The sequence below is a fragment of the Somniosus microcephalus genome, chromosome 12, assembly GCF_052327205.1.
Source record: "Somniosus microcephalus isolate GS21.2 chromosome 12, FLI_Smic_1.0, whole genome shotgun sequence".
In the NCBI taxonomy this organism is placed as follows: domain Eukaryota; kingdom Metazoa; phylum Chordata; class Chondrichthyes; order Squaliformes; family Somniosidae; genus Somniosus; species Somniosus microcephalus.
The window spans coordinates 193,768,239-193,840,327 of NC_140998.1; the positions used below are offsets into that span (position 1 = coordinate 193,768,239).

The 72,089-nt window shown below is 54.1% G+C and overlaps 1 pseudogene; it reads left to right on the forward strand.

Annotated features, from left to right (window-relative positions):
• Positions 1-8,911: 8,911 nt before the first annotated feature.
• On the forward strand, positions 8,912-41,232 carry LOC147109829 (uncharacterized; annotated as a pseudogene).
• Positions 41,233-72,089: the final 30,857 nt, after the last annotated feature.

Genomic DNA, 72,089 nt, shown 5'->3' on the forward strand with positions numbered 1-72,089 from the left:
CACTCTAACACTGATATACCCCACACCCCTCACTGTAACACTGATATACCCCACACCCCTCACTTTAACACTCTGATATACCCCAAACCCCTCACTGTAGCACTATGATATCCCCACACCCCTCACTGTAAATCTGATATACCCCACACCCCTCAATGTAACACTCCGATATACCCCACAACCCTCACTGGAACACTGATATATTTCACACCCCTCACTGTAACACTGATATACCCCACACCCCTCACTGTAACACTGATATAACCCACACCCCTCAAAGTAACACTGATATACTCCACACCCCTCACTGTAACACTCCGATATACCCCACACCCCTCAGTGTAACACTGATATACCCCACACCCCTCACTGTCACACTCCGATATACCCCACACCCCTCACTGTAACACTGATATACCCCACACCCCTCACTGTAACACTGATATACCCCACACCCCTCACTGTAACACTGATATACTCCACACCCCTCACTGTAACACTGACATACCCCACATCCCTCACTGTAACACTGATATACCCCACACCCCTCACTGTAACACTCCGATATTCCCCACACCCCTCACTGTAACACTGATATATTTCACACCCCTCACTGTAACACTGATATACCCGACACCGCTCACTGTAACACTGATACATCCCACACCCCTCACTGTAACACTGATATACCCCAAACCCCTAAATGTAACACTGATATACCCCACACCCCTCACTGTAAGACTGATATACCCCACACCCCTCACTGTAACACTGATATACCCCACACCCCTCACTGTAACACTGATATACCCCTCACTGTAACACTCCGATATACCCCACACCCCTCACTGTAAAACTGATATATCCCACACCCCTCACTGTAACACTGATATACCCCACACCCCTGACTGTAACACTGATATACCCCAAACCCCTCACTGTAACACTGATATACCCCACACCACTCACTGTAGCACACTCATATACCCCACACCCCTCACTGTAACACTGATATACCCACACCCCTCACTGTAACACTGATATACCCCACACCCCTCACTGTAACACTGATATACCCCACACCCCTCACTGTAACACTGATATAGCTGACACCCCTCACTGTAACACTGTGATATACCCCACACCCCTCATTCTAACACTGATATTCCCCACGCCCCTCACTGTAACACCGATATACCCCACACCCCTCATTGTAACACTGATATACCCCACACCCCTCACTGTCACACTCCGATATACCCCACACCCTCACTGTAACACTCCGATATACCCCACACCCCTCACTGTAACACTGATATACCCCACACCCCTCACTGTCACACTCCGCTATACCCCACACCCCTCACTGTAACACTGATATACCCCACACCCCTCACTGTAACACTGATATACCCCACACCCCTCACTGTAACACTGATATACCCCACACCCCTCACTGTAACACTGATATACCCCACACCCCTCACTATAACACTCCGATATACCCCAAACCCCTCACTGTAACACTCTGATATATCCAGACCCCTCACTGTAACACACTGATATACCCCACAGCCCTCACAGTAACACTATGATCCAGTGGGGAAGTGAGCTGCTGGTTTAATGGGGCAGTGAGTTGCTGGTTTAGTGGGGCAGTGAGCTGCTGGTTTAGTGGGGCAGTGAGCTGCTGGTTATCATTCATTGTGCTTGCCCATTAATCTCTATTAGTTTGTTCTTTACACTCCCACACAGGAGTGTTGATTACCTGCTTCTGTAACCTTCAAACCCTCACAGCTTCCAATGTCCTTTACAAAAGGGACTGATTCTCTGGCCACTCTCCCCAGCAGTCCTCCAGACACCCTGCTGGCATTAAATTCAATCTTCACACTCATCCATGCTCAGCAGAAGATGTGTGTCTATCTGGAGTGTGTTTTAACCTAACTTAATCCCTAATTATTCTATCTTAATATCGATATAATTCTATGTCAACCAGTGTATTCTATTTCATAATCTATACATACCAATACTTACAAGAACTTTTATAAGGTTTGCTTTCAGAGTGAATTCGCTGGTATTTCAACAGACTGAATGACCTTGTGAATCCCTTCGCACATGGAGCAGGTGAACGGATTTGCTCCAGTGTGAACATGCTGGTGTTCAATGAGGTGGGATGACTGAATCTCTTCCCACAGTGAAAGCAACTGAACGGTCGCTCGTCAGTGTGAACTCACTGGTGTTTCAGCAGGATGGATGACCGACTGAATCCCATCCCACATACGGAGCAGGTGAACAGTCTCTCCCCAGTGTGTCTGCGTTGATGAATTTGCATCTCAGATGGATAATTGAATCCCTTCTATCAGTCCCCACATTCCCACAGTTTCTCCATGGTCCATCTGTCTCTCCTGGTTGGACGATCGGTTGAAGCCTCATCCACACACAGAACACATGTACGGTTTCTTCCCACTGTGAATGGTGTGAAGGTTTTTCAGGCTGTGTAGCTGGTTAAAGCTCTTTAAACAGTCTGTGCAGTGGAACATTCTCACTCAAGTGTGAATGGGTCTCGGTGCTTTCCCAGTCACAATAATGTTTAAAATCCTTTCCCGCACACAAGAACAGGGAAAGATTTCTCCTTCCGCATTCAAAGGCCGATGATATTCAGGTCCTGATGAATCGAGTGACTGTCAGAACTTGGCATGATGTTTGGTTTGAGTTTCTTGTCTGCAAATCCTCCCCTTCTAATGCCCTGAAAAAGGAGATTACAAAAGTCATCACTGTAAGTACAGGACAGAAATTCAGAACAGAAAATTCTAGTTCGTATGGAACAATCTTTCCTCTCGTGTTTCCCCCAAAAGCTGTACATTCCTGTCCCACACACACACTCCCTCTCCTGAAATCCTTACACATTGCACCATATCATTGCCCCTCTCCCACTCTCTAACTCCCTCTGCTTTCCAGTTCTAGAGCCCCTGTGTGCGAGGAGTGTGATGGAATACTCTCCACTTGCCTTGATGAGTACAGCTCCAACAACACTCAAGAAGCTCGACACCATCCAGGACAAAGTAGCCCGCTTCATTCACAACCCATCCACCACCTTAAACATTCACTCCCTCCACCACCGGTGTACCGTGACTGCAGTGTGTACCATCTACAAGATGCACTGCAGCAACTCACCAAGGCTCCTTCGGCAGCACCTCCCAAACCGGCGACCTCTCCCACCTAGCAGGACAAGGGTAGCAGGAGCATGGGAACACCCCCACCTCCAAAGGCAAAGGCAGGTATATGGAGTTAGGTCACAGATCAGCCATTATCTCATTAAATGCCAGAACAGGCTCGAGGGGCTAACTGGCCTACTCCTGTTCCATTTCTATGGTGTTGCTCAAAGTAAATCAGAGTTTTTTAACAACAGGGATAGTATGCCATGTAGTATATCAGAGACACCAACTTAGTGAATAAATAAGTCAAAGAGTGATTTCATTACATGGTCTTCTGGGATTTTTACCAGTACTTTGGGGATTGAATTTGCAGTTTTCCATGAAAAACTATAAAACAGTGTTCTTTATTATATGTACCTTTACCTATGCTCTCAATTTTTACTATTTTTTAAAGTCCAGGATACACGGCAAGATAGTAGTCGGTACCTAATTGATTAGCAGCACTGGTAAGGGGGAGGTCCTGGGTTTTAGTAATATAGGGACAAGCAACCTGGATTTTGTAGTGTGGAGTGGATGAGCCTGGGATTTGATGGCACTAGGTTGGGGTCAGTGTTGCCAGATTTGGCAAGACAATTAGGTTAGGTTTTTTCTTGCTGTGTGGGGAAAAATGGCTTTGGGCAGGTGCCTAATTTTTGGGCTAGTTTGTTAACCAAAAGTGTCATTTCTTTGCAGGTCTCACTTAAATGTGCTGCTGCTAAACTCACAATAGGAACGTTGAATCCCATCTGCACGTCGCACAAGTGCACCCCGTTGCTATGGGGACTGGTTGGCCCATACACAAGCGCATAAACTTGGCAACGGTGCAAGGCGGGGTGGGGAGAAGTCTCAGATCACGATAGTTTAAGTGGGGAGAAGTCTCAGATCACGATAGTTTAAGCAATTGATGCCTGTGTTGATTTTGGCTTGAGTGGCGTGCTTAAGCTTTGCATTTAGCGGCGCGGGGACAAGTCCCGCCTTCCTTCACCAAGATGGCGGCCGGTTGCCAGGGTAACCCGGGCCTGTCGCCGGGGAGAAATGCTTCAGCAAGGTGGCGGACAGTCGCCCCGCTCACCCGGGGGGCCGGGCCGGGCCTGGCGCTGCGACGCAAACACGAGGCCCCGCGGGGTCTTATTCCCGCCCTTTGTCTTTGGTTCAAAGGGCGCGCGCTCGGCCTCCTTGGGCGCGTGAGGCGGGCTGTCTCCTCACGCCGGCGCTCGCGCCCTGCTCAACCCTCAGCCGCAGCGCTCTTATTGGCCGCAGCGCCGCCCACGTGTCGCCCTTCTGTTGGCCCCGCCCCCGGGGGAGGCGGGGCTATAAATAGAGGCGGCGTCGCCGGGCAACGGGGAGAAAGCGGGAGGCTGCAGGAGGGGGAGGAGATGTGTGGCTGGGCGGGCCTTTCACAGGTCGGGCGGGGAAAGCACATTCTCACTCATTGCACACTGTACAGCAAATGCTGAGGGATTACAGCTAAAAAAAATCCGGTCACAAATAATTTCTGACGACAAAAGGAACTAAAATATCCTGAGGAAAAAGCAGGAGCTGGCAGGTTACTGTTAGTCAGAAAGAGACTCAGGTCGTGTTAGTCTGAGGGAAAGTCAGAAGAAAAGACTGCTTCAGATATTAGTGCCACATAAACTAAACACTGCTGCTGACAGGAAAGTCTTTCACTCAGATTCGACTTCATTTTAGCCCCATGAGGTGACAGAAAAAAGGAAGGAATTATCGACCCGGGGGCAAAACCATTAAACAGACTGAGGGATCGACAAGGGCACAAAAATCCGAGGGAAAAGTTGAGTAAATAAGGTGGCCAACCTCAGGAAGGGATGGGCAAAACTCAGAGTGACAGGGAAGATACTGAAGAGGGCAAGGCCATGTCTGAGAAGAGCAAATCGGAGGTGAGATGAGGGGAGATTTCAAATGGAAACCAGAAAGAAAATGCTGGAGAAATGTATTGTTTGCAACTTGAGATGGGGAAGATTCAGCTGCTCAGTCCCAAAAGATACCAATCACATTAATACTGTCAGTAGGGAGTGGCTGAGTTCCCCAGTGTTTAGATTGGATCACTAACATTAATATTGATCAGGGCGACCATTTGGCCCATCGAAGTTATCCTTCCAGTAGAAACTTAAGATTCCCTTATCACAATATCTAACTGCTTAAATTAATTCATTTTAGTGTTTTTGCCTCTACTACCCTCCCCAGGTGACCATTTCAGGTACTGATAATTCTTTCTGTGACCTGAGTTCTGAACTCTTTCACCAGGTTTATCCTAGTCTTGTTACAATTTACCTGAAAATACTGCTGTGGATTTGCCTTTTCTATTCCATTTAGTACCTTAGGTCTGATCAGAGACTGAGCAAATCTCCCAAAACATGAGGAGTGATCTGATCAAGGTGTTTAAAAACAAGGTCCACCACCAGCTTCTCAATGCAACTGGGGACGGGCATTAAAGATGGTATTGTTAGCACTGACCACATCCTGAGTAAAAATAAAAAAGGGAATTGACAAGATAGCTGATTTCCAAGCGTTATTTTTCCAATCAGCAAATCTGTAATAAAGGGACATCTATTTAAAATTAAAACTAAGCTTTTGAAAAGTTAATCCAGGAGAAAATTATTAATAGAAAATACTGTGGGAATGTGGAGTGCACTACAACAGGAGGCCATTGATGCAGAATTTATTCAGGTATTTAAAAGGGGATAGATACTTGGGTTGTATGGATATTAATTGAATGGAGAATTATGGGGAAAATTAGGTTAAAAGAGTAGATCTACCATAGTTAACAACATGGTGAAGCTTGCTGAATGGTCTTTTGCTGTGTACCTTGAAGTAACCAGACTGATCTCAACTATGACGTTCGGGTGAGTGTGGATAATGTCACACTGAGGGGGAGGAATCGGAGGCTTTCACTATGGGTGTCCTTGAACAACTGGCTCAAAAACAGCAGTACCAAAAAACCTGCTGTAAGGTTTTTGTGTACAATTGGCTATGGAATGTTGCATGTGAGCGTAAAGGTGAGGAAGAATAATTTAGAAAAGGGGATGGTGTGTGGGAGCATTTTTAGCCATTTTGTTTTGCCTTTCCATACATCCTCTGGAGCATGGTAGCCTCAACACTGATTGTAGAAGGTCTTGAGACAACTTTCCTTCAAGGCATTTCAACATCATGCTGCCACGATATTGATGGCTTCCAATAAAGGCTGGCTGTGCCGGCCCATTCAAGTGGTGTGGAGGATATTCTTTTAAAGATTGGCAGATCTGACAGGGTAGCTAATCTTACAATAGTAGTTTGTGAAAATTACAGATAAAATGCCTAGATGTATCAGAAATTACATTCATTTTATGTCTCCAGATTCTAGAGAAGCTGAAAGACATTGCCATTTATCTTTCCAAAGATGATTGGGCAGAGCTAAGTGAATGGGTCGACATCCGTTATAAGAAAGCGCAGCAGAAGTATGAAACCATGCTTGCAGTATGTTTGTACAAGATAAATTATTTTCTTGCTTTCAACATTTCTCTCTTCCTCTCCTGAACACTCTGATTCGTACTGCCATACAATTCTTCCAATATTACTCCCAAGTGGATATTCTCCTCATATGTGGTTAGACATTTTGGGTGGGATTTTCCATCTCACAACTGCTGGCACACATTAGGAACACATATCGGGAAATGAGCACCCCCAACCTGTGATTCGCTGAATATTAATTTACTTGCTTTGAAAAAATCCTGTCTGTATGTAGGCTTGTGATATGGGGGACTGCGCAGCTGATCCTGATCTCACCTTACTATCAGAACACCTCCTGTTGTACCTGTGCGGCTTTCCCCCCACTTTTTGTACAAAACTACTAAATGATTGTCATTAAAACTAAATGAAGAATAAAAACAGTAAATATTGGAATAAGGGAGGAAAGCTCTACATCTCAGATGCCATCAAGGACCTTCCTTTCCCTCGGTACTGAGAGTGACCATCAGCTGTCACAAATGTAAATCTCCTTCCTTTGGACTCTCCAGTGGGTCCAATAGGGGTCAGTGGCATAAAAATCTGGGAGAACAAGGCTCTTAGAGGGCATGGGTCTGAGTGCTGTGCTCCCAGCTCCCCAACATAACATAAAAGCTCCTTTTCGTCTGATCAGTCTGGGCTGGATTTACATCCAGATGCCATTGATGAAAGGAAAGCCTCTGTGCTGCTCTTACCTGATATTATTCTAAAATGGTTCGATTCAACAGATGCCTTACGTTAGTAAATTAAGTCAAATTAAATACAGGCAATTATCAACTGTAGATGATAGGAATATTTTAATTTTCACAGGATTGAATGTACCAGATCCAGCGTTCATATCAAGACCTAGCAGTGGGCACCAACCCCGTGTGTATGTTTCTAGTGACTCAGATGAGGAGTGGACGCCTAAACTTCTTGTGAAAAACCCACCAAGTAAATTGAATGTGTTTTCTTTGGTAAAGTATTAAATGTGCTTTTTTAACACCCTGAATATAACCAGTTTGTCCAGCAACTAGTACATATTTTTTGTCAGCAGGCAGTTAGTTTGAAGTTTTGGAGAGCTGGAAATATAAGTAAATTGTCTGATCACATTTTCCCTTATACATGTGTAATTTTTCTTTACTTTTTATCTGCATAATATGTTGATTCTTTTTTGGGCCTGAATAAACAAGATATTTTTAGAATCTTCATGCTGTTAACATAAATAAACTGAAATCTGAGATTATCTCAATCACACTGATGTCTTTCTTTTTTTAAGAGTTCAGATTCTTTAAGCCTCTCTTTAACAATGAAGATACCAAGAAGACTAAGAACGAGAATAACAGAAAGGTAATTCAAAGTGAACAGAAATTCTTATCAGACTAACATGTCAAAATTCAAACAATCTGCTAGATAATCACGGCAGGCCTGTCAGCATCTGAAGGATATACCGATACAAGTTCCCACCCAAACATTAACCAGTCTTTCTCCTTCAGACACAAATTGAGCTGCTACACACTTCCAGCCTTTTCTGTCTTTATCTCAGATTTATATTAAACAATTTTTCTTTTTCATTCTGCTGCATGAGAGCCCAATTTACAGTCCATGGTGCCTGGCAACTTGGTTCTATTTTTATTTATATTTCATACTTGGTTATTTGTCCTTGAAATTCATGGCCTGGAGAGTTGGAAAGGTCTCTTAGTGCTGTTGGTGGATAAATCCTCCACCAGCATCCCAAAATCTGTGAAAATCAGCAACTTGAAATAACTGCAAATTAATCGGAACATGGACACCAATTTGATATGTTGCCCATGAGGCTCCATAATATGGATCTAGCTCGTTCATGAAGACAAAACTCCTTGGTCACTGCTGCTGTACTAACATTTCAAGGTTCCTCTTCCTGTCGTTGTAATCAAGAATTGCAATTCTCATGTTAGGAACTAGATTTGAGGGGCAAAATGTCCAGTGACGCAGGCAGCCCTTAATTTTGGTGACAAGCATGGCAGATAGTTTAAAGAAAATTGTATCTGCTTCTAGATCCTCCATTGATTTCCTCTCGTGGGCTCTTGTCTCTGACTAACCTTCTGTAGCTATGATGCTTCATGAACGAGCAATTAGCTTTTACTTCAAGAAGAATGTTCTGTGTGCAAAGTGGTTTGAATCTAAAATACTTTTCTCCATGTGTGGTACGACACGCCCAGACAAATTCAATTTTGATTCTTGCTCTGTGCTGAGATTTGGCAATGGGGCAACTCCACTGGGCCTCAGAGTTCCCAGAAATAAAATTAGCCAGGGTCCCTGCTCTTGATTGCTGTGTTTTGAGCTCTGCTGAAAAAGTACATGTGTGTAGAGTTAGAGGAGACCATCATCAAGCTGTGCTTTGGTGCCTCCTGAATCTTGAGTTGCCTGCCAATACTTGCTATCCAGACACATGGACAAGGCACAGGAGAACAATTAGCACCTTTAGAACTGTAATACAATTGCTTCAGGAGAGCGAGGAGAAAACGGTGAAGGCAAGTATCGTAGCTGATAGGTACTTATTCATACAGTTAATACCTTATCTCTCATTTTTTTGTATTCTAAATTTCTGTGTGCAGCCTTCAGAAACACAGCTGGTGGAATGATGTGCTAAAGTTAGGAAAAATAATTCCATGTTCCACAGAATGAAGATCATTGTTTCCAGCTGCTTGTTTACATTAGCTGAAATTCAATGTTAGTTTTTAGGCACTGTCAAATATTACCTCTCTTTTAGGGATTGTGTGTGGTGTGGGAAGACCAGAGGTGAAGGAGTGAAAATATGTGTCGAATCTCCTCCTCTCCCATTTTCCTGAAGGCACTGATTCATGAGTAGATATGTTTCCTTAGTCTGTCCAGACTTAATGGGCAGCCCTGTTAGTATTTGCTAAATAGCTGTTCTTCATGCGTTAGGCTCTCATTGTTGGAGAAGGTCAATCCTGTTTTCATATACACGCACACAGACCTTTCCAGAAGTGATGATTAGTTAGCAATCATTGGGAATCCTGGCTAATTTTATTCCCTCCCTTGCAAAAGGGTGCTGAGGTTAATTTAATAGGTTTACTACATTTGCTGAGATCAGTATCAGTACAGTACAGTATCAAACAAGGGAACTATCTGATATGTGTGGCTCAGCACTACACTGGGGAGCAACTGCATTTCCCAAGTTGGGTAATTGGGAAGCTCTGTTTATTAAATATCCTACAATAACTAATGGAGAGGAACAAGAGACAACTGCTTTGACTTGTAATGCAGGGAGTCCTGAGGCAGCTATTGTCTACTTCAGGTGCTGTGAGGTACATTTTCACTCTCACATTCTGCATTTCAGAACCAAAAAACCCCGTCACAGATTGTGTCCCATTTTGAAGTGGCTGAAGATGAAGTTTTCCGAGGCATCACTGAGGAAACTGCTTCAGCTAAGGAAGAGACTGTTTCAGTTCAAAAGATCAGAATAGAAACGAGCACCTTGGTTTGTGAAAGTGAAGCTCGTAGTGAATCCAATAAAGGTATTTGTCCTGGAATAAAGGATTTCAGTAAAGTATTTCTATTTTGAATAATTGAGGGTATTTTAATGAGCAAGAGATGCTCTATGTTGATAATGCCACCACACCAGTAGTCATTCAAATCAGATTAACGCAATATCTTGCTGATTTATGTAAATAAAGAAAGAAAGACTTGCATTTATATAGCGCCTTTCACGACCACTGGACGTCTCAAAGTGCTTTGCAGCCAATGAAGTCTTTTTTGAAGTGTAGTCACTGTTGTAATGTAGGAAACGCGGCAGCCAATTTGCGTACAGCATACTCCCACAAATAGCAATGTGATAATGACCTGATAATCTGTTTTTTTATGTTGATTGAGGGATAAATATTGGTCAGGGACACCGGGGATAGCACCCCTGCTCTTCTTCGAAATAGTGCCATGGGACCTTTTATGTCCACCTGAGAGAGCAGACGAGGCCTCGGATTAACGTCTCATCTGAAAGACGGCACCTCCGACAGTGCGGCACTGCCTCAGCACTGCACTGGAGTGTCCGCCTTGATTTTTGTGCTTAAGTCCCTGATGTGGTACTTGAACCCACAACCTTGTGACTCAGAGGTGAGGGTGCTACCCACAGAGCCATATATCTTCAGCATCTCCTGTTCAACTAAAAACAAGCTTGACATACAAGAATATTAAAACTAATTGGTTCAATTTTTGATCCTGATTTACTGGATTTATTCCACAGTTGTCTGTACTGGAAAGATCTTGGGGTCAGCAAATGAGGAAACCACCAAAGAGACTGAAAGCAGAAGATACTGTTTGAGAAACAGAGAGAGAAAAGTTTACACTGAAGAAAGGGAACTTTGTGACGATGATTACCTGTGTATGTGCAAAGCAACCTATCCATTTCCTCAGGGCAGGAATAATTTACTGGGCATTTTGGTGTGATGACACAGGGGCCTTGGTAGGCCAGGGGATTGGTGGAGCAATGCAGCATGTCAGAGTGGTGGGACAGGAGTGCAGGCCTCTGTTTGCCCACAAACAGGCACCGATTTTCCTTTTTCATGAAGGAATAACAATCACAAATATGATCCCCAAACTATTGATAATAATTCTGGAATTCGCTCATGAATTATTATATGAATTTCATATGAATTTCAATAACCATAAACTAATGGCCCCTGATTACAGGGAATAGCAGCCCTTTGTCTAGGATATTGAAGCATCCTACACCAGCCTGCAGCAGGACCTGGACAACATCCAGGCTTGGGCTGATAAGCGGCAGCTAACATTCAAACTTATGAATGGCAAGCAATGACCATCTCCAAAGAATTGGTGATGCAGCCAGAATTAAGTTGGGTGTCAACATGGTTTGAGAAGGGGTGTGGGGCTAAGATGATGGCATAACTGAAAGGGCAAATTTGAGAAGTGGCACTGTCCCCAAGCATGATTTGCCTGATGGTTTAGAGGGACTTTTGTTACTGGATATGCAGGTTGAAACACATTCAAAGAACGAGGAAGCTATAAACTATAGGAGGTAATTCAGCCTCCTTGTGCAAAATTCCCTTCCTGCCCACTCCTAATCGTATCTGGTGTGGCACAGCCTGGAGATACTGTTGACAGTTTTTGCAATGCTGTTGTGAATTGAGGTCAGTACTGCCTTCTTGGAGTCAAGAACTGAACATGTCGCCCAGAATAAGCCCTTGTATACAACAGAGTGGGGGAAGATCTGACTGGCACTGGGTGTAATTTTCATAGAGGGAAGATGCCCCAAGTGTTTTCCCCAGCTGATAGTTCACAGAAATATCATACTTGTGTGTGCAGACTGAATTGCAATCAAACAGTGAGGAAGATCAAATCTATGATAGGTAACCTATCCTTTCTCAGTACTAACCCCCTTCACCTTCATGAACACTGAATAATGAATTGAAATCCTGATCCATCTTTAATTTGTATTTTATGTGTTAGTTTGTGAAGACTGCGAGACATTTTTTATTGAAGAATGCCCTGTGCATGGTCCTCCAGTGTTCATAAAGGGCACAGTGGTCAAATTCGGTTAGCCAGACAGAGCACGTTTAACCCTTCCGGAGGGTCTCAGCATAGCGACTTCAAAAATTCGAAAAGCTGGTCTTGGTGTATGGAATGAAGGGCAGGTTATTCCCAAAGGCGTTCACTTTGGACCCTATGAAGGAGTAGTGTCAAATGAAGAAACAGCTGCTCTCAGTGGGTATTCATGGGTGGTAAGTGACTACTGTTGTTATCAAGTTCCTTATTTTATAAAATTTAAAGTGTTCAGGACATTTTTGAAATTATTTTCTACAAATTATTCAATGTTCCCATTCCTAGTTGCTACTCCGTGAGTCCGACTGGTAAGTAGACAGCGAGTGAAGACAGAATTAGTCTTTGCTGTGAGGCCTCTTGTGTTCAACTAACCTGCCAAATGAAGAATGGATTACTGGGTGTGTTTATTGTCGGGCTGGCAGCAGCCACGTAACTACCCGAACATGACTCACCACCATCAGGAAGCGAGAAAGCAAACATGCCTCAATCTGACTGAAACCCACCAAACACCACCACAGAGGAAACAGTTGCAATTCACCCCACTGAGACCAAAGGTGTATCAAAGTTCACAGCACCTTCCCCACAGCTGATAGTGTCAGTGCTGAGAGAAAAATCACACTCTCCACACAGACAAAAATCCTCTCACGCCACTGAGGCAAAGTCAGACTCCCAACTATTTATAAAAACTCTGCCACCTGCCCTGCCTCCAGCTGAGGCAGCATTCTCACACTCGGAAACGAAATCCCTCACTAGAATTCCTCCCCCCCGCACCGCCCGCCAGCTGAGCAATTATTGAATTCCATGGCCGCGAATTTTGAAGTTTTAGCGCTCGCCGTTCAGGCCGGTTTTGCTTAAAAATGGTGGTCGCCTCACTTTTGGCGGGTCCTACGATGGCCGCCATTTTGGGAGGTTGGCAGTGCTGCCGATGCCTGCGCGCGCTCCAGATATTTAGATGAGGCAGATCGTGACATCAATAAGTGTGGAATGCTGGTTTGACAGAATATCTGCCATTTTCGACATTGCCGCTCCATTTTACGCCCTCTCCCAATCGCGACCAACTGACTATATGTTCAGCAGCAGGAAGGACCTCCCAGCACCGCTATTTAAAGGGATCATCAACAACATACAGCTGACTTGCTTTTTGATCTGTCCTGGCTCTGTCACAGTTTGTGCGACTATTTGGAGCTTTCTACAGTTATTTAATGTTGCTGAGGTGACAGAAAGCCTTGCTACTCATTTAACGGCTTCTGCTCCCACCACTTGCTCCCAGTCATGGGGTCTCTACTTGCAGTCCCCCTCATGCTCGAGTATGACGGAGATGGAGTGGAGGCAGTGAAGAAGAAGACAAGATGCTTGCAGAGGGAGGACGAGGAGGGGCAGGAGGTCTTGCCCACCCAGGGTCTTCCAAGAGCACTTCTACCTGTGCTTAAGCCAGGGGCAGTGTATTAGGAGGCTCCGATTCACCAAGGAGGCAGACACAGAACTCTGCCACCTCCTGCAGCCAAACATGCAGCCTCAGAGCAGAGTGGCTCTCCCAGTGGCCCTGAATTTTTTCACCAGTCTGGACCGGGAAATATAATTAACATCTCCCAGTTTGCTGGGTCATTGACCTGAAACGTTAACTCTGTTTCTTTACAGATGCTGCTTGACCTGCTGAGTTACGAGACTCCCAAAACAAGTGCTCTACTCGGAGCTCTGACATGGCAAGAGAGCCCCAGGTGGGCAGAGGAAACTCTTCAAGGACACCCTCAAAGCCTCCTTGAAAAAGTGCAACATCACCACCAACACATGGGAATTCCTGGCCCAAGACCGCACAAAATGGAGGAGAAGCATCCGGGAAGGCGCCGAATACCTGGAGCAAGCGGAAGCCAAGCGCAAGGAGCGCATGTCAACCCAAGCACCCCACCCACCCGCCCCTTCAACCACCGTCTGCCCCACCTGTGACAGAGACTGTAGGTCCCGCATTGGACTCATTGGTCACCTGAGAATTCATGTTTAATGTGGAAGCAAATCATCCTCGAATCCTAGGGACTGCCTAAGAAGAAGAAGAATTTCCAGGATTTTCTGTTTTTATCCCTGTTTGCTGCCCATCGCTGCAACCAGGAGGTCACAGAGGCTGTCTATTCGAGGAGAAGGGACTTCATTGTCTTCTCTCTGAACAGAGAGAAGTAGGAGGAGCACGCATGTGGCTTTGCCAGGCTGGAGGGCTTCCTCATGGTGCAGTGTGCCATCGACTGCACACATGTGGCTTTGCGGGCACCGCATACCAATCCTGAGATGTTCCGTAACTGCACAGGCTACCACACACTTAATGTGCACTTCTTGTGCAACCACGGCCGGTGCATCATGATGGTGAATGCCCGGTATCCTGGCAGCAGTCATGATGCCTTCAACCTGCACCAGTCCGGTGTGCCAGCAGTCTTTGAACCACCACGTCAAACCCAAGGGTGGCTGCTTGGAAACAAGAGCTATCCACTCTGCCCCTGACTGATGAGTTCCCTCCACAACCTCACCACTTGTGGCCAGCACTGATATAACGACTGCCATGAGGAGTCCCATCGAGCAGACCATTGAGGTTCTCAAGCAACAGTTCCGCTGCCTTGACCACTCAGGAGGAGCCCTCCAGTACAGGCTGGAGCGGGTTTCCCATTTCGTGGTGGTCTGCAGCATGTCCCACAAATTGGCCACATGAGGGCACAGCCCATGGCACCACGGGTCCCTCAAGCCTGTCCCAAAACAATTGTGATACCTTGTGTATCACAATATATACACTCCATCGCACCCAAAACCATAAAATACCAAGGCCAATTTGGGAAAGAAATATCTGGGAAATTCCTTTCTGACCTAACTAGGCGATCGAAACTAGTCCAGGAGATCACTCTTGTCCTGAATTCCCTGCCGTATCTACCTTCTGTAAGAGGTGATCTCTGCCCCAGCCAAAAACAGGTCCAGCTCTCGCTTGAAAGAATTCTGTGAGTCCGTGTCCACAACACAAGACGGCAGCCTGTTCCTGAGGTCCACTATTCTATGGGAAAAGAACCTCGTCCTGACATCTAACCTAGATCTAGACTTGTACAACTTAAATTTGTGACCCCTAGTCCTTCTTAACCTATTTAATTGAAACAAACTATCAGCTGGAACACAATCATTCCCTTCAGCCCTTCATCATCTTCTGAACCTCAATCAAATCCCCCTTAAATCTATGCTTCCCTAAAGTGTAGAGTCCCAAAGCTTTTAGCCTATCTTGATAACAAAGATGCTATCCTGATAAATAAGAGAGGAGGAGGAGGAGGAAGTGAGCAGGCAGGCAGCACATCCCCGATCCAGATGGGCTGTCCATGAACACCTCAACAGACTCTGGTTGCAGTGAGTGAAACCCCAGATCCCCGTTGCCCACCACTTCCCCATCTTACCATCCCTCTGTCACAGAACATCATAGCGTCCTCCTGGGCACAACGCTGAGATGAGAGCCACCACAAAACACATTTCAAACATAATTTATAAATTTATCAAATTCAAATCAAAAGAACAAAGTCAGCTAATCACCCTTGTGCATTCCCATAGTGTCTGTCTTAAGTGTGCCTTTTCCTACTCTAATGCTCCTACGACGTGCTCCCCCACTGCAGCAGCTGGTGGAAAGCTGCTGACTTTCAGTGGGGAGACTACAGATGGGCCTGCAGGATGACCTTGAGCAGCTCTGGCCCTAGAAAGCCCGGCTGTAGACTGCACCACCTGGTTTTGGGCGGCAGAAGTCTGGGCTGGCTGGTGCAAGGGCTGGCAGAGTGGCAGTGGTGGGAGCACGACTGCTGTCTTCTTGAGAGAAGACAGCAGGTTCTTGCTCCACGCGGCCACTGCCACTCCCTCGGGATGGGGCCTCAGCATTATTAGCCATCTGTTGGAGCACAGATTGCTGGACTGCTGTGACAATCTGCAAGCACTTTTCCACACTCATAAACCCAGCCACAATGGCATCAGTCTGAGCTTGTGTGGCAACAAGTTGAGACTAGGAGAGCAGCCTGCGCTTCCACTGCAGCAGTGAGACGTTGGGTCGCTTCCATTGTGCTGCAATGGAAATGCGAGTTCGCCCATCACACCCAGCATCATGGTTGGGTCCACAAGTTCTCTAATGGAGTTGCCCATTATTTCCACCCTGGAAATCATGGGCTCCAAGCCCAGCGCAAAACCCCATAATATTGGAGCCGGACTCCTCCATGCTGCTTGACACTGACCAGAGACTCTCTGGCAGGCTTGCCATTACACCAAGCATTTCTGTGTGCAGGCCCATCACCCTCCTTCTGAAGGCTGCCCCATCGAGAACAACATCTGAGTCCTGTGCAGCAGAACTCGTGCGTAATCTCGCCCTGCGGGGAGCTGGCACCCGAGCTACACTTTCCCCCTGGCTTGGCTGCAGCCCACTCATGCCTGGTGATTCACCATGTGCAGATCCTGCCTCTATACTACCCTCTAAAGTACGGGCAATGCCATTTGCTGAGCTGGTGTCTGCGAGTGTCAGTTCCAGTGCCGCTGTGTCTTCTTCTCCTCCATCACTCTCCTCCTCCAGAACTTCAGGGACAGGCTGGGCTGCTGGCAGTGCTTGGTATCTGAAAGGAGAAATGCACAAGGGTCGGGTTGTGTTGAGGTAGGAGGGAAAGCCAGATATCCATGCATACACCATCAACAGCGTGCAAGTGAAAAGAGATTGTGGTATGAGGGATAGTGGGCTGTGAGATGAAGGATTAGGTATAAGCATACCGCCATCATCTGCAATGTTTTTCGCTTCCCCGCTCACCACAGACTCTGTCACTGCCCCAACAATTATCGCGAGCACTACTTCCTTCAAGTCCATGTGGTTCTCAAATCTGACTTACCCTTCTTCTTACTTCTTTGGCAGTCCCTGGGAACCAAGGATGACTTGCTTCTACATTAAACATGAGTTCTCAGGTGACTGATGAGTCCACTGCAGGACCTATAGTCCCTGTCACAGGTGGGGCAGACAGTGCTTGCAGGGGAGGGTGGGTGGGGTGCTTGGGTTGACGTGCACACCTTGCATTGCTTGCGCTTGGCTGCCGCTTGCTCCCAGCGAAGAGACTTGTAGGTGTTCAGCGCCTTCCTGGATGCTTCTCCTCCATTTTGTGCGGTCTTGGGCCAGGGATTCCCAGGTGTCGGTGAGACGTTGCACTTTTTCAAGGAGGCTTTGAGGGTGTCCTTGAAGCGTTTCCTCTGCCCACCTGGGGCTTTCTTGCCGTGTCAGAGCTCCGAGTAGAGTGCTTGTTTTGGGAGTCTCGTATCGGGCATGTGGACGATGAGACCTGTCCATCAGAGCTGATCGAGCGTGGTCAAAGCTTCGATGCTGGGAATGTTGGCCTGAGCGAGAACACTGATGTTTGTGCGCCTATCCTGCCAATGGATTTGCAGGATCTTGCGGAGGCAGCATTGGTGGTACCTCTCCAGTGCTTTGAGGTGTCTGCTGTAAATGGTCCATGTCTCTGAGGCATACCGGAGGGCGGGTATCACTACTGCTCTGTAGACCATGAGCTTGGTGCCGGGTTTGAGGTCCTTGTCTTCAAACACTCTCTTCCTGAGGTGACCGAAGGCTGCACTGGTACACTGAAGACGCTGCTGGACTTTGTCATCGCTGTTTGCCCTTGTTGACAGTACTGCCACCTGATGACCCTTCACCCATCTGCTGGTGCTCCCAGACGTTGTGCGCCAACTTGGCCTGCAAGAGATCAGGAAGTGTCAGTGAGTGTGGTACAATATGTTTGGGTGATGTGCCTGCCATGGTTGAATAGCTGGCAATTTGTGCAAGGTGTGAGATGTGGGTGTAAGTCTTGCAGCAGTGGTAAGTGTGTGAGGTATGAGTAGTGCTGGCTAGAGATTGTTGGTGGGGATGTGGTGCATTGAACAGTGTGTGCGATTCATGGCACAGATAGTGGGATATGGTATTTGAAGATGCATTTACTCACCTTGACCAGTCGTGTGAGGTCACTAAACATTTTGCAGCACTGGATCCAGGTTCTGTGGACAACACTCATCATACTGACAGCTTCAGCAGTCTCCACCCACAGCCTTCTTGTGTCCGCGAGCCTCCTGCCCCCTGTTGGTAGAGGACCTGAGGATGTCATAGAACCTCCAGGACCAAGGCCTCCAGTGTCACATCAGAAAATCTCCTTGCCCTTTTTCTTGGCTATTGGGCCATGGTTTTCTCCACAATGACAATGAGCTGTTTGTGCAAAAAAGCACTTCCCCTGTATTAGAGCCTTGAACAAACTTTATTGGCCACTGGACTCCACCCAATATTGGCCCTCCAAATCAGCACTAAGACAGTTAGCAGCACATTTCAGCGCTACAATCATTATAATGAGCATGCAGCATGAATTTTATGTGCTGCCTGCACTACTTTGAATGGGCGTGGGCACATCATGCTGTCCGCGCCTGTTTTTGGGCCTTATCCAATTTCTAGGCCTCTGTCTATTGCATTCTTAGCTTGATTCCCCACTCCTGTTTTTGAGGAATAGAGCCTGTTGGTATTGGATGGCCTTGTAGCTGTTATCATTTTAATCCAATGGCTTTGTACTGGAGCCAAAGTCAACAAAGAATGAGCCTACATTCCAGTCCCTTTTACTTTGTTCATCTTATGATTAATTTAGTTCTGTTGCTCTAATTCAGGTATTATCCTATTAAAGCAGCTCCAGGAGATTCCCAGAGCCTGCTGTCATTGTATTTATGAACAAAGGTGAGTCAGGCATCACCTCAACCAACTCTCATCATTCCTAGTTTCAGAATGTATTGAACAGTAGTTGCCAAATCCTGGGCGCTCTGACATTACAGTAATTCAGGGACCTTTTCATACTTTACAAAGCTTCCTGGAACTGTTCAGCACCATCATACTATTTTTCGAGCTCCTATGCTACATCATTTCAGTCCCAGCCATTGTGTTGAACTGGGCACTCGGATGAAAAGGTATAATCAAAGAACACAGGTAAAGGAAGGTCAATTTTTACTCAAAGATGTGGGAGGCGATGTAATGGAATCTTGCAATACGTGTTAAGCCTTATGACAGTCTAACATAAAGATAAAGTTGCTTATAAAATTTTTATTAATCCAGTCTTTTTATCAAAATACTTTTCTGCAGATCAGCAAATCCAACAAGGATTTTGAATGCATTGATGCGAAGGATGAATCTACATCAAATTGGATGAGGTGAGGGAAGACTGATACCGTATTGTGAGGATCACAAGATTGTAATGGATGAAGAAGATAATTCGTCCCATTTCATATGATCTATCCTGTAAAATATCCTGCCCAACAACCAGTCAGCCTCTCATTCTGGGTGGCTGTGGCTGGGAAAATGAGATTTTTTTTTCAAATCAGTTCTAGGCGTTAAATTCAGCAGGAACTCCGGGAAACCCGTATTTCTGGATCGCTGCATCTCCCCCACCCCCCGTCAGATACTCACTCCTTAGTAATATTGGGGCCATTATCTTTCGTATCTACACTGAAGTGATTGGTCCCCACTGAGTGTCCTCTCCTGACAGTATGTTTGAAATTGAAATTTGTCCATGACTGGGGGACATGTTCTCTCATTCTAACTCGCTATACTAATATGCTTTACATTCTGTATTCATTTTACAATTTTAACTTATTTTTGGCCACTTAAATATTTGTGTAAGAAGTGAAATTATAAATAAGGGACATGAACCAAGACAAAATGGCTCCGCCGATCTGAGTGCGGCAAGTAATGTCAGCAATCAAACTGTGTACGTGCAGAACAACATGAAGTCCACCAAGGAAGTAACAAAACAAACTCAGCTTAAGACAAAACAAACTCAGCTTAAGGCACAAACTATAATGAAAGTATAATTGGACAAGGGAATTGTTGCTAAGGGAATGTGATTGGGTGAAGACATTTGTGTGTAATATTTTGCTTATCCGGCTCATAAAATGTATAAAAGGAGTTTCGCTACCACTGTGACGGCGAGAAGAGGGTTACTAGACTGCGGAGCCTTTAAATTCTTCTCCCAAAGCGCTTCGTATAATAAACTGTCAGGGTTGACTGTCACGGGGCCGTGTAGACACGGGGCGGTGCTGTCCGGGCGAGGCTGGTTCTGGACCCAAGTGCAGACAGGTGAGGCGAGAAGCAGATATGCAGTCTTAAATAACAGTACTTTACTAGAATCACACAGGTAAACAGTTACAAAACATAGGAGCTCAAGACAAGCTACCACATAGGCAAATGGCTAGTCAAGATAGGAACTCAAGACAAGCTACCGTGAGACAACCGGCTTGTCAAGACTGAGCTCAAGACAAACTACCCCAGGGCAACCGGCTTGTCAAGATAGGAACTCAAGACAAGCTACCATGAGGCAACCGGCTTGTCCAAACTGAGCTCAAGACAAGCTACCACAGGGCAACCAGCTTGTCCAAAACTGAGCACCTAGTCAAGACAGAGCACCTTGTCAAGACTGACTCCCTTGTCAGGACTGAGCACCTTATCAAGACTGAGCAACTTGTCAGCACCTTGTCAAGACCGAGAACAAAGGGAAGAACCGCAGAACTTAAATACAAGCAAAACATAACACAGATAAACAGTTATAGACATAGGAGCTCAAGACAAGCAACCACTAAGGCAACCGGCTTGTCAAGGCAAGCTACCACATAGGCAACAGGCTTGTCGAGACTGAGCACCTAGTCGAGACTGAGCACCTAGTCGAGACTGAGCACCTAGTCGAGACTGAGCACCTAGTCGAGACTAACTCCCTTGTCAGGACTGAGCCCAGAGGGAAGAAACCACAGAACTTAAATACCAGCAAAAACAGGTGAAACCAATAAACACGATAAAAGGCAATTAAGCAATAAACAGGAGAAACAAGTAACAATTAACAAAGGGAAACCAACCAGTGAAGGTGCCATCTAGGAGTTACTGAAGGAACTGACAGGCACCCTCACAATAAACTGTGTGTTTTTACCTTATACAGAAGAGAGTGAATTCATTTACACTTACAATTGGCGTAGTCGGCAGGATGCTCTGGGGCCGAGGTCCGCTCCGCATCGGCGAACACGGCTGTACGTCAAATTTTTGACCACCCGTAAATTGAGTCACCCGGAAGAGGGGTGGAACCAATGGTATCGGAGCATCAAGAATCAAAGGGTCTGTGATAGGTAAGGAGACACAGTTTGGTGTAAAGTGTGAAGTATGAGTTGATAAGACCTAATGTGGTAGCGATAAATGTCGAGGAGGAATAGATAAGTTTCTGACCGATCGACAGAGGACAAGGTAGAGCCAACATCTCGTTCATCTAGCCTGAGCCGGAATTAAGAGGGCGATTGGGCCCCATGTAATGGCCAGGATCAAGTATATGTAGAGATTGAGCTTGGTCTCTAAAGGATCGTGATGTCAGAAGGATTGTGACTAACAAACCCTTGAAATCCCTAATAGGCATCAAGAACCCGCGTAGAGGAACTCAGCATTGGTAAGACTGTAAGTTGGACTACATAATGGCGTCGGAGAAAGAAATAGAATGGGGACCAGCAGGGTCCCTTACTAGGTTCTATGCAGACGACCGGAAGGGTTTAGTTGATAAGATGAGAAAGGAGGGGTGGGACCCGCTCCAGAATCCGAAAGCCCAAAGAGAATGGTGGGAAGGACAAAAACAGAAAAAGGGAAAGAAGGTGGGGGTGATACTAGTTCACCAGTTAGTTGCATTAACGTATAAGGTACAGAGACTTCACACTAGACTTGCAAGTAAAAACGAGAGGATCCAGGAATTAGAGAGTCAATTAATGGGGAGGGGACGATTCGGTCACCATGAGGATGAGAAGTCCGAGTATTGGAATGAAAAACAGGCACACCTTTGCGCCCCTGTAGGAATACAGGGTTCCGAATCTAAAGACGAAAAACCAATCCTTACGCCCTGGTGGCATCAGCACCGCCGGTAGAAGATAGTGATAGTGAGGATGAAACTACAAAACAGGGGACAAAGATAGCACCCCTCAAGAGAGGAGGGATGCTAGCAGCCCCCACGGCAAAATACCAGGTGTTTAGTCCTCTGGAGAAGCAAACGATACTAAAAGATTTGGGGACATTAAAGCCCCGTTGTACTAATATGGAATTTTGGAGGGAACTTGAGGAAATGTGGGACATCCACGACCTGCCTCCCCGGGGTATACTTCAATTGGTCAGAGCCAAATATCCTGCGGACAAATGGAGAGATGTAGGAGGGCCTGGAGACCAGGGAGGATTCCGAAGTGGACAGTGGGCATTACTTAACCTAAATGCAGATAGGGCGAATCAAAGGGTTGCTTACGACCCCTTCAAAACGGCAGTCCAGGCGGCCCTGGGAGGATCCTCACCAAACAAGGGACGTATAATGATGATAAAACAGCGAAAGGGGGAAAGCAGTAGCGACTATGGGGCGGGACATGGCCAAACACTGCCAACGCTGTATTACATGCGCCCAGCATAATCCAGGTCACCCGGTCAAAATACGACTCGCGCACCAGCCACGTCCCAGGGGACCCTGAGAAAATATCCAGATCGATTTCACGGGTCCGCTCCCCGCGTCAAGGGGGAAACAGTATTGCCTGGTCATTATCGACCAGTTCACTCGATGGGTCGAGGCTTTCCCAACCTGCAATTGCACCGCTACCACTAGGCATGTATTTTGGCAGAGGAAATTATCACTAGATGGGGAATGCCCCTCCAAATTGACTCCGATCAGGGAACCCATTTCACTGGAACGATCATGAAGGCAATGTGTGGACTCATGGGAATAAAACAGAAGTTTCATATTCCCTACCACCCCCAAAGTTCTGGGATGGTAGAATGCAGGAATCGCACCCTAAAGACGGCACTCGCAAAGGCAATCCGTGACATGGGAAAAACATGGGTAGATGTACTGCCCATCATCCTAATGAAACTGTGGGCTACCCCAAATCGTACCACCGGCTTAACATCATACGAGCTAATGACTGGGAGGGCAATGTTACTCCCAGAAGGTATAATTACCAGAGGAACTGATGTAGGGCCTTTAAAGGATAGGCTGCGCTGCTATGTCCTCGAACTAAGCAACCAATTAAAAGAAATGCGACAACAAAGTAGAGATAAGCAGGCTGCGGCAGATGACAAAACAAGTCTGCTCGAGTTTCCGGCTGTCCCTCCCGCGGGAAGTCAAGTCATGGTAAAAGTTTTACCTGGTAAACCCGGTTTTGCCCCAAAATGGTCAGGACCTTATCAAGTCATCATCAGCGAGGATACCTGTGCCTGTGTTGACATCAAGGGGGTGGGTAGATGGAAACATTGGACACAGTTGAAAGTGTACAACCCCGATTAAACGTATGGGCCACGTTGTCCTTGTTGCGAAAAATACTGGCTCATATCATGACCAACAGGGGGGAGAGATATACAAGGACAAAAACATAGTGTAAGCATAGCATGACGATTTGATCACCGTCCAGATAATTATGTCTGTCCAGCCTTTCAGAATAAACCTTCACCAGGGAGACGGCTGAAGAAGAAATTGAGACGGCTGGATAGAATTGACACAAGGACGCCTTTTTGAACATTGTTAATTTCTATAAGTGTGGATATAAATTGATGTAAAAATGGTAAAATTAATTTTGGTGTTATGTACGTGTTTATTGGGGGTCTGTCTGTTAATACTGAGGCAGGCTCCAGAGCCGGAGAGCAATAAGAGAAACCCCAGAGAACTAAATGTAAATACCTTTTTGTATATGTCATACCAATCTGCAGCGCAAGCAGGAAAAACAAAGGGATGTTGGGTATGTGCACATGTGCCCATCCACTCGAGGGGAGGCATCCCCTTGAGACCCATCCTCTTTAATGCATCAGAGATGGCTGAATGGGTCATGCGCCAAAACGGCAGTAGTGATTTTAATGATTCAGATAACACCTCGGGAGCTGGAAGGCCACAGGGGACGATATGTTTAAGTAGAAATGAAACAGGAGGACAAGCAGTGGGACACAGTAATTGTACCCTGTCTTTTAGTGTTACGAAGATTAATAGGACACAGAACTGGGGGCAGGGTTTATTTGAACTAACAAATGTTCTAAACAAAACAAGTGGAAAGGATATGGAAGGGATCAGATGGAGATGGAGAGTCCGTGAGTCTGTAGTTCAAAATCTCACCTCCTATAATGGTACTTACTTTATCTGTGGTCACAAAGCATACCCATGGTTGCCACCGACCTGGATTGGGTCTTGCTACCTAGGCTACGTAATCCCCTATACTAGGTTTGTGGACCACCTCTCACAAGTACAGGGAAATCATGTACAGAAAAGAGACCTGACTACGTCTCAATGATTCTTTGGTGTCCTGCTAGCTCCGTTGGGGGTAGGACTGACCATGGACGAGATGAGAAGGCTGGAGAAGGTATTAGAAACCACAGCCAATGATACGGCCGAGGCTATCAGTGACATTAGAGCAGAAATGGTGGCACTCCGTACAGTGGCCTTACAGAACAGAATGGCCTTAGATTATTTATTAGCCAAAGAAGGGGGCACGTGTGTGCTAATAGGGACTGAATGTTGCACATATATCCCACACAAATCGGAGAAAATTAAGAACTTGGCCGAGCACATAAGAAAGGAAGTGGAGAAACTCAAACAACCACTTACCTCGACCCTGTGGAATTGGGCGACTGGTTGGTTGGGATCGCTTGGGACCTCACTGGTACAGGGACTGATATTGTTCTTTGTAATAGTAATCGTGATATATTGTATGTTTTTATTGTTGAAATGTTGCTGTACCCAGATGGCCAAACATGTTGCTCCTGCAGCCCCGGTTGTAAAAGTTTATCAAGGACGAACTGACTTGTTCATCTAAAAGATTCCGAATACAACCAGAAAAGAATGATCGATACAAGCAATGGGATACAAGAACTAATCATATCAGAATGGTTCCCCGGGCCAATTGGGTTTGGCCAGGGACCAACAGGAGGGACTGTAAGAAGTGAAATTATAAATAAGGGACATGAACCAAGACAAAATGGCTCCGCCGATCTGAGTGCGGCAAGTAATGTCAGCAATCAAACTGTGTACGTGCAGAACAACATGAAGTCCACCAAGGAAGTAACAAAACAAACTCAGCCTAAGACAAAACAAACTCAGCTTAAGGCACAAACTATAATTATGTTGGTATTGAAAGTGTATAATTGAACAAGGGAATTGTTGCTAAGGGAACGTGATTGAGTGAAGACATTTGTGTGTAATATTTTGCTTATCCGGCTCATAAAATGTATAAAAGGAGTTTCGCTACCACTGTGACAGCGAGAAGAGGGTTACTAGACTGCAGAGTCTTTAAACTCTTCTCCCAAAGCACTTCATATAATAAACTGTGTGTTTTTACCTTATACAGAAGAGAGTGAATTCATTTACACTTACAATTTGTATGTTATGTTCCAGGTTTGTTAACTGTGCCAGACAGGAGGAGGAGCAGAACCTTGTAGCCTTTCAGCACTGCGGCAAAATTTATTACAGGACCTGCAAGCCTGTTCCTCCTCGGTGCGAGCTGCTGGTCTGGTATGGTGATGAATATGCCAAGGAACTCGGTATCAAATGGACCACAATGTCGGTGGCAAAACAAGAACCAAAATGTAAGGATTCTGACCAAAATTGGGAACTATAGCCAAAGTATCATTTGTTTTCTGTTACAGTCTCAAAGGTGTTTGATAAAGTGCGACGTAATAAACTTGTTAACAAAATCGAAGCCCATGGGATCAAAGGGGGAATGTTAGCGTTGATTCAAAATTGGCCATGAGACAGAAAGCAAAGAGTAGTGCTGAATGGTTGTTTATGAGACTGGAGGGAAGTATACAGTGGTATCCCCCAGGGGTCAGGATTAGGACCCCTGCTCTTTCTGATACATATTTATGATCTGGACTTTGACTATTGGGGGCATAATTTCAATGTTTGCAGATGACACAAAGCTTGGAAACGTAGTAAACAGTGAAAAGGATAGTAGAAGTTTTCAGGAAGATGTAGATAGACTAATGACATGGGCAGTCACATGGGAGATGAAATTTAATGCAGAGCAGTGTGAAGTGATGCATTTTGGAAGGAAAACTGAGGAGAGGCAACATAAATTAAATGATAACATTTTAAAGTGGGTGCAGGAACAGACACCTTGGGATTCACATACTCAAATCTTTGAAGGTGGCAGGGCATATTGTTAAGGCTATTAATAAGTCATTTGTGACCCTAGGCTTTATCAATAGAGGCATGAAGTACTAACGCAAGGAAATTATGGTAAACCTTTATAAATCACTGTTTAGGCCTCAGCTAGAGTATTGTTCCCCAATCTGTGCACTGCACTTTAGAAGGAATGTCAAAGCCTTTCAGTACTTGGGCCTCAGTTATTCACAATTTATATGAATGACTGAAATGAAGGGACCGAGTGTAATGTATCCAGGTTTGCTGACGTTACAAAACTAGGTGGGAAAGTAAGCTGTGAGGAGGGCACAAAGAGCCTGCAAAGGGGTATAGACAGGTTAAGTGAGTGGGCAATAAGGTGGCAGATGGAGTATAATGTGAGGAAATCTGAGGTAGGAAGAATAGAAAAACAGAATATATCTTAAATGGTGAGAAACTATTAAATGTTGGTGTTCAGAGAGATTTAGGTGTCCTTATACAGGAAGCACAGAGTTAGCAAGCAGGTACAGCAAGCAATTAGGATGGCAAATGGCAAGACGGTCTTTATTGCAAGGGGGCTGTAGTACAAGATGAAGGAAGTCTCTCTACAATTGTGCAGGGCTTTGGTGAGACCACACCTGGAGTACTGTGCACAGTTTTGGTCACCTTATCTGAGGAAGGATATACTTGCCTTAGAGGCGGTGCAACAAAGGTTCACTGGATTGATTCCTGGGATGAGCAGGTTATCCTATGAGGAGAGATTGAGTAGATTGAGCCTATACACTGGAGTTTAGAAGAATGAGGGGTGATCTCATTGAAACATATAAGATTCTGAGGGCGATTGTCGGGTAGACTGAGAGGCTGCTTCCCCTGGCTGGAAAGTCGAGAACTAGGGGGCATAGTCTCAGGATAAGGGGTCGGCCATTTAAGACTGAGATGAGGAGCAATTTCTTCACTCGGGGAGTTGTGAATCTTTAGAATTCTCTGCCCCAAAGGGCTATGGATGCTGAGTCATTGAGTATATTCAATGCTGAGATAGATAGATTTTTGGAATCTAGGGGAATCAAGGGATATGGAGATCGGGCGGGAAAGTGGAGTTGAGGTCGAAGATCAGTCATGATCTTATTGAATGGTGGAGCAGGCTCAAGTGGCCATATGGCCGACTCCTCCTCCTAATTCTTATGTTCTTATATAATATAACATAAAAACAGAAAATGCTGGCAATACTCAGCAGGTCAGACAGCATCTGTGGAGAGAGAAACAGAGTTAATGTTTCAGGTCGATGACCCTTCGTCAGAACTCTTATGTTCTTATGTTATGTATAGAGACTAAAGAAGCTGGGGTTGTTCTCCTTAGAGCAGAGCAGGTTAAGAGCATTTTTAATAGAGATGTTCAAAATTATGTGGGGTTTTGATAAGAGTAGATAGAGAGAAACTGTTTCCACTGGCAGGAGGGTCAGTAACCAGAGGCCAAAGATAAAAAATCAGGGCAGATGAGGTAAAATCTTTTTACGCAGCGAGTTGTTATGATCTGCAACGGACTGCCAGGTAGGGAAACTGGGAACCGTTAAAGCAGATACAAAACTTAGTTGCACCTCAAGCCTTCATCTGCTCTCTATCCTGTATTAGAACATAAAAGTCACGTCAGTCAATTATCATAGAATCTGCATAGCAGAGGACAAAGATAATTGGCAAAAAAGTCAGGAGAGATGAGGAAATGTCTTTTGACGCAGCGAGTTGTTATGATCTGCAACGGACTGCCTGAAAGGGTGCCGGCAGCAGCTTCAATAATAACTTTCAGAAGAGAATTGGATATATACTTGAAAAGGAAAACATTGCAGGCTATGGGGAAAGAGCAGGGAAGTGGTACTAATCGGATAACTCTGCAAAGAGCCGGCACAGACATGATGGCCCAAATGGCCTCCTGCTGTGCAGTATGGTTCTATGATAATTGACTGACTTGTGACTTTTATGTTCTAATAGAGGATAGAGAGCAGATGAAGGCTTGAGGTGCAACTAAGTTTTTTATCTGCTTTAACAGTTCCCAGTTTCCCTACCTGGACAGTAGGTGAGGTGGGATAGTTGCCCTCAGTACTCTTGGACTGGGAAGGGATGAATTCAGCAAGTGTCTCCCCTCCTGATCCCTATACAGTGACTCTTTGGTGTGTCAATGATCCTCAGTTGGTCTCACTGTCGTCTCTCAGACAATGGTTGTTATCCACAGTAGAATAGGCCCTGAGGTCAGGAACTGCCCCCTTAAAACTCATCCTCCTACTTTCCAGCTGAAGAACGAATTGCTCTCACATCGAGCGTTGGATGTACTCGGGATGGCCCAAAGTCTACTGAGACATTGTTCCCCACACCTCCATTGAGACAGTGTTACACCCCCACCCCACTGAGACATTGTTCCCCACACCTCCATTGAGGCAATGTGACACCCCCACCCCAACTGAGACATTGTTCCCCACACCTCCACTGATACAGTGTTACTCCCCCACCCCACTGAGACATTGTTCCTCCACACCTCCATTGAGACTGTGTTACACCCCCACCCTACTGAGACATTGTCCCCCACACCTCCATTGAGACAGTGTTACACCCCCACCCCTACTGAGACATTGTTCCCCACACCTCCATTGAGACAGTGTTACACCCCCACCCCACTGAGACATTGTTCCCCACACCTCCATTGAGACAGTGTTACACCCCCACCCTACTGAGACATTGTTCCCCACACCTCCACTGAGACAGTGTTACACCCCCACCCCACTGAGACATTGTTCCCCACACCTCCACTGAGACAGTGTTACACCCCCACCCCACTGAGACATTGTTCCCCACACCTCCATTGAGACAGTGTTACACCCCCACCCTACTGAGACATTGACCCCCACACCTCCACTGAGACAGTGTTACACCCCCACCCCTACTGAGACATTGTTCCCCACACCTCCATTGAAGCAGTGTTACACCCTCACCTCTACTGAGACATTGTTCCCCACACCTCCATTGAGACAGTGTTACACCCCCACCCCACTGAGACATTGTTCCCCACACCTCCATTGAGACAATGTGACACCCCCACCGCTACTGAGACATTGTTCCCCACACCTCCATTGAGACAATGTGACACCCCCACCCCTACTGAGACATTGTCCCCCACACCTTCATTGAGACAGTGTTACACCCCCACCCCACTGAGACATTGTTCCCCACACCTCCATTGAGACAGTGTTACACCCCTACCCTACTGAGACATTGACCCCCACACCTCCACTGAGACAGTTTTACACCCCCACCCCACTGAGACATTGTTCCCCACACCTCCATTGAGACAGTGTTACACCCCCACCCCACTGAGACATTGTTCCCCACACCTCCATTGAGACAGTGTTACAACCCCACCCTACTGAGACATTGACCCCCACACCTCCACTGAGACAGTGTTACACCCCCACCCCACTGAGACATTGTTCCCCACACCTCCATTGAGACATTGTTACATCCCCACCCCACTGAGACGTTGTTCCCCACACCTCCATTGAGACAGTGTTACACCCCCACCCTACTGAGACATTGACCCCCACACCTCCACTGAGAAAGTGTTACACCCCCACCCCACTGAAACATTGTTCCCCACACCTCCATTGAGACAGTGTTACACCCCCACCCCACTGCGACATTCTTCCCCACACCTCCATTGAGACAGTGTTACACCCCTACCCCCACTGAGACATTGTTCCCCACACCTCCTTTGAGACAGTGTTGCCCCCCCACCCCACTGAGACATTGTTCCCCACACCTCCATTGAGACAGTGTTACACCCCCACCCCACTGAGACATTGTTCCCCACACCTCCATTGAGGCAATGTGACACCCCCACCCCTACTGAGACATTGTCCCCCACACCTCCATTGAGACAGTGTTACACCCCCACCCCACTGAGACATTGTTCCCCACACCTCCATTGAGACAATGTGACACCCCACCCCACTGAGACATTGTTCCCCACACCTCCATTGAGACCGTGTTACACCCCCACCCCCACTGAGACATTGTTCCCCACGCCTCCATTGAGACAGTGTTAGACCCCCACCCCTACTGAGACATTGTTCCCCACACCTCCATTGAGACAGTGTTACACCCCCACCCCACTGAGACATTGTTCCCCACACCTCCATTGAGACAATGTGACACACCCACCCCTACCTAGACATTGTCCCCCACACCTCCATTGATGCAGTGTTACACCCCCACCCCCACTGAGACATTGTTCCCCATGCCTGCATTGAGACAGTGTTACACCCCCACCCCTACTGAGACATTGCTCCCCCACCTCCATTGAGACAGTGTTACACCCCCACCCCTACTGAGACATTGTCCCCACACCTCCATTGAGGCAGTGTGACACCCCCACCCCTACTGAGACATTGTTTCCCACACCTCCATTGAGACAGTGTTACACCCCCACCCCACTGAGACATTGTCCCCCGCACCTCCATTGAGACAGTGTTACACCCCCACCCCTACTGAGACATTGTCCCCACACCTCCATTGAGACACTGTTACACCCCCACCCCTACTGAGACATTGTCCCCACACCTCCATTGAGACACTGTTACACCCCCACCCCTACTGAGACATTGTCCCCACACCTCCATTGAGACACTGTTACACCCCCACCCCTACTGAGACATTGTTTCCCACACCTCCATTGAGACAGTGTTACACCCCCACCCCACTGAGACATTGTTCCCCACACCTCCATTGAGACAGTGTTACACCCTCACCCCACTGAGACATTGTCCCCCACACCTCCATTGAGACACTGTTACACGCCCACCCCACTGAGACATTGTTCCCCACACCTCCATTGAGACAGTGTTACACCCCCACCCCTACTGAGACATTGTTCCCCACACCTCCATTGAGGCAGTGTTACACCCCCACCACACTGAGACATTGTTCCCCACATCTCCATTGAGACAGTGTTACACCCCCACCCCACTGAGACATTGTTCCCCCACACCTTCATTGAGACAGTGTTACACCCCCACCCCACTGAGACATTGTTCCCCCACACCTCCATTGAGACAGTGTTACACCCCCACCCCACTGAGACATTGTTCCCCACACCTCCATTGAGACAGTATTACACCTCCACCCCTACTGAGACATTGTTCCCCACACCTCCATTGAGACAGTGTTACACACCCTTGCCCCCCACAGCTGAAGCAATATTCCCCAATCCCTCACTGAGGTCGTGTTTCTCCCCACAGCACTGATTGAGGCTGTTCCCCATAAACTCCAAGGCGGCTAAGCCATTGTTCCCACCCCCACCCTCTATGGAGGCAGTGCTACACTCTCCCATTTCCCCCTCTCTCATTCTCTCTTCCACACCTTGGTCCAGTCATTCCCCCATTCTCTAACCTTGCTTGACTTGAGACTGCCCAATTTCAGGGAAAATTGAATACTTATATAGTTAGTATCCATTTTTATAAATATAAATATTTTTTGACTGCCCAATGTCAGGGAAAATAGAATATTTATCACATAGCTAGAATCCATATTTATGAGTTTTATAAATATAAATATTTTTTGAATAATGGCCCAGAAATTTGGGTCGAGGGCTTCCCGCGGGTGTAAGCCCCCGACCTGCACTTACCTTGCGCGCCGGCCGTTGAGCTGTGGGCCCCCGTGGAATTCCGATCCTGGGCCTCCTCCAACTGCCGGCGCGCAGTGCTTGCGTATCCCAGGGGTGCAGTTAGTTCAATGCGTCCCCTGGGATCACGTGGGCCATGGGGAGCCAATCGGAGCAGGGAATGCTTCATTCATAAGTTTGACAGGAAGGGCTGTCAAACTTATAAACACTACAAGCCCCAAAACATCACTAAATCTTCAAATAATTTTTTTTTTAATCACATTTTTAAATAAACTATAATTACATGAAATAACTATTTTAAACAATAATTAAAATTTTTGAAAAAAATGATTTTATTTTTTCTAACGGAGCTAAAAATAAACTTACCTTTCATTAAAGTATTTAAAAATAATAAACCTGTGGAAAAAATGTTTTAATTTTAATTAATTCACCACTTACCTTGTAAAAAGCAGGCCTTGCGACTGCTTTTTACATGTCTAACTTTTGGAGACTTACCCTCCCGGGAAAACCTGCAAAAAAAACGTAAGTTCGATGTGCATGCGCAGCCTCTCCGGCGCATGCGTTCGAACTCTGAACCCCTTCTTTCAGGGGAACGGAAGTGCCGGTTTCCCGCACATGCGCAGTGCATGCAGGAAACCGGCACTTCCATTGGGCTTACGGGTAAGTACCACATGCGTACTCACCCGTGGAGATCCGAATTTCTGGGCCATTATGTTATTAGAAAACTTACTTGGAGTCGCTCAAGTTGAATAATTGAGCATTCCCTGCTACCAGGAAATATGTATCCCCCAAAAATTACTACATTTAAACAGGTCTCTATAACCTGAGCTTTTCCCGTGTCCATTCATGTGTGCACTTTGGCTACCGCTCCGGACCCGAGCCATTCAGTACATTTCCACTTTCTCACCCACTTTTCCTTTGCTCTCTGTCCCTCCCTGACCGCTCTCTCCTGTCGTCATGCCCCCTTTGATCTCTCCTCTCTCGGATACACTGCCCTCCCAAATCCCTACCCCAATCCTTCATTACTCTTCGACCTTCCTACTCTCTGCCGCCATCCCAGGTTTGTTTCCTTCTTAGATAAGCTTACAGATTCCCTCTGTGCCTCTCTTGGCATCCTATGAAGGGCCCATCGAGGCACTCGTTGCTGCCTCCTTACGAGTAGCAACCCCAACTGTCCCATCCGACTCTCGCTGACCTTCCCACCCAACATGCCCACTGGGGCAAATGTTGCCAAACTCCTCCCCATCCAACTCATCACCACAGTGCTGACACTGGACACTGGCAAAGGGGCAGCCATCGCCGACCCTCTCCACATCTCCCTCCAGAATGTCCGTTCACTTGTGAACAAGGCCCTTGCCATCCGTGAGCATGTCGTGGATGATTGCATCAACATCATGGCCCTGACGGAAAGTTGGTTGAGGGGTGATGACACCTTATCGTTAAATGAAGCCTCTCCACCTGGCTATACCTTCCACCACTTGTTCCGCGCAGACTGCCATGGTGGTGGTGTGGCTCTCATCACCAAATCACACCTTGGTCTGTCCCCCTACTCCTCTGGCACTTTCTCCTCCTTTGAGCATCTCACCCTAGTCCATGCATCTCACCTCTCATTTTAAATTCTCTTTCTCTAACGCCCACCCAAGTATCATAAAAATGTTATTCCCACGATATCTTCACTGCTTTCCTCCCCCAGCCTCTGCACTGAACGACTTCTCATTCTCTGATTTCAACCTCCATCTCAATCCATCATGCTCTCGCCTCTGAATTCACTAGCCTCCTATCCTAACCATTCTTATCATTCTAATCGTAGACAGAGAATCACCTGCAACGGCTTCTCTTCCCACTCCCGCATCCTTACCTCTGCTGTTACGGTCACGGAAGGAGCGTTAACGCGGCCAGAAATCCTTCCACCACTTCATACAGTTCCCCAAAGGGAACAGTGTGAAGACACGTACGACGACGACCTCTGCTGTCCCCCAAGGATCGATCTTTGGTCCCCTCTTATTAATCATCTGCATGTTGCCCCTTGGTGACATCATCCGAATGTTTCCACATGTACGCTGATGACACCCAGCTCTACCTCACTACCACTTCTCTTGACCCCTCCACGGTCTCTAAATTGTCAGACTGCTTATCCGACATCCAGTTCTGGATGAGCAGAAATTTTCTCCAATGAAATATTGGGAAGACCAAAGCCAATGTTTTCGGTCCCCACCACAAATTCCGTTCCCTCGCCACTGACTGCATCCCTCTCCCTAACATCTGTCTGATGCTGAACCACATTGTTCGCAACCTTGGTGTCATATTTGACCCTCAACTGAGCACATATCCGCAGCATAACTAGGACCGCATATTCCCACCTCCGGAACATCGCCCATCTCTGCCCTTGCCTCAGCTCATCCGCTGCTGAATCCCTCATCCATGCCTTTGTTGCCTCTGGACTTGACTATTCCAACGCACTCCTGGCTGGCCTACCACATTCTACCCTCCGTAAACTGGAAGCGATCCAAACGCGGCTGCCCGTGTCCTAACTCGCACCATGTCCCGATCACCCATCACCCCTGTGCTCGCTGACCTACATTGGTTCCTGGTTAAGCAATGCCTCGATTTGAAAATTCACATCCTTGTTTTCAAATCCCTCCATGGCCTCGCCTCTCCCAATCCCTGGAATCTCCTTCAGCCCCACAACCCTCCGCGATATCTGCGCTCCTCTAATTCACCCCTCTTGAGCATCCCTGATTATAATTGCTCAACCATTGGTGGCTGTGCCTTCTGTTGCCCAGGCCCTAAGCTCTGGAATTCCCTGCCTAAACCTCTCCGCCTCGCTACCTCTCTTTCCTCCTTTAAGGCGTTCCTTAAAACCGATGTCTTTGGCCAAGCTTTTGGTCACCTGCCCTAATTTCTTCTTCTGTGGCTCAGTGCCAAATTTTTTGCCTTATAAATATTCCTGTGAAGAGCCTTGGGACGTTTTACTACATTAAAGGCGCTATATCAATATACGTTGTTGTTATTTATAAAGATACAGTGAGCTTCATTGCACTGTTGGGGCCCCTGGCAACTCCCAGCCAGTTCCCTTTTATTCAACACTTGCTGTTTAATTTTCTGTCCAGTTTTAAGAAAACTGATTTTCACACTGGTTTATAAAAGTTATTGAAAGTGTATTGATATCTACCTTGTTCCTTGGAGGATTTCAAAGACCAGGGCCTAGAAATTGGGTATAGCCCCGCTTGGGGCGTTAGAATTGGTGGAGCGCAAATTTTATAGCCAGGCGCAACTTATCGACACCTCGTGCGATATTGGGTTGCAGCGCCCCAAAGGTGATTGAGGCGTGAGTTCAGGCGTTACACGGGGCACCCAAGGCGATAACATGCCGGCGCAACCCAATATCGGGGCATCCAGCCGCAGCGCAGGTACTCTCAATTACCGATGACCACGAGACTTCCAGGCGCCGGCCAGATCTTAAAGGGGTGGGTCAGGCAGCTCCAGCATCCACACTCTGCGCCTTGTAGGCCCGCAAATCAGTGCAGGCCCTTCTCTGGCGCAACAAACTTGGATCCTATGGAGAGGGTGAGGCAGAGAGCAGAGCGCTTCAGCACTCAGTCTCTGGAGGAATTGGTGTCCGCAGTGGAGCGCCGGCGAGATGTCCTATACCCAGACAATGGCAAGAGGCCTAATCATAAGGACTACCGACGAGCTTGGAGGGATGTTTCTCAGAGGGTCAACTCCAGCAGCATGGCTACCAGGAGCCCTGTCCAGTGCCAGAAGAAATTCAACGACCTCACTTGGGTCGTCAGGGTGAGTGGAGTTAATGTAAACTTATGCATCCCTCCATGAGCACCTGACTTTATGGCTACAGGGTGCGCGATACCCCAATGGCCATCTGTCAGCAAGCACCCATGGCCCTTTCTGGTCACACACATCCACATTTGACTCAGGGCATCATGTAAGGGCTGTTCCACCATGGGGGGCATGAGAACATCACTCAGGGCATCATGTAAGGGCTCTTCCACCATGGGGGGCATGAGATGATAACTCAGGGCATCATGTAACATCACTTCCCGTCCTTTGCCCTGCAGGCCAAGCTGGCGTGGAATCAAAAGGAGCAGATTCGCACCGGAGGAGGCCGTCCTCAAGTGGAGCCTCTGACGGATCTCGAGGAGAGAGTCCACCAGATTGTGGGAGGACGTCTGAGTGGTCCTGTCACCACTGCAGCTGCCGACCCCATTGTCCACAGTGATGGTAAGGTTCTCAACTATTACAGCTGTCACCTTTCAGTTGTTTCCCCCGCCAGCATGCTTTCTCAATGTGGGCCCATGTCATAACATTGCCGCACTGTTGCGTCCCTTGCTGCCAAACTGTCCTTTTGCTAAAGCCACTCTTCAACCTCCCTGCTTTCAGATGCTGCATCACCAGCTCGGGAGCCGGCCCCTCAAGCTGCCAGTGCAAGTACCTCCGGAGGCGACGACCAGGAGGAAGCCGGAACCTCCATACCAGCCTCACGGGAGCCCCCGCATGTGGAGACTGGGGATAGTAGTTCCCTTGAGGGGAGGGAGGGGGGCTCTGATGAGGAGCCAGTTGCAGGGACCAGCGGCCTGCAGCAACGCGCGGGGGGTAGGGACGCTCGGGGACCGTCTCCCCGGAGGGCGAGGCAGGCCACAATGACTGCTGCACAGAGTGCAGAGGAGGTGCGTAGCCTTGCGGAAATGAGCGCCCAGGCCCGGCTCAGGCACGCTGAGCTTATGGATGCAGTGGGGAGGATGCCTCAGTCCATCGACACACTGGCAAAGAGTGTGGTGGACTTTGGCGCAGCAATGGAAAGGACTGTCCAGGGCTTCGGGGCAGCAATGGAAAGGTCTGTCCAGGGCTTGTCCGAAGCAGGGGAAAGGACTGTTCTGGCCTTGTCCGAAGCAGTGGAAAGGACTGTTCCAGCCTTGTCCGAAGCAGTGGAAAGGACTGTTCCGGCCTTGTCCGAAGCAGTGGAAAGGACTGTCCATGGCTTCTCTGAAGCACTGGATCCTGCCACGCAGGTCCTCACTGCTGCCACTCAGTCACTTGCTGGCCTCGTCCACACGCAGATTGAGGCCACGCGAACACTCACTGCTGCCACCGTAGCTACATCAGGCAGGATCACCCCAGGCCCTTGCAGCGCCACAGCAGGCCATGAATCTGTGGAGCAGTCGATAGCGGCGGATGATCCGGTGCGGCACCGTCAGAGTGCCAGTGTGTCGGCCGACCACAGTGCAGGTGTCCTCTCTCTGCATATGACCAGTCCTGATGCCAACGCTGGCACATCAGCAGAGCAGCTGCCACCACCTGCGCGGCACACTGCTAGCAGACATGCCCAGTTGGAGCAGCCTGCTTGCGGGACCTCCAAGCCCAGAGGTCGCCCAGGCCGTCCCTCAGGAGCTTCAGCGCCTCCAGACACTCAGCAGGCGTCCCCCAGCCTTGTCCCAGCCACTGGGGTACCATTATGGAGGAGCTGCAGGGAGGGAAGGGGCCGACCTCATAAGAGGACTCGGTCTCTATCAAGGGGTCACCAGTAGAGGGAGGTGCTAAGACGTCTCTTTTTCCGGTTTTAAGGCAGTCCACACCTGTTGTGTTTGTTTGTTATGGTTTGGTTAGTTTCGGCAGGTTGCCACACAGTTATCTGTTAGTTTGTTAGTTATGATTTCTGTTGCCATTACGTTGTCATGCTGGAAGGAAACACTTGTTTGAAAATAAAAAAAACCTTTTATTTACATTCCAGCTGTACACTATTTACAATTATCGATGCCTTCATAGGCTAACAGCGAACCGGAGGGCGCTGTTCGAATCACAGCCACCATTGCGTCCGAGGGGCCTGGAACCGAGTTCTTATGAGTCTCTGACGAACGGCCCTTCCAGTTTCTGGAGCCCTCCCATCTTCCTGCTCCTCCTCCTCCTCCTGATCCTCCTCGTCTGCATGCTCCTCCTCCTCCTCCACCTCCTCATCCGCCTGCTCTGCTGGACCTTGAGGGTCGGCTGGCATTGGCCGGGTGCATCGAATGGCCAGGTTGTGGAGCATGCAGCAGACAACAACGATGCGCGCCACATGCTCCGGCGAGTACTGTAGGGCGCCCCCCGAATGGTCTAGACAGCGGAAACGCTGCTTCAGCACACCAATTGTGTGCTCCACAATGTTCCTGGTGGCCTGATGGCTGCTGTTGTAAAGCTCTTCTGCCAGGGTGGTGGGCAAACGGAGCAGGGTCATGAGCCATGGGCAGAGAGGATAGCCCTTGTCGCCCAGAAGCCAGCCTCGTGAGTGAGCCAGGGCCTCAAAAAGGTCAGCCACTGAGGTCTGGCGCAGGATGAAGGCGTCATGGCTGCTGCCAGGGAATTGTGCGTTCACCGCCATGATCATCTGCCGGTGATCACAGACCAGCTGCACATTAAGGGAGTGGAACCCCTGCATCTGGGGCTGATACTGGGGGCGGGTCAGGGACTGGGGGCTGTGAGCGGGGCTGGGACTGCCCTTTAAATCTACACACAATATTGATGATTCCCCCCTCACCACTTCTTTCACTGGAGGAGCCTCTAAATTCGCAATGGCCCAGTAATTCAGGTCCCAACGCGTGAGTACGGACGGGCGACTCACGCGTGGGCCCGTTGGAAGTGCCGGATTTCAGCATGCACAGCGCATGCGCGGAAAACCGACATTTCCTCTCCTCTGAACCAAGGGGTTAAGAGGCGGTTCCCTTGCGACGTTTGAGGCAGCGCGTACGCGTTGAACTTCGTTTTTTCTGACAGGTTTGTCCGTGCGTGAAGGCCTCCACTTTTACGAATGTGAAAAGCAGACGTAAGGACTTAGTTTTGAAAGGTAAGTGGTCTAATAATTAAAGTTAGAAATTTTTTTCCACAGGTTTATTATTTTTAAAGAATTTACAGTAAGTTAAGTGTATTTTTGGACCCGATTTCTTGAAAAAAAATCTTGGCAGAAATTTGATTAATTGTTTAAAATAGTTTTTTAAAGTTATAAATAGTTAATTTAATTATTGGAATGTTTTTTTAACTTTTATTTAAAGTTTAAGTCGTGTTTTGGGCGCCCGGACTTTTCATGAGTTTGACAGGTTGCCCAGTGCTCACGTGATCCCAGCCAGCTCATCGCACTAAGTACGCCGCTGGATCACGCACGCACAGCGCGCTGGGAGCTAAACCGGGCCACAGACCGGAAATGCACGCAGGCCCAGTCTTCAAATGTCAGCGCAATATGTAAGTGTAGGTCGGGGGCTTGCACCCGCGGGAAGCCCCCGACCCGAATTTCTGGGCCAATATTAACATCGAAATAGCCCTGCGTTTACACTGAAATAACCACAAATTGTACTGCCAATAGAAACTTCTAAATGATTCATTACACTGACAATTTCTCTTTCTTCCTTCTCCAGCAGGGCAACAAGTGCACCGAGATGAGTGTCATCCTTGCCCTCATTGCAATGTTGCTTTTGCCACTGCAGATTTTCTTCAGAAACACATCAGAAGACATCCAGAATCTAGTGGACAAATTTCAGCAGGACAATCTCCTCCTTCCAGCATAAAGTATCTTGCACAACGCACAAATGGGCAGGGATCGTTCACACAATCTGTCCACAGGAGAGAATGCATAAAATCAGGAGATTTTTACCTAGACCAGTGGATCCACACAGGAGAGAGGCCGCATAAATGTAGTGAATGTGGAAAGAGTTTCACACGGGCAGGGAGCCTCCATAATCACCAGCGGATCCACACAGGAGAGAGGCCATATAAATGTACTGAATGTGGAAAGAGTTTCACACAGGCAGGACACCTCCATGGACACCAGCGGATCCACACAGGAGAGAGGCCGTATAAATGTACTGAATGTGGAAAGAGTTTCACAGATTCAGGGGCCCTCAAGAGACACCAGCGGATCCACACAGGAGAGAGGCCGTATAAATGTGCTGAATGTGGAAAGAGTTTCACAGTGTCAGGGGCCCTCAAGAGACACCAGCGGATCCACACAGGAGAGCGGCCGTATAAATGTGTTGAATGTGCAGAGAGTTTCACAGATTCAGGGACCCTCCATAGACACCAACGGATCCACACAGGAGAGAGGCCGTATAAATGTACTGAATGTGGAAAGAGTTTCACACAGGCAGGGCACCTCCATGGACACCAGCGGATCCACACAGGAGAGAGGCCGTATAAATATACTGAATGTGGAAAGAGTTTCACACAGGCAGGGAGCCTCCACAAACACCAGCGGATCCACAGGAGAGAGGCCGTATAAATGTGCTGAATGTGGAGAGTGTTTTGTTTACATCTATCAGTTGAAAGCTCACACGTGCTTTGAAACCTGCCATCATTGTAGGGATTTCTTCAAGGATTCAGCAGCTTTCAAAGTTCACCTGAGAAAATGTTCTTAAACATAATGAAGATAACGGTAACCAATTTATAATTTGACTAAGTTTAAATATTTCTTTCTATTTGAATGGCCTTCAATAACCACTAGTTATCTCAAAGATTACTCATATTTATACTTCTTACCTATCACTCTTTATGATAATATTTGTGTGTGGATTAAGATGGAATATAAGGGTAAATTCCACAATTCCTCACTCCCAGTGAGGATTGGAGATTTGGGGCTCTGTTGCTGTAGCCTAATGTCTGACCATCTCGCACTGAAATTGTATCTTCCAACTGGGATTTCAAAATGTTCCCTCTGATATAAACTGCAGCATCTGCTGAATGTGTTTAATCTCCGTGAGTCTTTGTCCCACCGAGCTGTCACAGCCCCTTTATTCTGATGGTGAGAGATCGCTGGGATCGATGCTGTCTTTATGCAGTCTGGTTAAATCTGTGTTGGTAAAGGTGCCTATCACAAAATATACTGTGTTAATAAATATAGTGACTGAAAAATTGTTGCCCATGTGATTTCGTGAACAGATGTTCAGTAAAATACTGTTATTGTAGTTTTCAAAGTTTAAGAAAGTGTCGACAAAAGTTTAAGCAGAAGCTGAATTTGAAAATTGTAAAGTTGGTTGAAATGTGTAATTTATTTGAAACAGGCTCGACAGGCCGAAATGTATTTTAATTTGTATTGTGTATTGTATTTAAAATATTTCCATGCAAACTGGTTGATCTCTGTCTACATTGTCCAAGTAAAATCAATGTTGGTGTACAGTGTTATTCAAACATTATTAAACAAGCAAATTATGATCTGATTTATTGTCATTGAGCAGTTTATTTAATGCTAATATATTTTAGCCTCTAGCCGGTTATAGATAGCGGTCGAGGGCACAAAATTGTGAAAGATCAATTGTTTTACAAATGGCTCCTGGGCTGGCAGCTCCCGAGGGAGCTCCTTGGCCACCCGTTGCCATCCTTTGCTCTTTCTCCCCCAGTCTCCTCTCTTCTGCTGTTTAAGTTCCCCTGGCTCTAATAGTGGGTGCAACAAAAACACATGATCTGGTCATTATCACATTGCTGTTTGTGGGAGCTTGCTGTGCACAAATTGGCTGCTGCGTTTCCCACATCACAACAGTGACTCCACTTCCAAAAGTACTTCATTGGCTGAAAAGCGCTTTGAGACGTTCGGTGGACGTGAAAGGCGCTATATAAATGCAAGTCTTTTTATTCTGAAAATTGACTGAATTGCCTCTGATCTGAGGGGAGTCAGGCGGAACGTTTGTTGGCGGGGTGAGGTGCGCCGGCTGGCAGGTTTAGCGCAGGGACGCGGGGCTGGAAGGAAGATGGCGGCGCCCATGTGAGGGGGAAAAGCGGCTTCTTGTTGTTTAAAAGAGGAAGGAAACCGGGTTTAAAAAACCTGCCAGAGCCGCGGAGAAAGAGCCGCCCTAGGAGTTGGCACCCGCTAGCCACCGATAAGGCCCCGGAGTTGGGGTAAGTGGGACTGGAGAGGCGCCGGGAGCGGGAATGAGTGGGCGGGCTGGGCCCTGGAGACTAGGCCCAGGTCCCCCTCCTCTCCCCTCCCCCAGCCTCAGGCCCAGGACCCACATTCAGCCCAGTTCAACCTGAGCAGCACTTTCACATTCCACTCAAACTTCTCATTCACTTCAACCTCTTACACTTAGTTACACTAAAAAAAAATTAGCTCATTTTAACTCTTTAATTTTATTGTAATTTATTTGATTTAAAAAAATGATTTTAATCTCTTAAAATATAAATGTATACTATATTTTAAATTTAACCTGATTATTACTTTTAGATTTCATTAAAGCGTTTCGTCCACTTTAATCCGGGAAATTTATTTTCACTTTTTAATTGGCAAAAGAACCAAAGCCGATGTGAGGAAAGACTTTTTTTACGCAGCGAGTGGTTAGGATCTGGAATTCACTGCCTGAAAGGGTGGTGGAGGCAGATTCAATCGTGGCTTTCAAAAGGGAATTGGATAAGTACCTGAAGGAAAAAGAATTTGCAGGGCTCCGGGGAAAGGGCGGGGGAGTGGAACTAGCTGAAGTGCTTTTTCCAAGTCGGGATGGTGTGTGACTTGGAGGAGAACTTGGAGGTGGTGGTGTTCCCATGCGCCTGCTGCCCTTGTCCTTCTAGGTGGTAGAGGTGAGTTTGAGAGGTGCTGCTGAAGAAGCCTTGGTGAGTTGCTGCAGATGGTACACACTGCAGCCACGGTACGCCGGGGGTGGAGGGAGTGAATGTTCAAGGTGGCGGATGGGGTGCCAATCAAGCAGGCTGCTTTGTCTTGGATGGTGTCGAGCTTCTTATGTGTTGTTGGAGCTGCACTCATCCAGGCAAGTGGGAGATGGGGACAGGGGGAAGGCTGTTTGACCAGGCAGGGTGGTTGGAGGTCGGGGTTCATGTGATGATATCTCCAGGAATACCTGCAACCAGAGTTAGCAGCCCGAGTGAGCTGGGGGTGTAAGATTCGCGAAATTTTCATAAATAATCACGCAAGAAGTTAGGGTTAATAAAACAGCTTTATTGACCAAAAGAAGCTTGTACAGAGAAACCTTTGATAAAAGGGCACACAAAATGGCCACCAGACCTCGTGACCAGCTTCTGGGACCATTTGAATTTCTGTTACTGCAAGCCAGACAGGCTTGTGGATTGAGGACATTAAAAGCCCGCGAAAACCAGTTTCGGGAAGCCGAAACTCATGGAACTGAGTATACATATTGATTAGATTATAAGTACAGGACAGATTTGGGTAGCAGGATGAGACCCATCAAGAAATGGGCGGACAATTGAATGAACACTTTAACCCATTTACTGTACAAAGAGAAGCCGTTTAACAGCCATCAAGGGCAATCTCCAGACCGATCAATATACAAACCGAGTTACGGTGACAAAGCAAAGACATTATCAGCCCAGGAAGGCCACTTAAGCTATCACCGACTCCCGTTACGAAGACAAAACACCCCTGCAGAGAGTTCTGCCTACCAAAATTATTACAAAGACAGGACTATGATTTGGCGGGAGATAAGAATGGTTCCAAAAAAGTATAACTGTGGATTGAGTAAAGTCCATCAGAAGTTAACATCGGTACGCTCAGAGAGTTCTCCATCGGTACGCTTCGGGACAGACTCCATCGGAACCAAGCAGCACTTCGGTTCGGACTGTGTTCGGTGCTCGGGCAGGCAAGGCCCGGTCACGACGAGAAGACGACGAGAAGATTTCGGCTTGGAAGCCAGCTCGGCCAGGCAAGGCCCGGCCACGACGGGAAGACGACGAGGGTGGCCCGGGTACTTTTGTCGGGAGATCATCGACGACCCAGGCCGAAGAAGAAGACACCCTGTACTCCAGCTCTGCTTCAAATCAGAAGGACAATTATGACTGTATAAAGAAAGCCTTTTGGGACCAGCGTCCCGCCCCGAGGAAGACCATCGGGAGATCGACGACCCAGGCCGGAGAAGAAGACACTCAGGGCCCGGCACCCCAGTGTCTCAACATCACATCGGTAACGGATTCACCCATGTGCATCCAGTTCTTAAAATCACGTCGGCAACGGATTCATCCGTGGCGAGCGCTCACCAAGGCTGTACCGGCTGCCTACATTGCAGGAGAACCAAGAGGAAAACAAGCTGCGCCAGAACTTTCCAAACCCACGTGACGACGGAAAGCTGTGTTGAAAGGCTACAAACCCCTTTTCGCAATTCTTAAAGTGGTGAGCATGATCCCGAGTTCCTCAAATCAAAACTTAGTTAGGTCTAGGGGAGGGGGTTAAGGGTAGTTGTAATGTGTTACCCCTTTTACGATGTGCCGTGTGTTCCCCTTTTCCATAGAGTTAAGTTTATAGATGTGTGCATGCTTGTAGTTGCTTTAATCTGTGCATATGACATGTATTTTATCATGCTGCAAACTGTTTAATAAAGGCATCCATTTCGTGCTATTCGACCTGGTCTATTGAGTTTTTCTGCACTATAGCTCCCTGCACCTAAGTCCAAGGTCGAGAACTGTAGGGGCGAGTGGGTCGAACCACTCACGGGTAATTATTGCAAGAAGCCTGGCAGGAGACCAGAGCAAACAAGAGAAACCCCCTACAGAGATGGCGACCGTGGCAGGACCTTGGCAGCAGGAATGTAGTGTTTTAGATCAAGGTCTGAATAAACGAAATGTGATGGATGAGAAAATAGCAGATTATGTTTTTGGGAAGGTGAACCTTACAAAACAGTGGATATCCGACCTATTAAGGGATAGGCGCCCGCTAGACGCAGCCATCAAGTGGACAGAAAGCAAAGAGCACAAAAGATCTGTAGAAAAAGCGGTCTGGCTGATGTGCTACAAGAAGCAAGTCCAACTTTTGGACCAAGTCGTTGTAGCACAGATGGCCCAGATCAAAGGGTTATTAGCAGAAGTAGAGGAAAAGGTTGCGGGAGGAAAGAGACTGATTGCATCGCTCAACGCGCTGAATCAGGAACGCCAATCCATAACCCATCGCCATGAGACCAAGATAGATTACTTGGAGTGTCAGGTCATTGAGGCCAAGGCCAGTGAAGGAAGGATAAGAGACAGGTGTTTCCGCCTAGCTCAGCGGGTAGAGGCACAGGAGGAAAGTATTCTGGGAGCTAGGTCAGCTTACAAGATGGCCATCGAGGATAGGTCTGAGAACGCCGACCATAGCGCTTGCCAAAGGGAGCTAGAGGACCTGAGAATGGCCCTAGCGAAGGCAAACGGCTTGGTGTGTCTCATAAACCCACCAGCGAGCCAGCTACAGTTAGCCAGGGAATCCAAAAGACCGATTCTGCAAGAGGCAGTTGTGGTACCAACCACCATGCCCTCGGCACCTCCCAGCTATAGTGAGTCTTGGGATGAGGGGAAGGAAACGATGAAGTTAGACGAAGAGATTCCGGAGGTAGAGCAGCCCCAGGTAGTCGGGTCAAAGCCGGTACCGATGTGTCCCGTACGACACCGGAGGCTCGGTCCGGACAACGAAGATGGCGAGGACGGACCCCTCGTGAATCAGATCATAATGCCCCACAGTGCACAACAGCTAAGGGCAATGATAAGCCACATCCCAAAACTCTCCGAGTCAGGAGATCCCTTCGTCCATTTTAGGGACGTGGAGCAGACCGCAGCAGTTAATGACTGCGACGGGAGAGAGCAGTCCAGAATGCTGCTGTTCTCCCTGGACAGCTCGATCCTCCAGTGTCTCTCTGACGAGAGCAAGGGAGGACACGGGGAGTATGAGAATTTACGGGACGAGGTCCTGCAGGTTATAGGGGAAGATGACGGAAATCCGTTCCTCCGATTGGGTAGGACAGTACAGCTAGAGGGAGAGCCCCCGCGGGTTTTCGCCGGAAGGTTCTGGTCAGTGCATCGGCGCAGCTGCCCGGGCAGGCCACCCCGGGACGGGCTGGACGCTGGTCAAAGGGCTCATTGGCTCCGGTGCCTGGTCACCAATTGCTTGCCACAGGTGAGGGAGCAGGCCAAAACATGGTTTGACCCCAATAACCCCCGCTCCACGGAAGAGATAGTACTTGATCAGCTCACGATAGGTTACAGGAACAGCAGGAGTAAGGAAGTGCCTCCCCCGAAGGGAAAGGTGCATGAGGTGAGGCCTGCAGCTCCTGTTAAAAAGGAATGGCATCAGGAGGGGAATCGCCCTCCCCAAGCCAAGAGTAGTTGTTACGGGTGTGGGAAGGAATGTCACTGGTGCCGGGACTGTAAAAATCCTTGGAAGGATTCAAAGGGAAAAGCTCCCTCAGCCCCAGCCCAGACGCCCATCCGGGAGAAAGGAGCCGATGTGTCGATCCATCCCGATGCGATCGAGTCAGTTTTAGAGGCAATGCGGTCTCTAATGACCTTGCAGGGGAAGGTGGCAGTCGCCAACGGCCCTGTTGCTCCCCCAGCCCCAACCCCAGCGCCCCAATGACTAAAGCCCGCACAGCCCATCTACCTGTGTCTGCTCCGTTATGATGCGTGGAGAAGACCCCTTGTGGAGATGGAGGTAGAGAAGGAAAGGGGTAGTTACCTGTTGGATACGGGGGCATCATGTACCGTGATCCACACACCTAAACCTTTTGCCTCACCTCTGTCTACCCAGGCTCCATTCTCAGTAGCGGGTTTCACAGGCAAAGAACAGGCTGGCGCGTTCTCCATCCCGCTCTCCATTCATTTGGGAGCACTCCACACCACATGGACGTGTATCCTGCTGAAGTGGAACGAGGGGGTGGTAAAGGCATCCTCAGGTCTGATTTCTTGGTGGAACACGGGATCCTCGTGGACCTTAGAAATCACTGTCTCTGGGGAGCCGAGAATGGGTTAGGCAAGGTAGTCGTGATCCCAGGGAAGGGAGAAAAAGGGGCCCTGTGCACCATGAAGCCGTCAGGAGGTTACGACCTCGAGCTTATGGTTGCGGATGTCCCAACGGACTTGCAAGCGCGTGTGTCGGACAATCTGACCGCGTTTGCCACCCACAAGCACGACTGTGGGAGGGTCACCGGGTTTGAGGTCAGCGTAGACGGGGACCCCATGATCCGACCCCAAAAGCAGTATAATTTCCCCAAGGAAGCAGAACCCGACATGGAGACAGCAATATCTTCATTGGTGCAGCAGGGCGTGTTAAGGCCGATAGCCACTCACGTGAACTCCCCATTATGGCCGGTAAAGAAGCCGGACAATTCATGGAGGGCCACGGTGGGCTGGGGTCGAATTCTACAGAATACTCCAGCAAATCCGGGTTTGCCTACCAAGAGACTTCGTTACTGTGCCCTCGGGTGAGGATCATTGCACCCAGAGTCAGCGTTACCATGGGAAAGAGGATCTGTTTGGTGTGTAATGGGAACGTACCGCTAAGTAGATGGTGGTGGCTTCGAAAGCTGGGAAAGAATATGAAGAACTCTACAATCGAGTGGGAGCGACTGGGTAACAATACCCATCGGACAATTACAGGGACTCACGGACAATTACGTGTGTGTTGGGACAAATGGTGGGAACCAGATGAAGGGATATATGTCTGCATGTGGGGTTCGAAGCACATTTGCCCCAAAGGCATATCCATCTTTTTCCAGAGGCAGTGACAGGATGAAGGGAAGGGGATGAGGTGGGATGTCAGCACCCGGGCGTGCGGAGCCCCATTCTCCCCGATTCCGGTAAACACCACTGAACTCATCACCCGCCCATGCAAACCCCTGCCCACGATTCCGGTAGCACTAGCCCAGAAGGAAGGGTGCCCCACCACCACAAAGGGACCCGGGAACGGTTTAGTATTGGTACCCACCGGTCAGATGCTGTACCAAGGGGTACACTATGCGGTGGCCTCAGTGATTTTAAACCTCACTGAGGTACGATTGCCGGAGTGGTGTCCCAAGGAAACGGAGCAATTGTACCAGGTTCTGCTAACCAGGATGTTCAGACAATTTTATGAATTTGACTTTGCCGACATCGACAAAGCCAAATTGTACACCACACCACAGGAAGTTTTGGATCGGGTAGGGAGGCAAAGAAGGGGTACTGAAAATGACATATTCACTGCTTTTAGTACCGGGACATCTGTCGTCAACGCTCTAGACAACATGGAGCTGCAGACACAGGTTAATGGTCTAAAGGCACAGTTAAGGAACATACTGACAAAAGAAAATAAGGTAGTGGGTTCTGAGTTACATGAGGACCAGGCCATGACACTACACTTAAAAGAAATAATCGCTGAGCTGGAGAAACACGCTAGAACAGTAAATGCACTCATTAGGGAGGATCGGAATGCGTCCGATTAGGCAGCACAGAACGAGGCTTGTGTGCTATACGGGGCGTGGTTACTGGGCGAGGGCCGCAGTAATCTGGAGGATTTAAAACAAGGTTTGGTCCCGTCCTGGATCAGCAACAAGCACTTGCAAGCGCTCCACCCTTTTGAGAACGCATTAAGTCCGTGCCAGCTCAGACTAGCTGCAGAGGCGTACCCAGTCCCAGTGGACTATGGACGCTCGAATCACACTATCATGGGAATGGTGGTGAGGATGCCGGTGTTGGGTCCCACAGCAAAACCCGCCCCGGTATACAGGGTGGAGAACATTGGAGTCATTCAGAGGGGTGCGCACATTCGTTACGCAGTGGTCCCGCCTTATGTCATCAGATGGGAGCGTACGATGACAGGCACTGACCTCTCGGGGTGTCGAAGCCGGGGAGCACACATCATCCTGTGTCCCCAGCACTTGAATGCCTTTTTAAAACCACAGTGCGGGTTCAGAGCCGCTAGCGTGAAGCCGGTAAATTGCACCATGGAGGCAATGGCAAAAGACCATGTGCCCCCGCAGGTGGCTTATATCGGAGGTGGGACATACTGTGTTACCACTGCAGCGCCTCACTACCACCACGGACAACACGGGTGGTGTCCGGTCAGTGACAGCAGTTTCTGTTTCAAACCCAGGGCTGAAGTTCAAGTGGCACAACAGCGAATTGTCCTCATTCCTGTACCTTCCACCGTTCACCTCACTGTAAAAGAGATTTTCATGGATTTGTAGCGATTCGTTGCGCATTTTGGTTATGTCATTCCCCCTCTCCCCGAACACCTCACCAAGATTTTAAAAGCCGTAATAGTCTCACAGAAGCATTTTTACACACTACAGCAGAAGACATTGGAGATAGGGAAAGACATATTAGACATAGTCACCCCACCATGGTGGGACCTGTTCACTGATATAGATATCCCGCCCTGGATTAAAATAGCATCCCACATCCTAGTAGTGTGTCAGGTTTTGATTGTAATATATTTACTGGTCGTGCATTGCAAGAGAGGCAAACACCTCCAGAGGCACGAGAACACAGGAGAATGGAGAGAACGCTATGTACGAGTGGGTGAAGAGACCCCCGCTTAGGCTGCTATGTATTAAAGGATAAAGCGTCCCTCCACTCTTGGCTTTGGTTACTATATGATTTAAGTGTATGAATACTGTTGTGTTATAACCGTTGATTGGTTTTCCAATTTTTGATTAACAAAATGTGTATGCAGGTGGTGTAAAGGGTATCGGCCCCTTTCACATCTGAAAGATGAATGTGTTATAGTTTGAGGTAGTACTGCCTATGATTGTCCAACTGTACACAATGTAATTTTCTGAAATGGGAACTGCATGTGTCGTGGGGGTTATAGGTAGTTAATTACTGGGAATGTTTGGATGTGAGGAATCAGGGAAAATTTGCTCACCAAGGGTTATTGATACTTTAAGCAAGCTATCAGTATGACAGGAGGGACAGTAAGATTCGCGAAATTTTCATAAATAATCACGCAAGAAGTTAGGGTTAATAAACAGCTTTATTGACCAAAAGGAGCTTGTACAGAGAAACCTTTGATAAAAGGGCACACAAAATGGCCACCAGACCTCGTGACCAGCTTCTGGGACCATTTGAATTTCTGTTACTGCAAGCCAGACAGGCTTGTGGATTGAGGACATTAAAAGCCCGCGAAAACCAGTTTCGGGAAGCTGAAACTCATGGAACTGAGTATACATATTGATTAGATTATAAGTACAGGACAGATTTGGGTAGCAGGATGAGACCCATCAAGAAATGGGTGGACAATTGAATGAACACTTTAACCCATTTACTGTACAAAGAGAAGCCGTTTAACAGCCATCAAGGGCAATCTCCAGACCGATCAATATACAAACCGAGTTACGGTGACAAAGCAAAGACATTATCAGCCCAGGAAGGCCAGTTAAGCTATCACCGACTCCTGTTATGAAGACAAAACACCCCTGCAGAGAGTTCTGCACGCCAAAATTATTACAAAGACAGGACTATGATTTGGCGGGAGATAAGAATGGTTCCAAAAAAGTATAACTGTGGATTGAGTAAAGTCCATCAGAAGTTAACATCGGTACGCTCAGAGAGTTCTCCATCGGTACGCTTCGGAACAGACTCCATCGGAACCAAGCAGCACTTCGGTTCGGACTGTGTTCGGTGCTCGGGCAGGCAAGGCCCGGTCACGACGAGAAGACGACGAGAAGATTTCGGCTTGGAAGCCAGCTCGGCCAGGCAAGGCCCGGCCACGACGGGAAGACGACGAGGGTGGCCCGGGTACTTTTGTCGGGAGATCATCGACGACCCAGGCCGAAGAAGAAGACACCCTGTACTCCAGCTCTGCTTCAAATCAGAAGGACAATTATGACTGTATAAAGAAAGCCTTTTGGGACCAGCGTCCCGCCCCGAGGAAGACCATCGGGAGATCGACGACCCAGGCTGGAGAAGAAGACACTCAGGGCCCGGCACCCTAGTGTCTCAACATTACATCGGTAACGGATTCACCCATGTGCATCCAGTTCTTAAAATCACGTCGGTAACGGATTCATCCGTGGCGAGCGCTCACCAAGGCTGTACCGGCTGCCTAGAGGAGAACCAAGAGGAAAACAAGCTGCGCCAGAACATTCCAAACCCACGTGACGACGGAAAGCTGTGTCAAAAGGCTGCAAACCCCTTTTCGCAATTCTTAAAGTGGTGAGCATGATCCCGAGTTCCTCAAATCGAAACTTAGTTAGGTCTAGGGGAGGAGGTTAAGGGTAGTTGTAATGTGTTACCCCTTCTACGATGTGCCGTGTGTTCCCCATTTCCATAGAGTTAAGTTTATAGATGTGTGCATGCTTCTAGTTGCTTTAATCTGTGCATATGACATGTATTTTATCATGCTGCAAACTGTTTAATAAAGGCATTCATTTCGTGCTATTCGACCTGGTCTATTGAGTTTTTCTGCACTATAGCTCCCTGCACCTAAGTCCAAGGTCGAGAACCATAGGGGCGAGTGGGTCGAACCACTCACGGGTAATTATTGCAAGAAGCCTGGCAGGAGACCAGAGCAAGCAAGAGAAACCCCTTACAGGGGTCAGTGATCAGTGTGGGTCAGGGTCTGGGGTACCGGTGATCAGTGTGGGACGCGGTCCGGGGGGTCGGTGATCAGTGTGGGTCAGGGTCTGGGGTGTCGGTGATCAGTGTGGGACAGGGTCTGGGGGGGGCGGTGATCAGTGTGGGACGGGGTCTGGGGGTCGGTGATCAGTGTGCGACGGGGTCCGGGGGGACGGTGATCAGTGTGGGACAGGGTCCGGGGGGTGATCAGTGTGGGACGGGGTCCAGGGGGTCAGTGATCAGTGTGGGACAGGGTCTGGGGGGGCGGTGATCAGTGTGGGACGGGGTCCGGGGGTCGGTGATCAGTGTGCGACGGGGTCCGGTGGGTCGGTGATCAGTGTGGGACGGGGGGTCGGTGATCAGTGTGGGACGGGGTCTGGGGGGCCAGTGATCAGTGTGGGATGGGGTCTGGGGGGGCGGTGATCAGTGTGGGACGGGGTCCGGGGGGTCAGTGATCAGTGTGTGACAGGGTCTGGGGGGGCGGTGATCAGTGTGGTACAGGGTCTGGGGAGGCGGTGGTCAGTGTGGGACGGGGTCCGGGGGTCGGTGATCAGTGTGCGACGGGGTCCGGGGGGATGGTGATCAGTGTGGGACAGGGTCCGGGAGGTGATCAGTGTGGGACGGGGTCCGGGGGGTCGGTGATCAGTGTGGGACGGGGTCCGGGGGGTCGGTGATCAGTGTGGGATGGGGTCCGGGGGGTCGGTGATCAGTGTGGGACGGGGTCCGGGGGGTCGGTGATCAGTGTGGGATGGGGTCCGGGGGCTGATCAGTGTGGGACAGGGTCCGGAGGGTGATCAGTGTGGGACGGGGTTCCAGGGGGTCGGTGATCAGTGTGGGACAGGGTCCGGGGGGTGATCAGTGTGGGACGGGGTCCGGGGGGTCGGTGATCAGTGTGGGACGGGGTCCGGGGGGTGATCAGTGTGGGACGGGGTCCGGGGGGGTGATCAGTGTGGGACGGGGTCCGGGGGGCAGTGACCAGTGTGGCACGGGGTCCGGGGGGTCGGTGATCATTGTGGGACGGGGTCCGGGGGGTCGGTGATTAGTGTGGGACGGGGTCCGGGGGGTCGGTGATCAGTGTGGGACGGGGGGTCGGTGATCAGTGTGGGACGGGGTCCGGGGGGTGATCAGTGTGGGACGGGGTCCGGGGGGGCGATGATCAGTGTGGGACGGGGTCCGGGGGGTGATCAGTGTGGGACGGGGTCTGGGGGGGATGATCAGTTTGACACGGGGTCCGGGGCGTCGGTGATCAGTGTGCGACGGGGTCCGGGGGGTCGGTGATCAGTGTGGGACGGGGTCCGGGGGGTGATCAGTGTGGGTCGGGGTCCGGGGGGTCGGTGATCAGTGTGGGACGGGGTCCGGGGGGTCGGTGATCAGTGTGGGACGGGGTCCGGCTTGTGATCAGTGTGGGAAGGGGTCCGGGGGGTGATCAGTGTGGGACGAGGTCCGGGGGTCGGTGATCATTGTGGGACGGGGTCCGGGGGGTCAGTGATCAGTGTGGGACGGGGTCCGGGAGGCCGGTGATCAGTGTGGGACGGGGTCCGGGGGGTCGGTGATCAGTGTGGGACGGGGTCCGGGGGATCGGTGATCAGTGTAGGACGGGGTCCGGGGGGGCAATGATCAGTGGGGGACGCGGTCCGGGGGGGCAGTGATCAGAGTGGGACGGGGTCCGGGGGGTGATCAGTGTGGGTCGGGGTCTGGGGGGTCGGTCATCAGTGTGGCACAGAGTCCAGGGGTTCGGTGATCAGTGTGGGATGGGGTCCGGGGGGATGATCAGTGTGGGGCGGGGTCCGGGAGGGTGTGATCAGTGTGGGTCAGCGTCCGGGGGGTCGGTGATCAGTGTGGGACGGGGTCCGGGGGGGGGGTGATCAGTGTGGGACGGGGTCCGGGGGGGGTGATCATTGTGGGACGGGGTCCGGGGGGTCGGTGATCAGTGTGGGACGGGGTCCGGGGGGGGTGATCATTGTGGGACGGGGTCCGGGGGGGTGATCATTGTGGGACGGGGTCCGGGGGGTCGGTGATCAGTGTGGGACGGGGTCCGGGGGGTCAGTGATCAGTGTGGGACGGGGTCCGGGGGGGGACGGGGTCCGGGGGGTGTGATCAGTGTGGGTCGGGGTCCGGGGGGGGTGATCAGTGTGGGACCGGGTCCGGGGGGTGGGGGTCCAGGGGGGGTGATCATTGTGGGACGGGGTCCGGGGGGGGTAATCAGTGTGGGACGGGGTCCGGGCGGTCGGTGATCAGCATGGGACGGGGTCCCTGGGGTGATTAGTGTGGGACGGGGTCCGGGGGGGTGGTGATCAGTGTGGGACGGGTTCCGGGGGGGCGGTGATCAGTGTGGGACGGCGTCCGGGGGGGTAATCAGTGTGGGACGGGGTCCGGGGGGTCGGTGATCACTGTGGGACGGGGTCCGGGGGGTGATCAGTGTGGGACGGTGTCCGGGGGGTGATCAGTGTGGGACGGGGTCCGGGGGGTCGGTGATCAGTGTGGGACGGGGCGCGGGGTTGTGATCAGTGTGGGACGGGGTCCGGGGGTGTGATCGGTGTGGGACGGGGTCCGGGGGTCGATGATCAGTGTGCGACGGGGTCCGGGGGGACGGTGATCAGTGTGGGACAGGGTCCGGGGGGTGATCAGTGTGGGACGGGGTCCGAGGGGTCGGTGATCAGTGTGGGTCAGGGTCTGGGGTGTCGGTGATCAGTGCGGGACAGTGTCTGGGGGGTCGGTGATCAGTGTGGGATGGGGTCTGGGGGGGCGGTGATCAGTGTGGGACGGGGTCCGGGGGGTCAGTGATCAGTGTGCGACGGGGTCCGGGTGGACGGTGATCAGTGTGGGACAGGGTCCGGGGGGTGATCAGTGTGGGACGGGTTCCAGGGGGTCGGTGATCAGTATGGGACAGGGTCTGGGGGGGCGGTGATCAGTGTGGGACGGGGTCCGGGGGTCGGTGATCAGTGTGCGACGGGGTCCGGGGGGATGGTGATCAGTGTGGTACAGGGTCCGGGGGGTGATCAGTGTGGGACTGGGTCTGGGGGGGCGGTGATCAGTGTGGGACAGGGTCTGGGGGGGCGGTGATCAGTGTGGGACGGGGTCCGGGGGTCGGTGATCAGTGTGCGACGGGGTCCGGGGGGTGATCAGTGTGGGTCGGGGTCTGGGGGGTCGGTCATCAGTGTGGCACAGAGTCCAGGGGTTCGGTGATCAGTGTGGGATGGGGTCCGGGGGGATGATCAGTGTGGGGCGGGGTCCGGGAGGATGTGATCAGTGTGGGTCAGCGTCCGGGGGGTCGGTGATCAGTGTGGGACGGGGTCCGGGGGGGGGGTGATCAGTGTGGGACGGGGTCCGGGGGGGGTGATCATTGTGGGACGGGGTCCGGGGGGTCGGTGATCAGTGTGGGACGGGGTCCGGGGGGGGTGATCATTGTGGGACGGGGTCCGGGGGGGTGATCATTGTGGGACGGGGTCCGGGGGGTCGGTGATCAGTGTGGGACGGGGTCCGGGGGGTCAGTGATCAGTGTGGGACGGGGTCCGGGGGGGGACGGGGTCCGGGGGGTATGATCAGTGTGGGTCGGGGTCCGGGGGGGGTGATCAGTGTGGGACCGGGTCCGGGGGGTGGGGGTCCAGGGGGGGTGATCATTGTGGGACGGGGTCCGGGGGGGGTAATCAGTGTGGGACGGGGTCCGGGCGGTCGGTGATCAGCATGGGACGGGGTCCCTGGGGTGATTAGTGTGGGACGGGGTCCGGGGGGGTGGTGATCAGTGTGGGACGGGTTCCGGGGGGGCGGTGATCAGTGTGGGACGGCGTCCGGGGGGGTAATCAGTGTGGGACGGGGTCCGGGGGGTCGGTGATCACTGTGGGACGGGGTCCGGGGGGTGATCAGTGTGGGACGGTGTCCGGGGGGTGATCAGTGTGGGACGGGGTCCGGGGGGTCGGTGATCAGTGTGGGACGGGGCGCGGGGTTGTGATCAGTGTGGGACGGGGTCCGGGGGTGTGATCGGTGTGGGACGGGGTCCGGGGGTCGATGATCAGTGTGCGACGGGGTCCGGGGGGACGGTGATCAGTGTGGGACAGGGTCCGGGGGGTGATCAGTGTGGGACGGGGTCCGAGGGGTCGGTGATCAGTGTGGATCAGGGTCTGGGGTGTCGGTGATCAGTGCGGGACAGTGTCTGGGGGGTCGGTGATCAGTGTGGGATGGGGTCTGGGGGGGCGGTGATCAGTGTGGGACGGGGTCCGGGGGGTCAGTGATCAGTGTGCGACGGGGTCCGGGTGGACGGTGATCAGTGTGGGACAGGGTCCGGGGGGTGATCAGTGTGGGACGGGTTCCAGGGGGTCGGTGATCAGTATGGGACAGGGTCTGGGGGGGCGGTGATCAGTGTGGGACGGGGTCCGGGGGTCGGTGATCAGTGTGCGACGGGGTCCGGGGGGATGGTGATCAGTGTGGTACAGGGTCCGGGGGGTGATCAGTGTGGGACTGGGTCTGGGGGGGCGGTGATCAGTGTGGGACAGGGTCTGGGGGGGCGGTGATCAGTGTGGGACGGGGTCCGGGGGTCGGTGATCAGTGTGCGACGGGGTCCGGTGGGTCGGTGATCAGTGTGGGACGGGGGTCGGTGATCAGTGTGGGACGGGGTCTGGGGGGCCAGTGATCAGTGTGGGATGGGATCTGGGGGGGCGGTGATCAGTGTGGGACGGGGTCCGGGGGGTCAGTGATCAGTGTGTGACAGGGTCTGGGGGGGCGGTGATCAGTGTGGTACAGGGTCTGGGGGGGCGGTGGTCAGTGTGGGACGGGGTCCGGGGGTCGGTGATCAGTGTGCGACGGGGTCCGGGGGGATGGTGATCAGTGTGGGACAGGGTCCGGGAGGTGATCAGTGTGGGACGGGGTCCGGGGGGTCGGTGATCAGTGTGGGACGGGGTCCGGGGGGTCGGTGATCAGTGTGGGATGGGGTCCGGGGGGTCGGTGATCAGTGTGGGACGGGGTCCGGGGGGTCGGTGATCAGTGTGGGATGGGGTCCGGGGGCTGATCAGTGTGGGACAGGGTCCGGAGGGTGATCAGTGTGGGACGGGGTTCGGGGGGTCGGTGATCAGTGTGGGACAGGGTCCGGGGGGTGATCAGTGTGGGACGGGGTCCGGGGGGTCGGTGATCAGTGTGGGACGGGGTCCGGGGGGTGATCAGTGTGGGACGGGGTCCGGGGGGCAGTGATCAGTGTGGCACGGGGTCCGGGGGGTCGGTGATCAGTGTGGGACGGGGTCCGGGGGGTCGGTGATTAGTGTGGGACGGGGTCCGGGGGGTCGGTGATCAGTGTGGGACGGGGGGTCGGTGATCAGTGTGGGACGGGGTCCGGGGGGTGATCAGTGTGGGACGGGGTCCGGGGGGGCGATGATCAGTGTGGGACGGGGTCCGGGGGGTGATCAGTGTGGGACGGGGTCTGGGGGGGATGATCAGTTTGACACGGGGTCCGGGGCGTCGGTGATCAGTGTGCGACGGGGTCCGGGGGGGTGATCAGTGTGGGACGGGGTCCGGGGGGTCGGTGATCAGTGTGGGACGGGGTCCGGGGGGTGATCAGTGTGGGACGGGGTCCGGGGGGTCGGTGATCAGTGTGGGACGGGGTCCGGGGGGTCGGTGATCAGTGTGGGACGGGGTCCGGCGGGTGATCAGTGTGGGAAGGGGTCCGGGGGGTGATCAGTGTGGGACGAGGTCCGGGGGTCGGTGCTCATTGTGGGACGGGGTCCGGGGGGTCAGTGATCAGTGTGGGACGGGGTCCGGGGGGTCGGTGATCAGTGTGGGATGGGGTCGGTGATCAGTGTGGGATGGGGTCCGGGGGCTGATCAGTGTGGGACAGGGTCCGGAGGGTGATCAGTGTGGGACGGGGTTCGGGGGGTCGGTGATCAGTGTGGGACAGGGTCCGGGGGGTGATCAGTGTGGGACGGGGTCCGGGGGGTCGGTGATCAGTGTGGGACGGGGTCCGGGGGATGATCAGTGTGGGACGGGGTCCGGGGGGGTGATCAGTGTGGGACGGGGTCCGGGGGGCAGTGATCAGTGTGGCACGGGGTCCGGGGGGTCGGTGATCAGTGTGGGACGGGGTCCGGGGGGTCGGTGATTAGTGTGGGACGGGGTCCGGGGGGTCGGTGATCAGTGTGGGACGGGGGGTCGGTGATCAGTGTGGGACGGGGTCCGGGGGGTGATCAGTGTGGGACGGGGTCCGGGGGGGCGATGATCAGTGTGGGACGGGGTCCGGGGGGTGATCAGTGTGGGACGGGGTCTGGGGGGGGATGATCAGTTTGACACGGGGTCCGGGGCGTCGGTGATCAGTGTGCGACGGGGTCCGGGGGGGTGATCAGTGTGGGACGGGGTCCGGGGGGTCGGTGATCAGTGTGGGACGGGGTCCGGGGGGTGATCAGTGTGGGACGGGGTCCGGGGGGTCGGTGATCAGTGTGGGACGGGGTCCGGGGGGTCGGTGATCAGTGTGGGACGGGGTCCGGCGGGTGATCAGTGTGGGAAGGGGTCCGGGGGGTGATCAGTGTGGGACGAGGTCCGGGGGTCGGTGCTCATTGTGGGACGGGGTCCGGGGGGTCAGTGATCAGTGTGGGACGGGGTCCGGGGGGCCGGTGATCAGTGTGGGACGGGGTCCGGGGGGTCGGTGATCAGTGTGGGACGGGGTCCGGGGGATCGGTGATCAGTGTGGGACGGGGTCCGGGGGGGCAATGATCAGTGTGGGACGGGGTCCGGGGGGTGATCAGTGTGGGACGGGGTCCGGGGGGTGATCAGTGGGGGACGCGGTCCGGGGGGGCAGTGATCAGAGTGGGACGGGGTCCGGGGGGTGATCAGTGTGGGTCGGGGTCTGGGGGGTCGGTCATCAGTGTGGCACAGAGTCCAGGGGTTCGGTGATCAGTGTGGGATGGGGTCCGGGGGGATGATCAGTGTGGGGCGGGGTCCGGGAGGGTGTGATCAGTGTGGGTCAGCGTCCGGGGGGTCGGTGATCAGTGTGGGACGGGGTCCGGGGGGGGGGTGATCAGTGTGGGACGGGGTCCGGGGGGGTGATCATTGTGGGACGGGGACGGGGGGTCGGTGATCAGTGTGGGACGGGGTCCGGGGGGGATGATCATTGTGGGACAGGGTCCGGGGCGGGTGATCATTGTGGGACGGGGTCCGGGGGGTCGGTGATCAGTGTGGGACGGGGTCCGGGGGGTCAGTGATCAGTGTGGGACGGGGTCCGGGGGGGGACGGTGTCCGGGGGGGGGTGATCAGTGTGGGTCGGGGTCCGGGGGGGGTGATCAGTGTGGGACCGGGTCCGGGGGGTGGGGGTCCAGGGGGGGTGATCAGTGTGGGACGGGGTCCGGGGGGGGTAATCAGTGTGGGACGGGGTCCGGGCGGTCGGTGATCAGTGTGGGACGGGGTCCCTGGGGTGATTAGTGTGGGACGGGGTCCGGGGGGGTGGTGATCAGTGTGGGACGGGGTCCGGGGGGGCGGTGATCAGTGTGGGACGGCGTCCGGGGGGGTGATCAGTGTGGGACCGGGTCCGGGGGGTGGGGGTCCAGGGGGGGTGATCAGTGTGGGACGGGGTCCGGGGGGGGTAATCAGTGTGGGACGGGGTCCGGGCGGTCGGTGATCAGTGTGGGACGGGGTCCCTGGGGTGATTAGTGTGGGACGGGGTCCGGGGGGGTGGTGATCAGTGTGGGACGGGGTCCGGGGGGGCGGTGATCAGTGTGGGACGGCGTCCGGGGGGGTGATCAGTGTGGGACGGGGTCCGGGGTGTCGGTGATCACTGTGGGACGGGGTCCGGGGGGTGATCAGTGTGGGACAGTGTCCGGGGGGTGATCAGTGTGGGACGGGGTCCGGGGGGTCGGTGATCAGTGTGGGACGGGGCGCGGGGTTGTGATCAGTGTGGGACGGGGTCCGGGGGGTGTGATCGGTGTGGGACGGGGTCCGGGGGGCGGTGATCAGTGTGGCACGGGGTCCGGGGGGTCGGTGATCAGTGTGGGACGGGGTCCGGGGGGTCGGTGATTAGTGTGGGACGGGGTCCGGGGGGTCGGTGATCAGTGTGGGACGGGGGGTCGGTGATCAGTGTGGGATGAGGTCCGGGGGGTGATCAGTGTGCGACGGGGTCCGGGGGTGCGATGATCAGTGTGGGACGGGGTCCGGGGGGTGATCAGTGTTGGACGGGGTCCGGGGGGGTGATCAGTGTGGCACGGGGTCCGAGAGGTCGGTGATCAGTGTGCGACGGGGTCCGGGGGGGGTGATCAGTGTGGGACGGGGTCCGGGGTGTCGGTGATCAGTGTGGGACGGGGTCCGGGGGGTGATCAGTGTGGGACGGGCTCCGGGGGGTCGGTGATCAGTGTGGGACGGGGTCCGGGGGGTGATCAGTGTGGGAAGGGGTCCGGGGGGTGATCAGTGTGGGACGGGGTCCGGGGGTCGGTGATCATTGTGGGACGGGGTCCGGGGGGTCAGTGATCAGTGTGGGACGGGGTCCGGGGGGTCGGTGATCAGTGTGGGACGGGGTCCGGGGGGTCGGTGATCAGTGTGGGACGGGGTCCGGGGGGTGATCAGTGTGGGACGGGGTCCGGGGGGTGATCAGTGTGGGACGGGGTCCGGGGGGGCGATGATCAGTGTGGGACGGGGTCCGGGGGGTGATCAGTGTGGGACGGGGTCTGGGGGGGATGATCAGTTTGACACGGGGTCCGGGGCGTCGGTGATCAGTGTGCGACGGGGTCCGGGGGGGTGATCAGTGTGGGACGGGGTCCGGGGGGTCGGTGATCAGTGTGGGACGGGGTCCGGGGGGTGATCAGTGTGGGACGGGGTCCGGGGGGTCGGTGATCAGTGTGGGACGGGGTCCGGGGGGTCGGTGATCAGTGTGGGACGGGGTCCGGCGGGTGATCAGTGTGGGAAGGGGTCCGGGGGGTGATCAGTGTGGGACGAGGTCCGGGGGTCGGTGCTCATTGTGGGACGGGGTCCGGGGGGTCAGTGATCAGTGTGGGACGGGGTCCGGGGGGTCGGTGATCAGTGTGGGATGGGGTCGGTGATCAGTGTGGGATGGGGTCCGGGGGCTGATCAGTGTGGGACAGGGTCCGGAGGGTGATCAGTGTGGGACGGGGTTCGGGGGGGCGATGATCAGTGTGGGACGGGGTCCGGGGGGTGATCAGTGTGGGACGGGGTCTGGGGGGGATGATCAGTTTGACACGGGGTCCGGGGCGTCGGTGATCAGTGTGCGACGGGGTCCGGGGGGGTGATCAGTGTGGGACGGGGTCCGGGGGGTCGGTGATCAGTGTGGGACGGGGTCCGGGGGGTGATCAGTGTGGGACGGGGTCCGGGGGGTCGGTGATCAGTGTGGGACGGGGTCCTGGGGGTCGGTGATCAGTGTGGGACGGGGTCCGGCGGGTGATCAGTGTGGGAAGGGGTCCGGGGGGTGATCAGTGTGGGACGAGGTCCGGGGGTCGGTGCTCATTGTGGGACGGGGTCCGGGGGGTCAGTGATCAGTGTGGGACGGGGTCCGGGGGGCCGGTGATCAGTGTGGGACGGGGTCCGGGGGGTCGGTGATCAGTGTGGGACGGGGTCCGGGGGATCGGTGATCAGTGTGGGACGGGGTCCGGGGGGGCAATGATCAGTGTGGGACGGGGTCCGGGGGGTGATCAGTGTGGGACGGGGTCCGGGGGGTGATCAGTGGGGGACGCGGTCCGGGGGGGCAGTGATCAGAGTGGGACGGGGTCCGGGGGGTGATCAGTGTGGGTCGGGGTCTGGGGGGTCGGTCATCAGTGTGGCACAGAGTCCAGGGGTTCGGTGATCAGTGTGGGATGGGGTCCGGGGGGATGATCAGTGTGGGGCGGGGTCCGGGAGGGTGTGATCAGTGTGGGTCAGCGTCCGGGGGGTCGGTGATCAGTGTGGGACGGGGTCCGGGGGGGGGGTGATCAGTGTGGGACGGGGTCCGGGGGCGTGATCATTGTGGGACGGGGACGGGGGGTCGGTGATCAGTGTGGGACGGGGTCCGGGGGGGATGATCATTGTGGGACAGGGTCCGGGGGGGGTGATCATTGTGGGACGGGGTCCGGGGGGTCGGTGATCAGTGTGGGACGGGGTCCGGGGGGTCAGTGATCAGTGTGGGACGGGGTCCGGGGGGGGACGGTGTCCGGGGGGGGTGATCAGTGTGGGTCGGGGTCCGGGGGGGGTGATCAGTGTGGGACCGGGTCCGGGGGGTGGGGGTCCAGGGGGGGTGATCAGTGTGGGACGGGGTCCGGGGGGGGTAATCAGTGTGGGACGGGGTCCGGGCGGTCGGTGATCAGTGTGGGACGGGGTCCCTGGGGTGATTAGTGTGGGACGGGGTCCGGGGGGGTGGTGATCAGTGTGGGACGGGGTCCGGGGGGGCGGTGATCAGTGTGGGACGGCGTCCGGGGGGGTGATCAGTGTGGGACCGGGTCCGGGGGGTGGGGGTCCAGGGGGGGTGATCAGTGTGGGACGGGGTCCGGGGGGGGTAATCAGTGTGGGACGGGGTCCGGGCGGTCGGTGATCAGTGTGGGACGGGGTCCCTGGGGTGATTAGTGTGGGACGGGGTCCGGGGGGGTGGTGATCAGTGTGGGACGGGGTCCGGGGGGGCGGTGATCAGTGTGGGACGGCGTCCGGGGGGGTGATCAGTGTGGGACGGGGTCCGGGGTGTCGGTGATCACTGTGGGACGGGGTCCGGGGGGTGATCAGTGTGGGACAGTGTCCGGGGGGTGATCAGTGTGGGACGGGGTCCGGGGGGTCGGTGATCAGTGTGGGACGGGGCGCGGGGTTGTGATCAGTGTGGGACGGGGTCCGGGGGTGTGATCGGTGTGGGACGGGGTCCGGGGGGCGGTGATCAGTGTGGCACGGGGTCCGGGGGGTCGGTGATCAGTGTGGGACGGGGTCCGGGGGGTCGGTGATTAGTGTGGGACGGGGTCCGGGGGGTCGGTGATCAGTGTGGGACGGGGGGTCGGTGATCAGTGTGGGATGAGGTCCGGGGGGTGATCAGTGTGCGACGGGGTCCGGGGGTGCGATGATCAGTGTGGGACGGGGTCCGGGGGGTGATCAGTGTTGGACGGGGTCCGGGGGGGTGATCAGTGTGGCACGAGGTCCGAGAGGTCGGTGATCAGTGTGCGACGGGGTCCGGGGGGGTGATCAGTGTGGGACGGGGTCCGGGGTGTCGGTGATCAGTGTGGGACGGGGTCCGGGGGGTGATCAGTGTGGGACGGGCTCCGGGGGGTCGGTGATCAGTGTGGGACGGGGTCCGGGGGGTGATCAGTGTGGGAAGGGGTCCGGGGGGTGATCAGTGTGGGACGGGGTCCGGGGGTCGGTGATCATTGTGGGACGGGGTCCGGGGGGTCAGTGATCAGTGTGGGACGGGGTCCGGGGGGTCGGTGATCAGTGTGGGACGGGGTCCGGGGGGTCGGTGATCAGTGTGGGACGGGGTCCGGGGGTTCGGTGATCAGTGTGGGACGGGGTCCGGGGGGGGCGATGATCAGTGTGGGATGGGGTCCGGGGGGTGATCAGTGTGGGACGGGGTCTGGGGGGCGATCAGTGGGGGACGGGGTCCGGGGGGCGGTGATCAGTGTGGGACGGGGTCCGGGGGGTGATCGGTGTGGGTCGGGGTCTGGGGGGTCGGTCATCAGTGTGGCACAGGGTCCGGGGGTTCGGTGATCAGTGTGGGACGGGGTCCGGGGGGACGATCAGTGTGGGATGGGGTCCGGGAGGGTGTGATCAGTGTGGGTCAGCGTCCGGGGGATCGGTGATCAGTGTGGGACGGGGTCCGGGGTGGGGGTGATCAGTGTGGGACGGGGTTCGGGGGGGTGATCAGTGTGGGACGGGGTCCGGGGGGTGATCAGTGTGGGACGGGGTCCGGGGAGTCGGTGATCTGTGTGGGACGGGGTCCGGGGGTGATCAGTGTGGGACGGGGTCCGGGGGGTGATCAGTGTGGGACGGGGTCCGGGGTGTCGGTGATCAGTGTGAGACGGTGTCCGGTGGTTGGGTGATCAGTGTGGGACGCGGTCCGGCGGGGGGGATCAGTGTGGGACAGCGTCCGGGGGGTCGGTGATCAGTGTGGGACGGGGTATGGAGGGCCGGTGATCAGTGTGGGACGGAGTCCCGGGGGGGGTGATCAGTGTGGGACGGAGTCCGGGGGGTCGGTGATCAGTGTGGGACGGGGTCCGGGGGGTGATCAGTGTGGGACGGGGTCCGGGGAGGTGATCAGTGTGGGACGGGGTCCGGGGGGCAGTGATCAGTGTGGCACGGGGTCCGGGGGGTCGGTGATCAGTGTGGGACGGGGTCCGGGGGGTCGGTGATTAGTGTGGGACGGGGTCCGGGGGGTCGGTGATCAGTGTGGGACGGAGGGTCGGTGATCAGTGTGGGACGGGGTCCGGGGGGTGATCAGTGTGGGACGGGGTCCGGGGGGGCGATGATCAGTGTGGGACGGGGTCCGGGGGGTGATCAGTGTGGGACGGGGTCTGGGGGGGATGATCAGTTTGACACGGGGTCCGGGGCGTCGGTGATCAGTGTGCGACGGGGTCCGGGGGGGTGATCAGTGTGGGACGGGGTCCGGGGGGTCGGTGATCAGTGTGGGACGGGGTCCGGGGGGTGATCAGTGTGGGACGGGGTCCGGGGGGTCGGTGATCAGTGTGGGACGGGGTCCGGGGGGTCGGTGATCAGTGTGGGACGGGGTCCGGCGGGAGATCAGTGTGGGAAGGGGTCCGGGGGGTGATCAGTGTGGGACGAGGTCCGGGGGTCGGTGATCATTGTGGGACGGGATCCGGGGGGTCAGTGATCAGTGTGGGACGGGGTCCGGGGGGCCGGTGGTCAGTGTGGGACGGGGTCCGGGGGGTCGGTGATCAGTGTGGGACGGGGTCCGGGGGATCGGTGATCAGTGTGGGACGGGGTCCGGGGGGGCAATGATCAGTGTGGGACGGTGTCCGGGGGGTGATCAGTGTGGGACGGGGTCCGGGGGGTGATCAGTGGGGGACGCGGTCCGGCGGTGCAGTGATCAGAGTGGGACGGGGTCCGGGGGGTGATCAGTGTGGGTCGGGGTCTGGGGGGTCGGTCATCAGTGTGGCACAGAGTCCAGGGGTTCGGTGATCAGTGTGGGATGGGGTCCGGGGGGATGATCAGTGTGGGGCGGGGTCCGGGAGGGTGTGATCAGTGTGGGTCAGCGTCCGGGGGGTCGGTGATCAGTGTGGGACGGGGTCCGGGGGGGGGGTGATCAGTGTGGGACGGGGTCCGGGGGGGTGATCATTGTGGGACGGGGTCCGGGGGGTCGGTGATCAGTGTGGGACGGGGTCCGGGGGGTCAGTGATCAGTGTGGGACGGGGTCCGGGGGGGGACGGGGTCCGGGAGGGGTGATCAGTGTGGGTCGGGGTCCGGGGGGAGGTGATCAGTGTGGGACCGGGTCCGGGGGGTGCGGCTCCAGGGGGGGTGATCAGTGTGGGACGGGGTCCGGGGGGGGTGATCAGTGTGGGACGGGATCCGGGCGGTCGGTGATCAGTGTGGGACGGGGTCCCTGGGGTGATTAGTGTGGGACGGGGTCCGGGGGGGTGGTGATCAGTGTGGGACGGGGTCCGGGGGGGCGGTGATCAGTGTGGGACGGCGTCCGCGGGGGTGATCAGTGTGGGACGGGGTCCGGGGGGTGATCAGTGTGGAACGGTGTCCGGGGGGTGATCAGTGTGGGACGGGGTCCGGGGGGGTCGGTGATCCGTGTGGGACGGGGCGCGGGGTTGTGATCAGTGTGGGACGGGGTCCGGGGGTGTGATCGGTGTGGGACGGGGTCCGGGGGGCGGTGATCAGTGTGGCACGGGGTCCGGGGGGTCGGTGATCAGTGTGGGACGGGGTCCGGGGGGTCGGTGATTAGTGTGGGACGGGGTCCGGGGGGTCGGTGATCAGTGTGGGACGGGGGGTCGGTGATCAGTGTGGGATGAGGTCCGGGGGGTGATCAGTGTGCGACGGGGTCCGGGGGTGCGATGATCAGTGTGGGACGGGGTCCGGGGGGTGATCAGTGTTGGACGGGGTCCGGGGGGGTGATCAGTGTGGCACGGGGTCCGAGAGGTCGGTGATCAGTGTGCGACGGGGTCCGGGGGGGTGATCAGTGTGGGACGGGGTCCGGGGTGTCGGTGATCAGTGTGGGACGGGGTCCGGGGGCTGATCAGTGTGGGACGGGCTCCGGGGGGTCGGTGATCAGTGTGGGACGGGGTCCGGGGGGTGATCAGTGTGGGAAGGGGTCCGGTGGGTGATCAGTGTGGGACGGGGTCCGGGGGTCGGTGATCATTGTGGGACGGGGTCCGGGGGGTCAGTGATCAGTGTGGGACGGGGTCCGGGGGGTCGGTGATCAGTGTGGGACGGGGTGCGGGGGGTCGGTGATCAGTGTGGGACGGGGTCCGGGGGGTCGGTGATCAGTGTGGGACGGGGTCCGGGGGGGGCGATGATCAGTGTGGGATGGGGTCCGGGGGGTGATCAGTGTGGGACGTGGTCTGGGGGGTGATCAGTGGGGGACGGGGTCCGGGGGGCGGTGATCAGTGTGGGACGGGGTCCGGGGGGTGATCGGTGTGGGTCGGGGTCTGGGGGGTCGGTCATCAGTGTGGCACAGGGTCCGGGGGTTCGGTGATCAGTGTGGGACGGGGTCCGGGGGGACGATCAGTGTGGGATGGGGTCCGGGAGGGTGTGATCAGTGTGGGTCAGCGTCCGGGGGATCGGTGATCAGTGTGGGACGGGGTCCGGGGTGGGGGTGATCAGTGTGGGACGGGGTTCGGGGGGGTGATCAGTGTGGGACGGGGTCCGGGGGGTGATCAGTGTGGGACGGGGTCCGGGGAGTCGGTGATCTGTGTGGGACGGGGTCCGGGGGTGATCAGTGTGGGACGGGGTCCGGGGGGTGATCAGTGTGGGACGGGGTCCGGGGTGTCGGTGATCAGTGTGAGACGGTGTCCGTTGGTTGGGTGATCAGTGTGGGACGCGGTCCGGCGGGGGGGATCAGTGTGGGACAGGGTCCGGGGTTGATCAGTGTGGGACAGCGTCCGGGGGGTCGGTGATCAGTGTGGGACGGGGTATGGAGGGCCGGTGATCAGTGTGGGACGGAGTCCCGGGGGGGGTGATCAGTGTGGGACGGAGTCCGGGGGGTCGGTGATCAGTGTGGGACGGGGTCCGTGGGGTGATCAGTTTGGGATGGGGTCCGGGGGGGGTGATCAGTGAGGGACGGGGTCCGGGGGGTCGGTAATCAGTGTGGGACGGTGTCCATGGGGTGATCAGTGTGGGACGGGGTCCGGGGGGGTGGTGATCAGTGTGGGACGGGGTCTGGGGGGGCGGTGATCAGTGTGGGACGGAGTCCGGGGGTGTGATCAGTGTGGGACGGGGTCCGGGGGGTCGGTGATCAGTGTGGGACGGGGTCCGAGGGGTGATCAGTGTGGGACGGTGTCCAGGGTGTGATCAGTGTGGGACGGGGTCCGGGGGGTCGGTGATCTGTGTGGGACGGGTTCCGGGGGGTGATCAGTGTGGGACGGGGTCCGGGGGGTCGGTGATCAGTGTGGGACGGGGTCCGGGGGGTGATTAGTGTGGGACGGGGTCCGGGGTGTCGGCGATCAGTGTGGGACGGGGTCCGGGTGGTGATCAGTGTGGGACAGGGTCCGGGGGGTCGGTGATCAGTGTGGGACGGGGTCCGGGGGCGGTGGTCAGTGTGGGACGGGGTCCGGGGGTTCGGTGATCAGTGTGGGACGAGGTCCGGGGAGGGGGATCAGTGTGGGACAGGGTCCGGGGTTTGATCAGTGTGGGACAGGGTCCGGGGGGTCGGTGATCAGTGTGGGATGGGGTACGGAGGGCCGGTGATCAGTGTGGGACGGGGTCCCGGGGGGGTGATCAGTGTGGGACGGAGTCCGGGGGGTCGGTGTTCAGTGTGGGACGGGGTCCGTGGGGTGATCATTGCGGGATGGGGTCCGGGGGGGTGATCAGTGTGGGACGGGGTTCGGGGGTTCGGTGATCAGTGTGGGACGGGGTCCATGGGGTGATCAGTGCGGGACGGGGTCCGGGGGGGTGGTGATCAGTGTGGGACGGGGTCCGGGGGGGCGGTGATCAGTGTGGGACGGGGTCCGGGGGTGTGATCAGTGTGGGACGGGGTCCAGGGGGTCGGTGATCAGTGTGGGACGGGGTCCGGGGGGTGATCAGTGTGGGACGGTGTCCGGGATGTGATCAGTGTGGGACGGGGTCCGGGGGGTCGGCGATCTGTGTGGGACGGGGTCCGGGGGGTGATCAGTGTGGGACGGGGTCCGGGGGGTCGGTGATCAGTCTGGGACGGGGTCCGGGGGGTGATCAGTGTGGGACGGGGTCCGGGGTGTCAGTGATCAGTGTGGGACGGGGTCCGGGTGGTGATCAGTGTGGGACCGGGTCCGGGGGGTCGGTGATCAGTGTGTTGACGGGGTCCGGGGGGTCGGTGATCAGTGTGGGACGGGGTCCGGGGGCGGTGATCAGTGTGGGACGGGGTCCGGGGAAGCGGTGATCAGTGTGGGATGCGGTCCGGGGGGGGGGATCAGTGTGGGACAGGGTCTGGGGGTTGATCAGTGTGGGACAGGGTCCGGGGGTTCGGTGATCAGTGTGGGACGGGGTACGGGGGGTCGGTGATCAGTGTGGGACGGGGTCCGGGGGTGGCGATGATCAGTGTGGGACGGGGTCCGGGGGGTGATCAGTGTGGGACGGGGTCCGGGGGGTGATCAGTGGGGGACGGGGTCCGGGGGGCGGTGATCAGTGTGGGACGGGGTCCGGGGGGTGATCGGTGTGGGTCGGGGTCTGGGGGGTCGGTCATCAGTGTGGCACAGGGTCCGGGGGTTCGGTGATCAGTGTGGGACGGGGTCCGGGGGGATGATCAGTGTGGGACGGGGTCCGGCAGGGTGTGATCAGTGTGGGTCAGCGTCCGGGGGGTCGGTGATCAGTGTGGGACGGGGTCCGGGGGGGGGGTGATCAGTGTGGGACGGGGTTCGGGGGGGTGATCAGTGTGGGACGGGGTCCGGGGGGTGATCAGTGTGGGACGGGGTCCGGGGAGTCGGTGATCTGTGTGGGACGGGGTCCGGGGGGTGATCAGTGTGGGACGGGGTCCGGGGGGTGATCAGTGTGGGACGGGGTCCGGGGTGTCGTTGATCAGTGTGAGACGGGGTCTGGGTGGTGATCAGTGTGGGACAGGGTCCGGGGGGTCGTTGATCAGTGTGTTGACGGGGTCCGGGGAGTCCGTGATCAGTGTGGGACGGGGTCCGGGGGCGGTGATCAGTGTGGGACGGGGTCCGGTGGTTCGGTGATCAGTGTGGGACGCGGTCCGGTGGGGGGGATCAGTGTGGGACAGGGTCCGGGGTTGATCAGTGTGGTACAGGGTCCGGGGTGTGATCAGTGTGGGACAGGGTCTGGGGGGGCGGTGATCAGTGTGGGACAGGGTCTGGGGGGGCGGTGATCAGTGTGGGACGTGGTCCGGGGGTCGGTGATCAGTGTGTGACGGGGTCCGGTGGGTCGGTGATCAGTGTGGGACGGGGGGTCAGTGATCAGTGTGGGACGGGGTCTGGGGGGCCAGTGATCAGTGTGGGATGGGGTCTGGGGGGTCGGTGATCAGTGTGGGACGGGGTCCGGGGGGTCAGTGATCAGTGTGTGACAGGGTCTGGGGGGGCGGTGATCAGTGTGGTACAGGGTCTGGGGGGGCGGTGGTCAGTGTGGGACGGGGTCCGGGGGTCGGTGATCAGTGTGCGACGGGGTCCGGGGGGGATGGTGATCAGTGTGGGACAGGGTCCGGGAGGTGATCAGTGTGGGACGGGGTCCGGGGGGTCGGTGATCAGTGTGGGACGGGGTCCGGCGGGTCGGTGATCAGTGTGGGATGGGGTCCGGGGGGTCGGTGATCAGTGTGGGACGGGGTCCGGGGGGTCGGTGATCAGTGTGGGATGGGGTCCGGGGGCTGATCAGTGTGGGACAGGGTCCGGAGGCTGATCAGTGTGGGACGGGGTTCGGGGGGTCGGTGATCAGTGTGGGACAGGGTCCGGGGGGTGATCAGTGTGGGACGGGGTCCGGGGGGTCGGTGATCAGTGCGGGACGGGGTCCGGGGGGTGATCGGTGTGGGACGGGGTCCGGGGGGGTGATCAGTGTGGGACGGGGTCCGGGGGGCAGTGATCAGTGTGGCACGGGGTCCGGGGGGTCGGTGATCAGTGTGGGACGGGGTCCGGGGGAGCGGTGATCAGTGTGGGACGGGGTCCGGGGGTGTGATCAGTGTGGGACGGGGTCCGGGGGGTCGGTGATCAGTGTGGGACGGGGTCCGGGGGGTGATCAGTGTGGGACGGTGTCCGGGATGTGATCAGTGTGGGACGGGGTCCGGGGGGTCGGTGATCTGTGTGGGACGGGGTCCGGGGGGTGATCAGTGTGGGACGGGGTCCGGGGGGTCGGTGATCAGTCTGGGACGGGGTCCGGGGGGTGATCAGTGTGGGACGGGGTCCGGGGTGTCAGTGATCAGTGTGGGACGGGGTCCGGGTGGTGATCAGTGTGGGACAGGGTCCGGGGGGTCGGTGATCAGTGTGTTGACGGGGTCCGGGGGGTCGGTGATCAGTGTGGGACGGGGTCCGGGGGCGGTGATCAGTGTGGGACGGGGTCCGGGGAAGCGGTGATCAGTGTGGGATGCGGTCCGGGGGGGGGGATCAGTGTGGGACAGGGTCTGGGGGTTGATCAGTGTGGGACAGGGTCCGGGGGTTCGGTGATCAGTGTGGGACGGGGTACGGGGGGTCGGTGATCAGTGTGGGACGGGGTCCGGGGGTGGCGATGATCAGTGTGGGACGGGGTCCGGGGGGTGATCAGTGTGGGACGGGGTCCGGGGGGTGATCAGTGGGGGACGGGGTCCGGGGGGCGGTGATCAGTGTGGGACGGGGTCCGGGGGGTGATCGGTGTGGGTCGGGGTCTGGGGGGTCGGTCATCAGTGTGGCACAGGGTCCGGGGGTTCGGTGATCAGTGTGGGACGGGGTCCGGGGGGATGATCAGTGTGGGACGGGGTCCGGCAGGGTGTGATCAGTGTGGGTCAGCGTCCGGGGGGTCGGTGATCAGTGTGGGACGGGGTCCGGGGGGTCAGTGATCAGTGTGTGACAGGGTCTGGGGGGGCGGTGATCAGTGTGGTACAGGGTCTGGGGGGGCGGTGGTCAGTGTGGGACGGGGTCCGGGGGTCGGTGATCAGTGTGCGACGGGGTCCGGGGGGATGGTGATCAGTGTGGGACAGGGTCCGGGAGGTGATCAGTGTGGGACGGGGTCCGGGGGGTCGGTGATCAGTGTGGGACGGGGTCCGGCGGGTCGGTGATCAGTGTGGGATGGGGTCCGGGGGGTCGGTGATCAGTGTGGGACGGGGTCCGGGGGGTCGGTGATCAGTGTGGGATGGGGTCCGGGGGCTGATCAGTGTGGGACAGGGTCCGGAGGGTGATCAGTGTGGGACGGGGTTCGGGGGGTCGGTGATCAGTGTGGGACAGGGTCCGGGGGGTGATCAGTGTGGGACGGGGTCCGGGGGGTCGGTGATCAGTGCGGGACGGGGTCCGGGGGGTGATCGGTGTGGGACGGGGTCCGGGGGGGTGATCAGTGTGGGACGGGGTCCGGGGGGCAGTGATCAGTGTGGCACGGGGTCCGGGGGGTCGGTGATCAGTGTGGGACGGGGTCCGGGGGAGCGGTGATCAGTGTGGGACGGGGTCCGGGGGTGTGATCAGTGTGGGACGGGGTCCGGGGGGTCGGTGATCAGTGTGGGACGGGGTCCGGGGGGTGATCAGTGTGGGACGGTGTCCGGGATGTGATCAGTGTGGGACGGGGTCCGGGGGGTCGGTGATCTGTGTGGGACGGGGTCCGGGGGGTGATCAGTGTGGGACGGGGTCCGGGGGGTCGGTGATCAGTCTGGGACGGGGTCCGGGGGGTGATCAGTGTGGGACGGGGTCCGGGGTGTCAGTGATCAGTGTGGGACGGGGTCCGGGTGGTGATCAGTGTGGGACAGGGTCCGGGGGGTCGGTGATCAGTGTGTTGACGGGGTCCGGGGGGTCGGTGATCAGTGTGGGACGGGGTCCGGGGGCGGTGATCAGTGTGGGACGGGGTCCGGGGAAGCGGTGATCAGTGTGGGATGCGGTCCGGGGGGGGGGATCAGTGTGGGACAGGGTCTGGGGGTTGATCAGTGTGGGACAGGGTCCGGGGGTTCGGTGATCAGTGTGGGACGGGGTACGGGGGGTCGGTGATCAGTGTGGGACGGGGTCCGGGGGTTCGGTGATCAGTGTGGGACGGGGTACGGGGGGTCGGTGATCAGTGTGGGACGGGGTCCGGGGGGTGATCAGTGTGGGACGGGGTCCGGGGGGTGATCAGTGGGGGACGGGGTCCGGGGGGCGGTGATCAGTGTGGGACGGGGTCCGGGGGGTGATCGGTGTGGGTCGGGGTCTGGGGGGTCGGTCATCAGTGTGGCACAGGGTCCGGGGGTTCGGTGATCAGTGTGGGACGGGGTCCGGGGGGATGATCAGTGTGGGACGGGGTCCGGCAGGGTGTGATCAGTGTGGGTCAGCGTCCGGGGGGTCGGTGATCAGTGTGGGACGGGGTCCGGGGGGGGGGTGATCAGTGTGGGACGGGGTTCGGGGGGGTGATCAGTGTGGGACGGGGTCCGGGGGGTGATCAGTGTGGGACGGGGTCCGGGGAGTCGGTGATCTGTGTGGGACGGGGTCCGGGGGGTGATCAGTGTGGGACGGGGTCCGGGGGGTGATCAGTGTGGGACGGGGTCCGGGGTGTCGTTGATCAGTGTGAGACGGGGTCCGGGTGGTGATCAGTGTGGGACAGGGTCCGGTGGTTCGGTGATCAGTGTGGG